This window comes from Rattus norvegicus, chromosome 3, assembly GCF_036323735.1.
Source record: "Rattus norvegicus strain BN/NHsdMcwi chromosome 3, GRCr8, whole genome shotgun sequence".
NCBI lineage: Eukaryota > Metazoa > Chordata > Mammalia > Rodentia > Muridae > Rattus > Rattus norvegicus.
Genome location: NC_086021.1, coordinates 177,459,148 through 177,531,236, shown reverse-complemented (window position 1 = coordinate 177,531,236; position 72,089 = coordinate 177,459,148). Strand labels below are relative to the sequence as shown.

General features: G+C 49.5%; 1 protein-coding gene and 1 long non-coding RNA gene across 3 annotated transcripts; both read right to left on the bottom strand.

Annotated features, from left to right (window-relative positions):
* Nucleotides 1-28,159: 28,159 nt before the first annotated feature.
* LOC120101792 (uncharacterized) lies at nt 28,160-66,153 on the bottom strand. Of its 2 annotated transcripts, XR_005502734.2 has the most exons (4): nt 66,078-66,153; nt 65,670-65,743; nt 43,145-43,380; nt 28,160-41,592 (listed from the first exon to the last, which is right to left on the bottom strand). It is a non-coding gene; the product is annotated as an uncharacterized LOC120101792 (long non-coding RNA). The 2 variants fall into 2 exon arrangements; XR_010065469.1 differs by lacking the exon at nt 65,670-65,743 and having other exon boundaries at nt 66,078-66,128.
* On the bottom strand, nt 52,978-59,535 carry LOC134486481 (keratin-associated protein 4-3-like). Its single transcript, XM_063285322.1, has 2 exons — nt 56,815-59,535; nt 52,978-54,829 (listed from the first exon to the last, which is right to left on the bottom strand). Exons 1-2 carry the CDS (start codon nt 57,114-57,116, stop codon nt 54,172-54,174), a joined length of 960 nt encoding a protein of 319 aa, XP_063141392.1. The 5' UTR covers nt 57,117-59,535; the 3' UTR covers nt 52,978-54,171.
* Nucleotides 66,154-72,089: the final 5,936 nt, after the last annotated feature.

The window sequence follows — 72,089 nt, the reverse complement described above, 5'->3', positions numbered from 1 at the left end:
GAGCGTGTCTGAATGCTTCCAACACAAAGAAGTGACATCTCCGGTGACAGTCACTGCAATCACAATGACCCCAGTATGGCACCCTGTATGCCTGTATTGAGGGTCTCACTAGACCTCACAAGTATGTGTTATTGTTGCTTGAGTTAGGGTGGAAGTCTGTCTAAGTTACAGTTACTATTGTGGTGAGGAAACATAGTAACACATGGACAAAAAATACCCTGGGGAGGAAAGGGTTATTTCATTCATGGTCCGCAGAACAGTTCATCATCAAAAGCGGTGGGGGCAGGAACTTGTAACAGTAAATATTAAGAAAAGAATCTACCAACCCATACTAGTGCCCGCACCATAGGGCCACATGGCATCGCAGTCTATGTTCATTTCAAGGGGCAACGTGTCTCAACCACTAAGCTCCCAATTTCCATCTCATGCTGCTGACTGCTACGCTCTGAGCCCCGCAGCAATCTCGCCATCCATCTAGTTCCCAAGGCAGGTCACTGCCATGCCAGTTCCACACAGAGACCGCCTAACTCAAGGCTCTCTTGCTGCGGACTCCGCCCACATTCCCAGCGTCTGCCCATTATGGTTACAGTCACAACTACTGATCACCCATTAAAGTCAGAAGTCAATAAGCTTGTAATTTAGCAATCAGATTTATGTCTTAAATTCTCACTCCACAGAACGTCCGCACGATAAACTCACAACGAATTGATAATGATATAAACTGCCCACCTAGATAAGATAAATTGTCCTATAAAAAAATCTGTCTCTTATGAAATATTCATAACTACTTGTGGCCCTTTAAGGCCACACAGATCTGGGTCGTCCTTGTCCTCCTCCATTTTGGTTCTTTTTCCCCTTTCTCCTCTCTCTTCTCTCTCCAAAACTCCGTGCCTGCCTTACTTTTTCACTGCCCAATCACAGGCCTTGCCTTGTTTTGTGCCTGCCCTCACCTGCGTATAGACAACAGCTACAGGGACTCAAGCAAGGCAGGAACCTGGAGGCAGGAGCTGATGCAGAGGCCGTAAGTGGTGTGGTTCTTGGCTTGTTCCCCATGGGTCACGCAGCCTGCTTTCTCACAGAACTCAGGACCACCAGCCCAGAGATGGCACCATTTCCAGTGGATTCCCACATCAATTGCCTACAGCCAGGTCTTATGGAGACGTGACCTCAGTAGAGGCTCCCTCTTCTCTGATGACTCTAGCTTGTGTCAAGTTGACCTAAAACTGGCCAGCACAGGGTCCCAGCCACCTGGGGCCAAGCAGCCATCTCCAGCACACTGATTAAAGAGACAGTTATGGTGACCGGCAGAAAAAGCAGGTGTCGTCAGCGTGGCTGCCGTGGGAAGAGGAGCAAATAAAGAGGGTCAGGTCCACCACCTCCTCCACCCCCAGTCTTAGGAGTTCTGGGAGAAGGTTTAGGCTTAAATAGAAGGAATGAAATCTGCATTACTCAGACGTTCTAGCCAGGGTGTGGTCCTGACCACAGCAACCCACGTCTCAGTTCTAAGCTCTCCTGGAAAGCGGTCCCACATGCCACAGCTCTTGAAACGTCTTCCTGGGAGGCCAGTTCCTGCTCAGGACAGTGCAAGGGCTTTGGCCTTTCCTATGCCCTAGAATGGGGAAATTTTAGTCCCCTGAGGTTCACTGTTTCAATAGTGACAGTGAAAGGACGAATACACACGCCTCTCTTTAGAATACTTTCTCTGCAGCGAGACAGTTACACCATTTCCATTCATCAAATAAAAATGAAAAATCCATTAAAATATATTAATAATATTCTCTAAAATAAAATAAAAGGTGCTGTGAGAGGCCCAGGGCAGACAGAGTCAGTCTGAAGAGAAAAGTTGCAGGAATCACATGGCTTGGCTTCAAGACTCACTGTGAACGGACACTGACAGACAAACGAACCTGGTGAGGGGACAGCCAGCTTCAGAGACCAGTGGAAAGGTCAGCGGTAGACACACATGGTACTGTCAGCTGAGCTGGGACAAACATGGTTCAGTGGGAAATAGGTGTCTGCCCCAAACTGCTGATATATGTGGGCATTCGCAGAAGGCATTCACTGTCCAAGTATCAACAGATTTAACCCCTACGATCTACATGAAGTCAGGACTTCACTGATCCCAAACTCAGACGTGCCTGGCAACACTGAGTAACTCACCTCAAGTCACACAGCACATGGTAGAGTGCCAAAGTCTAGCAGCTCCTCAGAAATCTTCCTCACCTTCACTCATAGCACACATGTTGGTCCCAATTTCTAAGGGTCAGTTAAGGTGTAAGTCAGAGGGTTGTCGAGTTGGCTCAGTGGGTAAGGGTACTTGCCACCAAGCCTGGGGACCTGAGTTCGAAACCCAGAACAGATGTAGTCTCACAACTTGTCCTTTACTTCCACACTTATGCTATAACATATGCATACATACAGGACGGACAGACACACACACACACACACACACACACACACACACACACACACACATACATTATGGTTTTACTGCTGTGAACAGACACCATGACCAAGGCAACTCTTATAAGGACAACATTTAATTGGGGCTGGCTTACAGGTTCAGAGGGTCAGTCCATTATCATCAAGGCAGGATCATGGCAGCATCCAGGCAGGCATGGTGCAGGAGGAGCTGAGAGTTCTACATCTTCATCTGAAGGCTGCTAGCAGAAGACTGACTTCCAGACAGCTAGGATGAGGGTCTTAAAGCCCACGCCCACAGTGATATACCTACTCTAACAAGGCCACACCCACTCCAACAAGGCCACACCCACATCTACAAGGCCACACCTTCTAATAATGACATTCCCTGGGCCAAGCATATTCAAACCATATATATGCACACAGAATAACTAACCAAATAGACGTAATAAAAATTAAGACGTAAGTCAGAAAGCAAAAGCACCTAGCATAGCAGGTATTCAATAAGTATCAGTTTTCTATTTTTTTTCACTTCTCTCTTACATGTGTGTGTTCACATGTGTGGGCACATGCATGCATGCCTGCTATTGCTGCTCACAGGTCACCCACCTTGCCTTTTTGAGACAGGCCTCTCCCTGGTCTGGAACTTGCCGAGTAGGCTAGGCTGGCTGGCTGCAGTGCACACAGAATGGTCAGAACGACTTACCAGTAGGTGTTCTCCTTCTGCTAGGTGGGTTTCAAGGATCAAACTCGGGTTGTTGGGCTTGGCCGCAAGCCCCCTTACCCACTAAGCCATCTTGTCTGCTCTTGCATTGTCCTTTGTATACAGTCCAGGACCCCAGCCCAGGAGTGGTGCCACCCACAGTGAGTGGACCCTGCCACCTCAATGATCCTAATCTAGATAATCCCTCAGTTGTGTCCAGCACTTGTCCAGGGCTGATTTTTAGATCCTATCAAGTTGATACTGGTGACGAACCACCACAAACACCTCTGAGGTAGTTTTATTAGTCTTTATCTATCTAGAGTCTTGGCTGTATGTCACGGAGGCTCAGAGAGGGGAAGTGACTTACTCGAGATTTCACAGCTTCTGGGCTACAGAGTCCATACTCCCAAGCGTCACACCCCACTCACAGCCTCACTCCAGGGTCTGTGTGCTCAGGTCCCGAAAGAATGGTGTCTTCTGAACATGGTACTGGCTGTATAAGGCAGACGCTGGAAAGTTCTTACCCAACACCCAGTGCCCAGAGGACACAATAAAGCAGGAATTCCCAGGGGTATTGGAGAAGTGCACACACTCAAGTTTTTAAAATGCCTGTGTCTTGAGCATGGCGCAGCTCTCTGCGGGAGACACAGCAGTGTCTACACTATAGGCTTAAGTTATGTTTTCTTTTTTTTTTAAAGCATGAAAAAATAGGCTGGGAGAGAAAAAATGCTAATAACGGCTGTCTTTGCCTGACAGGACAATGGGTGGGTTATTTTCCCTCTCCTTAGTGATTTTCCGTATTGTACCTTTTTTTTTCCTCTGAGAGATAAATGTCACAAAGATGGGTACCAGGTGCTGCATGGGCAGATCCCTAACACTGCCTTCATGGCCCACGTTTTCCCCATGACTCCACTCCCTGCTTGGTCTTTAAGGGGTATCGGGAGCCCAAGGCTCAGAGCTCCTGCTTGAGAACCCAGCCCTGAGGCCATCCGGTCCCTCCTTCCTGACCCAATGATTCCCCGTCACTCTCGACATTCAATTTCATCCAGAAAAAGAATGAGCTGGGGATTCTAAATTGGAACACACAAATGACATTCCTATTCATTATTTAATCTGCTCTCAGATTGAGCGAACATCTCCAGGGGTAATTACTGCCCGACTCCAAATTCATTTCTAGGAAGCAGTTGCCAGAGGCCGGCACAGAAGGTAAGGACGTGATTCAGTATTTATGAGGCAGTGTTTCTGGAGAATCTCGGCCCTAGGGGGAATCTGGGGGAAATGCACCCAGTGTACAAGGAAAATATTGGCTTAGCTTTGTTTTTTAGTGTTTCAGTATAGAAATGAACCTGCCCTTTCCTCAGTGCATGCACACTGATGGAGTCCTATCATTAGCCCACCCTGAGAAGGGACCAGGGCTAGGAGATGCACCTGACCAGGCCTCTGAGTTGTGGGAGTGTGGGGAGGTGGCCTGTTCAAGGTCAGGCGAGTCACTACTGCACCCAGAATGAATTCAATGAGCAGGCATCCTTCCTTTCCCTCCACAGAGCTTTCATAACATGACGCTCGCTCGGTGCCAACCATCGATGCAGACACGAATAGGCCCATCTCTATCAAAAGCTGGACCTTCAGCCGAGATGGCTCAGTGCCTAATGATGCTCACTGCCACACCTGAGGTTGAGCTCCAGGATCTACATGGTGGAAGGAGAGAGCTAACCCCCTCTGGTTGTTCTCTGCCCTCCACAGATACACTGCAGCATGTCGGAACCCACAACACACACACACACACACACACACACACAAACACACACCCATACACACACACCCATACATAAACATACACCCACACACAAACACACACACACATGCCCATACACACACACCCGTACACAAACATACACCCATACACACACACATGCCCATACACACACATCCATACACAAACATACACCCATACACACACACACACCCATACACAAACATACACCCATACACACACACACACATGCCCATACATACACACACACACAAACACCCATACACACACACACACACACACACACACACACACACAGTATAAATGAGTTTAAATGTAATGATAGTTTTAAAAATCATAACTTCTGCTTTGGCAAAGGCCTATTTAAGAACAAGCAAACAGAAATAGAAGAAAAGGAGAAGAGAATAGGCGAGCCGCCATCCGGGACGGGCCGGTCTTCACAATATATGTCTGCCAGAGGATAAGTGTGACACTAATCTTGTCAACTTGACTATATCTAGAATCAGCTAAAACACGAGCATCTGGGCACAACCGTGAGGATTTTCCTGTTTGGATCATCTGAGGTGGGAAGACCCACTCTAAATCTGGTCCACACCTTCTGGTGGCAGCCCCATATAAAAGGAAATGGAAGGGCTGGAGAGATGGCTCAGTGGTTAAGAGCACTGACTGCACTTCCAGAGGACCTGAGTTCAAATCCCAGCCACCACTTGGCAGATCACAACCATCTGTAATGGGATCCAATGCCCTCTTCTGATGTGTCTGAAGACAGCAGCAGTGCACTCATATACATAAAACAAAGAAATCTTTAAAAAGTAAAAATAAAAGGATATGGAAGAAGGAAGCGTCTGCATTTTGCCTGCTCGCCCTCGCTCTTGCTGGTGAGTTCATCTACCCTGCTGCTGAGGCAGGCATTTCTTCCCTGTTATTAGAACCCGCTTCCTTGTGATTCCCACATAAGACTGAGGAACTCCAGGAAACCAGCTCCAGACTGGGACAGCTGACACATCCAGGCTCACAAACCGAACAATGGGATTTTTGGCTATTCTGACAGCAGGTAGCCATTGTTGGACCAGCTGCAAACCGTTCCAATAGATATAAAATCAGTTCTGCTCCTCTAGATCAGTGCTTCTCATCCTTCCTGAGGCTTTGATCCTTTAATACAGTTTCTCATGTTGTGGTGACCTCCAATCATAAAATCATTTCATTTTACCTCCCAATTGTGGTTTTGCTACTGTTAGGAATCATACTGTAGACATCTGACAAGCAGGGCATCTGATATGTGACCCCGGTGGAAGGATCATTTAACCCCAATAGGGATTGTGACCCACAAGTTGAAAACCACTGCTTTAGAGAATGCTGACAAATACAATGGACATCATGAAACATAATGAATCCTCCCAGGCCCGTAATAGGACAAAATCCTGATCCCAGAAGGAATAAAGACCTGAGCAGACACGACAGGAAAAGATCTCTACCTACAGCGAGCAAACATGCAAAGATGTGAACTAAAACCATGATGTAAGCTACCCAGCCACAGTGAGAGGCTACAAAAGAAACCAACACGAAGTGTTTGCAAAGACAAGCAACCAAACCTCATGTGTCACTGAGCTAAAGTGGGAGAGAGAGAGAGAGAGAGAGAGAGAGAGAGAGAGAGAGAGAGAGAGAATGATTCTAGCTATATGAATCTTCAGAACAAATACAACTAATATTTAGTAATAGAAGCAGATCAATGATTATGTCAGTGGCCTATCCGCAATAGAACACAAGGAACTTTCCAGACTGCAGGAATTGTTCTATATCTTGATTTCAAGTGACAGTCATGAGTGTGTTAACATTTGTTACAACTCACAGAACTGAAAATGTGAACATTTCAACAGTGTGGACCTCACTGGCAATAGAGAGAAGAAGAAGAAGAAGAGGAGGAGGAGGAGGGGGGAGGGGGAGGAGGAGGAACAAGAAGAAGAAGAGGAAGAGGAAGAGGAAGAGGAAGAGGAAGAGGAAGAGGAAGAAGAAGAAGAAGAAGAAGAAGAAGAAGAAGAAGAAGAAGAAGAAGAAGAAGAAGAAGAAGAAGAAGAAGAAGAAGAAGAAAGGGAGGAGGGGGAGACCCCAAGAGTTCCTAAATGCTAAGCTTTACCTAATCCTCTCTCTCCCTAGAGAGGAAATGAAGAATGTGGGCACACGGGCCAGCAGGTCTCAGGAGTGGCCATGCCCAATATATCCCACGACTTTGTAGTTACAGAGTCCTTCCTGTGTGGGGGCACATTTGTGCGTTGTAGGAAAACAGATAATTAAGGCGTAAGTCTATCATTGACCAGATAGGCTTCTGGGCCCATTGCAATACGGAGGACTTCCTTCATTGACCAGGCTTCTCCTTCTGACCTTGGCTGGGAGTTCAATCCCCACCCACCACACCTCTACTTCCACATAGCCTTAGCTAAGATTGCAGGTTCAACTTCCTTCCTCCCAATAAGAACCCACTCAGCTAGCACCTGAGTTCCTGAAATGCTTCCCCATGCTAATGACGTGTTTCCGCCCTAAGCCTTCAGCCAATGACCTTCCTTCCAAGGTCATTGGAAGTCCTTCTCCCAAGAGGTATATAATCCCTGCTTGACCCCAAATAAAGTGTGTTTACATCCACCACCCAATAAAGCAGTGTGAACCAGCAAGGGTCGTTTCAGAGAGCTGCTTCCTTAAAGGTAGCCACAGTAAAAGAAGGTGTCCTCCGGCACTCACTCCCAATCAGATCAGATCTAATTAGTCCTGGGTTCTGCCTCCCTCTTTCTGCCTGGCAAGCAGACACCTCAAGGGGAGAAGTGGACACCAGACCGCCATTCTGACTTCCTCTTTTGGCCAGTCTATACCAGTGGTGGAAGGAGGAGGAGGGAAGGGGAAGGGAAGGAGGGGAAAAGGAGGGAGAGGAGGAGAGCGGGAGGAGAGGAGGAGGAGGAGGAAAGGAGGTGGGCAGAAATGAGGTAGCTAGCATGAGGTCTGGCCCTCTGAGCCATGCTCAGGGCTTGGGTCTCCACCCATAAAACGTTCAGAAGCCAGTGAGTGAAACCAAGTGATTAGGTGAACATTTAGCCAAGCATAGCCCATGTAGGGATCCCCACCACACACCAGCCACTCTCCCCTCTGCTCCCCCGCAGCATGCCGCTGGTGGGTGCTATCTAAGCTGAGAATTAACTAGGCTGAGGGCACCATGGGAAGGAGACACAGCCAGTGCTAAGGTCCTGGGGAAGGAAAGGGCTGTACCTGGGAAAATGAGCTGAGTAAAGAAGGCAGCCTCTCTGGGGTGTCTTGGGATAAAGAACTTGAATTTGGGCTGGAGAGATGGCTCACTGGGTAAGAGCACTGGCTGCTCCTCCAGAGACCCAACCTCAATACCCAGCATCCACATGGCGCTCACAACTGTCTGGAACTCCAGTTCCAGGGGATCTGATGCTGTCTTCCGACCTACCCAGGCACCACATGTATGCAGCACACAGATTCGGATCCAAGCAAAGCTTCCGAATGCAACAAATGAAAAACTAAACAAAACTGGGATTTTGTGTGGGAATATACCACCAAAGATCCTGAAGTGCGTAGGGAGAAAATGCACCTTCTTACAGAAGGTAGGAAAAGAGGTCATCTTGGGCCAGGTAATTTCTGCCTGCAAAGCCCAGGGCACGGCTTTGTGTTTTCACTGCAGGAAGAACACAGTGCTTTGCATTCCCGAGGCAGGATGGATGGAGCAGGGAGAGGTTGGAGCCAGCAAGGCTGGGCTGAGTTTCTATTAGATCAGCTCTGAACTGATAGAGACCTGGAGGGAAGGTGTCAGGCGCAAGGGAGAGAAGGGAGGATGGGTGCCTGTTGGAGGTGCACTGCAGAAGGGGACTGGGAGCTGGACAGGGTTGGTCACCTGCAGAGCGGACGATCCCAGGTGCCATGGCGTCCCAGTGGACGGACAGGCTGGTGTGAACTGGGAGGAGGGAGTGTCACATGTGTGACATTCTTGGCTAACAAGCCCTGAGTAACCCACTCGGAAAACATGGGCACGGCGATATGAAATAAAGACCTTTACGTCTCTCAATTATTCAAAAATCATCTAAATTATTTATCCCGGACTGTCTGGGAGGCCAAGGATAGAAATGTCTCCTCACATATTGTGAAGTGCTGTGGAAAAGCCCAGCAACCCTTCCTTCCTCTCCATGTCTCCTGTGGTGATGCTTTTCATCTTGGACAGCTCCTGAGGACTAGTTGTCTGACCCTCCTCATCTCATCCCGACACTCAAAAAAGTTGAGGCAGGAGGATTGTGAAGTCAAGGTCAGTCTGGACTACACGGTGAGACCTTGAGTCTGGGCCCTCAGCTCAGTGGTAGATGGCTTCCCCAGTTATGTGCAAGACCCCTCAAGAATAAACAGACTCCTCAATGCTGCCACCCCACCTCCCTGTCCTCTGCAGACACCTCAAAGTCGTCCACATTTGCAATTCTCTTCCCTCACCTCTTCAGACTGACTCCACTTACCACTGCCTCCCTCCGATCATCCCTGGAGACAGTCTTTGTCCACGTCCCATGACCTCTATGTCAGGAGCTTGTGACTAATGTCTACAGGCAGTGATTCCACACACAGAGCTCAGGGGAGAGCAATTCTTCCCTTGGCCAGGTAGGGAACAGGGTGGCACACAATGTCCAGAAGCCAGCGGCTGGGATAAACACCTGTGAGATGTCAGCCGAGAGAGGCAGGCAGGCCAGGGGCACCACCCTAGAAGGCTTCCATTTGGATTCTGCATGGTGGCTAAAATCACTTGTGTGCCAGAAGCCACCTGATTTCCTCCCTCACAAAGCTGGTTGTAATGATCCAAGGATGTGACCTTCCTGTACACACCCTTGGCGTGCTGGAGAGTGGTAGAAATGACCACCACAGTGACAGTCCAGCTCCCAGCCCTTGGTGGCATGTGTGACATCCTCATGAAAGAGTCCCCCTAGGAATCCCCTACACCCAAGCTGTTTCCCTTTGGAAAGTTTTACTATACAGATGTAGAGAGAGCAAGCAATCCCACCTCTGCCTCCCTTCTGGAGGATTCTCTGGGAGCGGCTCCCGAAGCTCGTGCTAAACCTCCACGGAATTCCATCTGCTGCAAAGCACAGTGATCAGAGCTGAGACGCACGGTGGTTTGGAAAAGGCAGACCAGACCGCAGCCATCTCTCTTTTTTAAAAGGTCTCCGGGGAGATGATTAGCAAAGGCTAGGCTGCTAGGGGGTGACAGGAGTGACAGTTCTATGGTTTTCCAGATGTCCTCAGCAAGCTGACCGTGACTTGGAACCAACATCCGGGCGGGCAGGGGAATGGATGTGAGGGATAACACCCTGATAACCTCTGCAGCCACCAAATGACCTGCCAGCCAGTGTCTGACAGGGAAATCATGGTAACGTTGCCACAGGGCTGAGGTCTGCTTGATGTAGGAGTTTCCACAGCCAACCTAGCCAGGACAGTCACACATGGTAGGACACTCCATGGGTACAGCTCGATGGAGCTTGACTGTGAGTGTGGTGAGATCGGACATTGAGGAGAAAATACCTTACAAGTGCCAGGAGCACTTGATGGCAGACAACACCCCTCTCCCCACCCCCACCCGGGACCAGAGGTCAACCTCAGCTGCCCTTCCTCCTTAGGACCGCCCACTTACATCTCTGAGTAAGCTAGGCTGAGCTGGATAGCCAGTGGACCCACAAATCCATCCAGCTGCCTCCCCAGCACTGGGGTTCCAACCATGGGACTCCACACCCGGTTCTTTTCCACAGAGTCTGGGGATCCGAATGCTTGCCTCACACTTGCGTAGTGAGCACTCTACCCACTGGGCTGTCTCCTCACCCCTCTCCCTCCCATTTCTTGACTCCTTACTAATTGCTTTTCCAGATCAGGATGCCGTCCCCTTGTTCTGTCCTGAGGACACCAAAACCTGGGGAGGGTCCTGGAGCTGAGCAGTCTTCATCAGATAGGGCCAGAACAGAAACAAGATCATTTTTCTCCAAAGTCACTTGGTCCCACGGGCACCACCTCAAGTGTCCTCTAGGGCAGGTGGGGAGGGTGGAGACGGCAGGCTGCTGCTCTGGGTGAGTCACCATTACACAAAAAATGAGCTTCAGGCTGAATCTGGCCTCGAATGACTCCGGTTTATAAGGAAACAGCTTTGACCTGGGTGACTGAACGGTGGCATCTTCAGGACACAAACAAACGGAGCCACTGGCCAGAACACCTAACTCATCTGTACTAATAAATTGTAAGGGTTCGTGATTTACCGCATGATGACAGCCCAGACTCAAACAGTGTGTAATCGCAAAGAATGTTTTATTCCGTAGAAGTCCAGCGTGCTGGGGTCTCCCATCGCCAAGATGGAGAGGCCCCGAAGTGAGCTCATACGCCTGACTTAAAGCACATTAGGGGATGATGAGAAAAGAGCAGAGAATAAATCTTCAGGGAAAGACCCCATCACCAGCCATGCTAACTGCAGACCAGGAAATCCTGTCTCCTCAGCCATCAGGATCACAGAGTGGATTTCAATCCCTGCTCAATCTCCTTGGCAGGTTCCTTCTGCCTGGAGCAGAAAACCCATCTAACACCTTCCCTCCTTCATTTCTGGAGCCATCTCCACTTCTGCAAGCACCGAGTGCTGGAGCACTTACCTGGTATCCATATATGCACACACACACACACACACACACACACACACACACACACTGCATGTACATACACACACACATGCACGCTTGTAAGCATGCACGCATACATATGCACACACTCATACATATACATGCACATGCACGAGGGAACACTCCCACCCATTCTTGCCCACTCCCATTGGAAGAGAGAAGCAAAAAAAAAAAATCACAGGGATGGGGGCTGGAGAGATGGCTCAGTGGTTAAGAGCATGGACTGCTCTTACAGAGGTTCTGAGTTCAATTCCCAGCAACCACATGGTGGCTCACAACCATCTGTAATGGAACCCAGTGCCTGTTCTGATGTGTCTGAAGACAGCTAGTGTACTCATATACATAAAGTAAATATCTTTAAAAAAAAATCACAGGGGAAGGCTGCTCAGCTGTGGGGCTTTGCCCAAGACACCCCTCAAATGGCCCAGGGAAGAAGACAAAACACATTTTATGTTTGAGCCACACTCTTCCCTGATCTTCTAAACATGAATCCATTACCCTCTGCCCAGCCTCCTGCATCCTCTCAGGGTGAGCCACACAGACTTGGGGCCTCTTGGTCCGTCCAGCAAAGTCCATTGCTCATCATCTGAGAGCCACCGCCCCTCCTCCGACAAGAACCGGGTCTTCAGACTTCCACCATGGGTCTTTCCTCCAAAAGGCCAGTTTCCTTACTGCTCTTCTGTAGGTTTCTTGTTGTTTCAGTTTTGTTTCCTGACAGGGTCTCATGTAGCCCAAGCTAGCCCCTTAAACCCCCTACTACACAAGGATGACTTTGAACTTCTGATCCTTCGGTTTCCACCTCCCAAGAACTGGGATTACAGGTGTGTACCACCACACCTGGCTTCTGGGCAAGCGGCCCCCCCAAAACATTTTTTTCGTTTTTCTTATTTTCGGAGCTGGGGACCGAACCCAGGGCCTTGTGCTTGCTAGGCAAGCACTCTACCACTGAGCTAAATCCCCAACCCCCAAAAAATATTTTTAAAATAATGTAAACCATTTAGAAAATCATTTCCCAGTGCCAAGAACCTTGGGGAGAAATATGCAAAGCACATCCCTGAGCAGAAGGGCATTCTGGGAAAATGGACATCATGTGATCCACCCCTATCCCAACTGTCTTGGGGCATCCATGTGGCAAAGCTGAGAGTGAGCGGCAGAGCCACCAGGTACCTATATCTGTGTGACCTTGAGCAGCCCGTGGCCTGCTCTGACCCTGTCTTCCTCTTGGGATAAATAGAAACAACAGAACATGCTGTGAGGGGAGATGAGCCAGTCAGACAGCGCATGTCACAGGCCTAAACCAGCCTGGTACAAGATGAACGCTCAGTGTTTTCCTGTGGTTGCCATGACAAGTGCTTGGTAACGTATTAATATTTTATTTTGAAGTTGCAATGTAATATTGAACCACATTCAATGGTCTTGTCTGCTTGCCATAACCTGATTGTTTTTTCGTCCCCACAAGGTCTATTGGTGGGAGACAACCACCAGTCGCTCAACAGGTGTCGATGAAGAATTCTCTTACTCCAATTCCAGGATTAACAACTGCGGTGAACACTGTCCTCTGGACAGGACATGTCCGTCACCATCTTGACCTCAGAGCAGTTGCAATGACCCTCAAAAGCTCCTCATGAGATCAGGCCTGTTACCTCTGCCTTGTAGAAGGAGTTGGGGAAACATCAGATCCTCATCTGAGGTTCCAGCCACGTCTTCCTGAGCCCCGCACCAGCTTCATGTCATCCTGCCTATACAGGGTTTCTGGGGGGGGAGGGTGGGGACGGGGTCCTAGAAGTAGAGCATTGGCTGGGTCGGGGCAGGGAACCACCCCAGCTCTGGGGAGGGCATCACCCATGCAGGTATAAGATTTTCTAGTGATACGGCTGGCGTGGAATTCTGTAAGCCCCTCCCCCCACAGAAGCACACTGGACCTGAGTGGAATCTGTAGATGCTGACATAGCTGGGAGTGCTTAGGGTCTGTGGCACCGTATGATGGACTCCTCCCTCCATGTGGTCCTAGAACCTTGTTCCGAGCTCAGAGGACTCTTTCTCCCTCTCACTTCAAGGCTGATGACTGCTCACCCCTCGCTCCTCGACCCTCGACCCTTGACCCTCGACCCTTACTTCTTCTAGCTCCACTCCTGCCCTCTTAAAACTGTGAGGCAGTAACTTTACACTAATTGAAGTCATTGGGAGCATCACAATCTGTTACACTACACTACATAGCCAGTACAGTGGGTGGTGGTCAAATGTCTGACCCTTGGGTAGAAGAGACAAGAGGATGAAAAAAGAAATACACATGACAGCAGGTGCACAGTCCGCCTTCTCCTATCATCCCGGACACACCTTTGCACACATTTACACACCGGACACACATTCGCAGGGTTATTTTTTGTTATTGTTTTGTGTTTTAGTACGATGGCTGGGTCCATCCAGAATGAACTAACTGTCACATGGGGACCCGGAAGACCATCTCAGTCAAATTCATAACAATCTGGCAACATACTCTCAGGACACACCAGCTGCTTTAGAGATAACAGAACGCCTTCTATGCCTCAGTTTAGAAGACGCTGTGAGTCCTGTACTTCCGTACATTCTGTGGTGGTTTGAATGAGATGTCCCCCATAGGTTCAGGTGTTTGAACGCTCAGTCCCCAGTTGGTGGCGCTGTTTGGGTAAATTTAGGAGGCGTGGCCTTGCTGGAGGAAGTATATCACTGAGAGTTGGTGTCTTAGTTATGGCTCCATTGCTCTGAAGAGACACCATGACCACAGCACCTCTTATACTGGCAAACATTTAGTTGGGGCTGGCTTACAGGTTCAGAGGTTCAGTCCAGCATCATTATGGGGGGAGGCACATCAGCACGCAGGCAGACATGGTGCTGGAGGAGCTGAGAGGTCTCCATCTTGAACCGAAAGGCTGCCAGAAAGAGACTCTCGTGCACCCCGGGGCAGAACTTGAGCACCAGGGGCCCTCCAAGCCTGCCTACATGGTGGCACACTTGCCCTGTTAACAAGGCCACACCTCCTAATAGTGTCACTTCCTATGAGCCAAGCATATTCAAACCACCACAGTGGGCCTTAGGGAATTTCAAAGCCACAGCCTTCCTGGTTTGCCCTCTCCCTGCTTCCTGCTTGCAGTTTTAGATGTGAGTCCTCAGCTCTTTCTGCTGCCAGAGAAACCTTTCCTTCTACAAGCTGCCTCGGTTATGACATTCCAAGCAGCAGAAGAGTAACTAATCCACTCTCCCTCTAGTCACTGTGCCTGAGACCTCCTGTGGCTCTTCCTCAACTTTTAGGTGGATATTTCATAAACCAAGTGACATTTTTTTTGAGTACCTACTATGTGTTCAGATCCATGCCAGTTGCTTCATCTCTGTTCCCTCCTTGGCCCTTACATAGCAGGCAGATGGGAAGTGGTGATTCGGTTTGGTTTTTGAGACTGGATTTCAAGTAGCCCAGGCTGACCCTTGAATGGACTGCATGACAGGGACCTCGATTTCTGCATCTCCCGCCTCCATTTTCCAAGTGCTGCATTTAAAGATTAAAGTCACGTCCCTAACCCCAGTTTTATGTGGCACCAGGAATTGATCCCAAGACTTTCTGCATACTAGATGATGCTGTACCAACCACACTACTCCCTGGTCTGGTGCTACTATCTTTGTTTAAAGGCGAGAAGCTCACACAGCCTGGGAGTGACAGAGTGAGTGGAGCCGTGCCCTTTCTACCCCAAGTGGAAGTGCTTGCTTGTGGGACAGTATACATTCCTCTTGCTTGTTGGAAGCGTCTCGAGTTCCCTTCCTGACTTCCAGAGCACTGACACAGTCTCTCATTTGCTCCACACAACAAGCATGCCGTCAGGTCCTCTGAGCTGTCAGTAAGGACATTAAACAGGAGTATTCACAGCAGCCTCTGGAGAACCCGTTGCTGTTCGGTTGAGATTCTAAATGGCCTGACTGTCACTGTGTAATCATTATTGACTACTTGCTATGCCCATGCCAGGAGGTGCCAGGAGGTGCCAGGAGGTGCCTCTGGCTCTGAGAACCTCACAGTCAGATTGAGCAGTGCATGCCTTTTAGGCCCACCCTTGCCCACGGGGTCAGTAAGAAATGACAAGGAAGATCTATTCTTGGAAATGAGATCCACCCAGCAAAACTCGAACTATCTCGTCAGTAAACAGCGCTGCACCCAATTGTTGGAAGACAAGACAAGCTGTGAGGGCGTATCTCATGGGCACCGGAAAAGTTGGAAAAAGTGGGAAAAAGTTACCAAACCATTCGCCGTATCATCTGCATGGCTTGTCTTCCTGTATCGCCTGCAAGATCATGCGGTGGTCAAACAGTTAAACCCCTAAGGCAAAAATATAAGAGCAGATGGAGATCATAAAATATGGTAAGCAAGAAAAGTACCTTCTCAAACGTGAATCACACAACAACCGTGTGGGGGGTGGGCTTGGTAAAGTGCTCGGTGACCCACTCAGGGATATAGCAGTTCAGAGAGACGGGCACCAACACACCATTTTCTGGCCAGTTTTCCAGAAGGAAGTGAAGCGTGGCATACACTCCATCCACAGTTAACGCTTGGATGAGACACAAAAGCCTCAAACACTCGAGGAGCTCTCCTTCCTTTCTGACCCCTGTCCCTTCCTACTTCCTCCCCTCCTTCTTCCTGTCCCTCCCTCCATTCCCTCCTGAAGTCTGAGTTAAAATGAACATGTCATTTAAGCGAAGCATCTCTTTCCCTCTGTGTAATAACATTTATAATCCTTCTGTGAGTTCCTGTTTTAAAACCGTGACATTTTTCTCCAGCAGTGTTTGGTTCTTCCTTACGGATCCGGGAGAAGGGTTTACATTTAATATTAAAGGTAATAAAAGTTTTGTCAATTAGGGAGAGAGGGTTTCTTACATTTGTGATTTCTCTTCCAGCTTGTTTCTGTTCGGTCTCACGGGCAGTTCAAATATCCAGAAATGAGATCAACCTGGAGTATATATTAGGATTTCTGGCAGTGAGATAAAGGCCAGCATCCCTCAGGATCTTGTGTAGTTCCTGTCTGCCAAAATGAAGCCTTTCCCTTACCTCTGATAGAACACACACTTGCTGACATATATCTGTGGTGCCTATTAGCGTGTCAAAGCCATGCTGGGCTCCAGGCTCTCCCAGTACAGGAGAGTCCTTGCCAGCGACCTTCTCGGTTCCTCCCCTGCCCTATCCCTCCAGCTCATGGGCTTCCAACCCCCGCAGCTAGGCATCCTTCTCCTAATCTGAATATTCTCACTATTCTCCATCTTATTATTCTCTTATTATACTGTCTGTCTGTCTGTCTGTCTCTCACTCTGACTTACTCTAATTCTCTCTCACACTCTGACTTACTCTCTCTAATTCTCTTGCTCTCTCTCTCTCCACTATTATTCTCACTATCTCTGACTTTCTTTCTCTCTTGCTCTCTCTCTCTCTCTCTCTCTCTCTCTCTCTCTCTCTCTCTCTCTCTCTCTCTCCACTATTCTCTCCCACTCTCCCACCTTCTCCCACCTCCTTAGCCCTGGCTGTTCCCAGGTTTTACGTCAGACTCAGTTCTCTCTCTCTCTCTCTCTCTCTCTCTCTCTCTCTCTCTCTCTCTCTCTCTTCCTCCTGTAGACACCCCTGGCTGTTCTCTCACATACCTATAGGAAAAACCTTGACCACATCCCAAAGGGAGCAGTCACACCAGCAGTTTCTTTACTGTGCCCCCCACATACAGTTTCTCTTGGCTTTCTCCACAAACAGCAGCGATCCTTCCAAACCTGTGGTCACCCTGAATTCCAGGAAGAGCAAGACAGATGTCCTTGAGATGGAGCGGTTACTTCCTGGGGACCTGCTTGCCACCTTCTGGGGACTGGCTAGGGACCTCCTGGGGACCAGCTTGTCCCTTTAAACAATAAGGAATTCTTCTCACTACTCACAGAACCAATCCAGAGATAATGGTCAACCTACACTTCACTGACCTAGCCCCACCACATAGTTTCTCTTGGCTTTTGCATCTCTCAGAGGGCAGCTAACCACTGGCCAGCTTGGCTGCCATGTTTCACCCAAGTCCAGTAGGCAAACCCTTTCACCAAGTGCCTCCCCAACCCTGGGCCCAGCTGTCTGCCCATCCCCAGAGCTTCTGGCCTCAGCAAGGACTCCCCCCTGTGTGAGGCTCCCTGGACTGACCCCCTTTCGAAGCTCTTTGATGGGCCTCCTGTTCCCACACGAGCTGCTGCATAGGCTGCTGTGTGTGTGCCCTGAGGGTACAGCGACTTTCCTGCACATCCGCCTGAGGTCCTAGGGGCTGCCTGATGGCCTGGGCTAGATTCCTTGAGGAGCCCAGAGGACCCCGTGAACCTCGTGTTCTCAGAGCCCTTCTGCAACTTTAATGCCTTTGCCTCTAGCTGGAGAGCAAAGAAGCAGCGCTGGAGACTTAGCTGAAAAGCAACCCCACCCCCAGCCAGAATCTTCACCCACAGACTCCCTCCCTTCCAGATGTGTAGTGATTGTAAAATGCATTTTAATGGACGAATGCTGAAATCTGCTTCTAAAATCAGTTCCATAACCAATTAGTATAAGAGCAGATGTTATAAAGGACTTTTAAAACTCTAAAGCAGTTTCCTCACAGTTTCCTCAAAGAATAAAGAAAACCAGATGACCTCATCATCTAAGAGAGATGACATCACATCAAAGACTCCAGCTGGACAGTGCCTGACTGGGAATGACCCTCATTCAACAGCAACAACTCTGGTTTTTCCTTGAAAAAGATGGGGCTGTAGCTGCTGCAAACTCCCAGCAGGAGCCAGAGGCAGGTGGATTTCTGTGAGTTCAAGGCCAGTCTGGTGTACAGAACAGTTCCAGGGCTAGCTCCACACAGAGAAACCCTGTCTTGAAAAACAAAAACAGAACAAGAAAGATGGTGTCGTAGAAGCAAAGGGGCTCTAAAGAGAGACTCCTGTCAGTCATCAGAGGCTCAAACAATGGGCTCCCATGTACTGGAATCTCCCCGGAGATTCATGGGATTGAGGCACCTCCACAGTGGGCACTTGTCTCTGGGAAGGGATTCTACACTGTGATAGTCTGTATATGCTTGGCCCAGGGAGTGGCACTATTTGGAGGTGTGGCCTTATTGGAGTGGGTGTGTCACTGTGTGCATAGGCTTAAGACCCTCAAACTAGCTGCCTAGAAGACAAGATTCTCCTAGCAGCCTTCAGATGAAGATGTAGAACTCTCAGCTCCCATGTTCCCACCTTGATGATAATGGACTGAACCTCTGAACTGGTAAGCCAGCCCCAATTAAATGTTGTCCTTATAAGAGTTGCCTTGGTCACAGTGTCTGTTCACAGCAGTAAAACCCTGACTAAGACAGTGGCTTTCTTCAAGCTTCTCTAATTCTGCAGGAACCAACGTCACCACAGACCTGGGGGCTCCATGTGTCATGAGTTCACTGAAAGCTTGACCTAGAATTGTTAGTGCGGTCTGACCTGGGTGTCATCAGACCCAAGTCCTGCTCTTAACCAGGTCTGTAACCTACACTTCTGCCCAACTCAAAGAACACTTCACTAATTACTGACATTAAACCCAGTCTTAGCCTAAATAATCATGTGCACAAAACCCTCACGTTATTTGTTTGGGATGTGTCAGGGCAGGGCCTCACATGAAGCATGTGTGTGGAAGTCAGAGGACAACTTCCCGGTGCCTCTTCCCTCCTGTGACTCTGTGAGTTTTAGAGGCTGAACTCGGGTCATCGGGTTTGGTGGCAAGCACCAATCCAAGCCTGATTTTATTTTTCTTAGTGATATGTTAAAACACACAAACCAATATTTTAAAAGTTGTAAGGTGTTGGGGAGATGGCTTGGCAAGTACAAATACTTGCTGTGCAAGTCTGAGAACAGGAACTGGCATTCCCAGCAGTTTCTGGTGAACATGGCAACCCTGTCCCCGACCCAGTAACCCAGCCTTCGGGAGGAAGACACTCAACACCAGCCTTTGGCCTATATTCACAGGCATATGCACACACATACACACACAGACACACACACACACACACACACATTCACACATGAATACACACACAAACTCACAAATGCACCTGCATGCATACACACATACATACATGGACACACACACACACAGACACACACACACACTCACACAGACACACACACATTCACACATGCATACACATACACTCACAAATGCACCTGCATGCATACACACATACATACATGCACACACACACACTCACACAGACACACACACACATTCACACATGAATACACACACAAACTCACAAATGCACCCGCATGCATATACACATACATACATGCACACACACACAGACACAGACACACACACACACGCACACACACACACACACAGACACAGACACACACACACGCACACACACACACTCACACATGCATACACACACTCATGGGCACAAATGCACCCACATGCATACACACATACATACATGTGCGTGCACACAAACACACACACACACATGCACACACACATCTCTTCCACACATACAAATACAAAAATAAATAATATTTTAAGTTTGCCATTTAAAATCACCTTGTGCAATGGTCATACCCACATTATACCCTAGAATTCCTGTGTCCCTGCCAGTCTTCACAACACCACAGTCTACCACAAAGAGCCCTAGAGCCCTCACACAAGATTCTACCATCCAGCAGCTCAGAGAAGCTGTGAAGCCCAAGGTACCAATCCCTGGTGAGTGGGGCGTGGGGCTAGCCCTTCAGTTTTCATACACACTCGACACATATGTTGTCAGGGCCTAAGGTGACTTTCTGCAGGACATTGGGTGTGCACACATTCTGAGATGCTTAGGTGTCTACCAATACAACAAAGGAGAGGATCTCTACACACTGTGAGTACCTGCCCCAGACCTCACTTCTGAGGGTGAAGGACCCTAGTTCTTACTGAAGTGTAAGAGCTATTAAGAAGCTTGCCCTGGTAGAAAGTAGGTAGGTTATAGGGTTCCTGTGAAGGACCCTAGGGGCTTTCACCAGCCTTATACCCACCACTTCGGGTCAAGACTAGGCCAAGTACCAGCTTCCTGCCTTGAGTCAAGGCTAGGCCAAGTTCCATTCTCCACCCACAGTTCTTGGGAGGAGCAGAGACATTCTTGAAAAATCTCAGGATGTACTGACTGACAGTCACCTGACCCTCTGGGCCCAGATAGAGTTTGAACGCATGTCATATGCTTGCTAGCCAATAGATTCAAAGGTCAATATGCTTAGCCAATAAGTTTAAACTGTAACCTTACTGATGTAACCTGTACCCCTAAAAAGTATAGAAACTGTTTATAATAGCCAATCAGGATCACCCTTTAGTCACTCGCCACAAAGGGCTGATTGAGAATCGACTCCAACGTGCCAGAAAAAATAAACCTCTTGTGTTTGTATCAAACTCCGTTCTCGTGTCTCACTTCGGGGGGTCTTCTGGTAGTTAAACTCACTTCAAGTCTTACAAGGGGAGAGGTGAAGACCAGAGGAAGGCTGGAATGTGAGCATAGCTGATTTTGTTCTGCCGTGCTTTCCCAACCAGCCTTCTAGCTCTCCACCACTTGCACAGATTCTACACCTGAAAGTCTGACAGCTGGAAATAAAAGCCATGTGTATCAGCTTCCCTTGCAGCTAGCAGTGGTCACATGACTAAGTGCCAATGAGGATGTCAGTAAAAGTGTGACCAACTTATGGGAAGAGTTCTTCAAGACAGTGCGTGTATCCCACTTTGCCCTTTTGCCTCCCCATGGCCTGAAGTCCAGCTATGATGGCAGGAGCTGCAACAGTCCTTTTGGGTCATGAGGTGACTGTCCTGGTTCCTTGTCAACTTGACACAAGCTAGAGTCACCAGGAAAGAAAAAAAAACCTCAATTGAGGAACTGCCGCATCACATTGGGCTGTAGGAAGTCTGTGGAGGCATTTTTTTTTCTTTATGATTAGTGACGGACATGGGAGGGCCCAGCTCTCTGTGGGTGGGGCCTGGGCAGGTGGTCCTGGGGTCTATAAGAAAGCAGACTGAGCAAGCCAGGAGGAACAAGCCAGTAAGCAGCATCTGACCAAGCCAGCGCAGTCAGTCAACAGGTTCTCCAGCGCAGGAGTGAGGATTAAAAAGAAAAAAGGCAATTAGACAACATTGCAGCATGGCCCCAGCTAGTTCTGAGGCTGAGGCCGCTTTATTTTTTCCCAATCTGCTTTTATATCATTTTAATTACATGCAAGTACTAAGGTCAGTTCTAGGTTAAGGGAACAGGAAGGACGATAAACACAAATGGTTCAGGAACAAGCAAGACAATAAACAAAGTCCCCCATGATTACTGCTTCTAGGGGCATATCAGGATGACCAAGATACCTGCACATACCTCCCTGTCCTAAGCCCAAAGCCATATTCTTGCCTGAAGCCTATTTCTTTGTTCTAGTCTAAAATCGGATTCCTCTGTGAGCTTACTTCCCTATCCTGGCCCAATGTCAATTCCGGCCAAGCGGCCCCCAAAGCTCTCCACAAGGATCCCTCCACAGCCTCTGCATCAGCTCCTGTCTCCAGGTTTCCACCTTGAGCTCCTGCCCTGACTTTTCTCAGTGATGGATGTATAAGCTGAAATGAGCCCTTTCTTCTCCATGTTACTTTTGGTCATGGTCTTCATCACAGCAAAAGAAACCTAAGAAAATGGAAGCCATGTAGAATACAATGATAGGTTGGGAAGGTCCCAGATCCCTAGATTGTCAGGGTCCCAGATCCCCAGGGGATATCACAAAGCAACATTACACACCCAGCCCTGCACTGCTGGACTATTTATTACAGAATAAACGACCTCTGCCTGCCTGAAGCTGCTTTCCTTGGGTCTGTTTGTCTCAGCTCGGAGGTTTTATGCTTAATAAATGTCACAACAAGGAAGGGGTTTCAACAACCTAGTCTCATAGAGCAAGTCCCCTGTTTTCTTGGAAACAGAACACCTGGCTCACGGTGGTGCTCTGGGAGTCAAGAGGCAGCTGAGTTGGGGTTCACAGGTGGTACTTTGTAAACACCCGACTCTCTTAGGTGGGCCCGTCCCCGCATCTGCAATACCAGCCACCCACGAACCATCTGGCTCCTCTGACAGCATCAATTAACAGTTCGCTTCCTGCAAGCCAGATCCTCCCCAAGAATTACAAAACAAAATAGAAACAACCCTCTCAAGTGTGGGGCACGGTGGATGCTAGATCCAAGGCAGCCAGACTGGCAGATCGTGGGCTCCTTCCTCCCTGAGGGCGCCTGACAATTTGGGACTCATCAATGGTACAGCAGGGAGTTGAAGACAACAAGCCCAAGCTAGGCAAAGCTCTCCCTGGGAGGGGCGGGAGAGAAGGGACAGTCTCTGGCAGGGACACAAGGGACAAGCAGGGAAGGTGGCACCGGACAGTAGTGAGAACTGGCATTTCTGGAACTGTCTCCAACACGGATGCAACATCAGAGTCACAGTGTCGGCTCAGTGACAGGATTTCCTTGTCATACACATGTGCTGAAGCCCTTCTGGGAGCACCATTCCCAACTCTGATCCCACCTGACCTCTTCTCTGGTGGCTCTTTAAAATTTATTTATGTGGATGGATGTTACACCTGTCTGTGCACTGTGTGTGCCTTGTACCCTTGGAGGCCCGAAGAGCTGGAGTTACAGGTGGTGGTGAGTCATGTGGGTGCTGGGACTAGAACCTGGATCCTCTGCAAGAGCAGCAAGTGCTGGGCGAGCCATCTCTCCAGCTGTATTCCCAGGTGGTTTTTGAGGGCTGTGTCAATGGGCAACGCTGACCACTGATCCTAACTGCCCTCTCCATTAACACCAATAGGAAGGGAAGACTTCCTTCTGGTTGGCCCAGCCGAAGGAAGAGCAATGGATCACATGTCAGTATCCAGACCTTCACTCATTGTTTCTGACTCAAGAATCGTGCCTGCTGGGGCTGGGGATTTAGCTCAGTGGTAGAGCGCTTACCTAGGAAGCGCAAGGCCCTGGGTTCGGTCCCCAGCTCCAAAAAAAAGAACCAAAAAAAAAAAAATCATGCCTGCTTGCGACTGGGTGGCTGGTATTTATGGAGACTTACCTGTGTGTGCCTGGTACTCACTCAAGTCTTTCCGAAACCTCTTACCTCTACGTCACCAAGAAGGAAATAGATGTGTCCCTGTGGGGACTTTACAGATTTCTATACTTCGGTTCTTTGATGTACAGTCCCATGTGACTGGCTGGCCTCAAATCTCTCATGAGCTGGAATGACAAGTGTGTATTACCACACTAGACATTGGGGATTTTTCCAAAGCCACGGAGCTGAGAAGTAGCCAAAGCCAGAGCTGACCCTAAGGGATGAACTACACAAATCTCAGAATAGCCAGGGCAGTGGGGAACGGAAGCTCAGGAGAATTTGCAATGCCCTTCGGGTCCTCTCACGCAGCTTTGCCTTTCCCCATTGAGTTCAGCACTATGACCTGATCACTGTCATGACCCTGCCTACAGAGGTCAACGCCATGAAGGTCAACTGTGCGGTGTCTACGTTACTGCAGCATCGCCAGCTTCCGAAGCAACCTGTGCACATGGCAGGTGTTCAGCTACTGTTGGACGGAGGGGAGAGGTGATCAGGAATATTGGAAAGAAGCCCCAGGGAGAGGCCCATAGCAGCCACCCTGGCGGAGGAGAGGCCCGGAGTATCTGTCCTGGGAGGAGGTGGGGCTAGTGTAAAGTAAAACGTGTATGCCCCTCCCTTGACCATCAGACTATGCCACTGTTGCCCCTCCCTTGACCATCAGACTATGCCACTGTTGCCCCTCCCTTGACCATCAGACTATGCCACTGTTGCCCCTCCCTTGACCATCAGACTATGCCACCATGGTTTCCAAAAACCCAGGAATCCCAGGCTGGGGAGAGAGAAAGGCTGGAGCCTAGAGCCAGCCAGAGGTGACCCTGCCTCTGGTGCGCCCTCTGACATCACGAGTGAGTGCAGGCTCCACTCCTGGTTATTGCCTCTTCTACAAAACTGTAGAGACCTGGGAGTCTTTCTGAGCAGGTCCACTGTGATGGTTTAAATATGCTTGGACCAGGGGTGGCACTATTAGTGGCCTTATTGTAGGAAGTGTGTCACCATGAGGATGGGCTTTCAGAGACCTTCCTCCTAGCAGCCTGGAAGCCAGGACTGTTTGCCTTCAGATGAAGATGTAGAACTCTCAGTTCCTCCTGCACCATGCCTGCCTGGATCCTGCCATGCTCCCACTTTGATGATAATAGACTGAACCTCTGAACCTGTAAGCCAGCCCTAATTAAATGTTGTCCTTATTTGAATTGTCTTGGTCATGGTGTCTGTTCACAAGAATGAAAACTCTAACCAAGACAGAAGTTGGTACCAGGAGTAGGGTGTTGCTATGATTGGCCTGACCATGCTTTTGTTCAGAAGAATACGGATTTGGGGACTTTGGACTTGGAAAGTAGTGGAATGTTTTAAGTGGGGCTTAATGGACCATCCTAGTAGGAATACAGAAGATGGTCATGCTGAGTGTGACTTGAACTGTGGAGATCTACTGGTTCAAGAATTTTAGTATGTGACCTAAAGACTGTTCTTGTGATGTTTTGGTGAAGAATGTGGCTGCTTTTCACCCTTGTCTGAAAAGTCTGCATGAGGCTAAGGTGAAGATAATCAGGTTAATTGTGTCAAAAAAAAAAAAAAAAAAAAAACCCTACCATCGGCTCTGTCCTATCATGAAGAGTATTTTGATGAAGTATAGCAAGTTTCAAAAGGAAAAATATAAAATGTTTGCTTCAAAGAACAAAGGGGCACCAAGAAGTCGAATGGAGCTGAATCCTATGCTCAAGGAGATAAACACATTAAGAGAATGGTGAGCTCAGGGCAAGATCCCACCCAGCTAAGCTTATTGTTTGTGTGTTTGCCAAATAGTTGTGTCATGTTAGGTATTATTACTTGTTATTGTTTTCATTTGGACTTTTAATCTGGAATGAACTACTGTCCAGAAATGGAGGGCACACTCGTGATCCAGATCTTGCAGCCAGAAGACACGGGCTTTTGAACCAGATCTTGAGGAAAAGTGGCCATGAAAAGCTTTGGCCTAGGCATAGTGGTACACACCTTTAATCCCAGGAGACAAAGGCAAGCAGATCTTGAGTTCAAGGCCAGCCTGGGACAGAGCAAGTTCTAGGTGAAGAAATTCAGGCACGGTGGTACACGTCTTTAATCCCAGCATTCAGGAGAGGCGTGTCCACACTCAGGTGCAACAGAAGACAAGCCTACAAGCGTCATGGCACTGGGGTCCCAACACTTGGCTGTAAGTCTTCATCTCCCACCTTAAGATGGGGGTCTCTTGGGCTGGGGATTTAGCTCAGTGGTAGAGCGCTTACCTAGGAAGCGCAAGGCCCTGGGTTCGGTCCCCAGCTCCGGAAAAAAAAAAAAGAACCAAAAAAAAAAAAAAAGATAGCAGCACCTTCTTGAGGGTTCTGGAAGCAAGTAGAGATGGGTACACACAGAGTGAGACCCTGTCCTTGGAAGTCCTGGAATCCAACGTGTTGAGTTTACGTGGTGGGAACTTTTGGCTAGAAGCTGCACACCAATCCGGAAGCAGTTTGGGGCTGACAGAAGGAGAAGGTTGCCATCTGGGAAAGCAGTCAGAAATTAAGGATTGAGTTCTTGCAGACAGAGAGAAAGAGAGAAACAGACAGACAGACAGACAGATAGGGAGGCAGAGACAGAGAGACAGAGAGACAGAGAGACAGAGAGACAGAGAGACAGAGAGGCACCCATACATACATGCACACAAACACACACACAGATATATTATATATTATACATCATATGTTATATGTTATACATCATGTCATATATATGTTATATATTATATATTATACATTATATATCATATCATATTTCATATATTATACCATATATCACATATTATATTATACATTACACTATATAATACAGTATTATATATACACATATATGTATGCATATATATGTATATATATATATAGAGAGAGAGAGAGTGAAAGAGAGAGAGAAAGAGAGGACAAAACAGAGAGAAAGAGAGACAGAGACATCGAGACCCAGGGAGAAGCTGAAGAGACTGCTTACATCCTCCAAAGCCTTGGCCAACCACAGAGCCTGTGCCGGGAGCCCAGGGATTGGTGTGAAAGCTACAGTTGGGATCTGATCTTAAGCATACGCTTCGATCCTGCACAGATGGTTTGGAGTCTCGGTCTATCCACACATGCTCCTGTAATGAGCGTCACTCACTCCTCAGGGAAATAGCATGACCCTGGGCTGTGCACAGCGCTTCACTGGTGCCATCTGGTCATGAATCAGCAGGCTCCACGCATACCGAAGTGTGAACGCCCAATCCATACCCACGGCAGCCAGGCAGGAGTGTTTACAGGCCTGCCATCCTAGCACTCGGAACCTGAGGCAGGAAGGTGCAGGGTTCAAAGCCGGCCTGGGTTAGGGGGAAGATCCCCTTCTAAAAAATCAAAACCAGCCAGGCAGTGGCGGCACACAACTTAATAAATCCCAGCACCTGGGAGGCAGAGGCAGGTGGATCTCTGTGAGTTTGAGGCCAGCCTGGTCTACAGAGTGAGTTCCAGGACAGCCAGTGCTGCACAGAGAAACCCTGTCTGAAAAAAGAAAAAATAAGACAAAACCAACCAAACAAAAAGAAGAAAAAAAGAAAACAAATGATCACAGGCATCACAGGGTATCAGGCAAGAATACAATTACTCTCATATTTCAGTCTTAAAATATCCATAGTGAGCAAACCTAGGGAGTATCGGTAAAAATGAAAAAAAAGAAGAAGTTTTAAAAAATGAACTATAGCCTCCAGGGTCCAAAAACACAACAGCCAAAGTGAACGGCGGCAGAAGGCAGACGCTTTAACCCCAACTGAAGCTGAAGGTGTCTGAGCTTGAGGGAGAAGCAACAGAAGAGGTAGACAGACTGGAGAAATGGGGGCTTTGACTTCCTCCACTGTCTCTGCAGGTTGAGATTGGATCCCACACCGTAGCCCAGGTTGGTCTTGAACTTGCGGCAGTCTTCCTGCCTTGGCCTCCCAAGCGCTGGATCAGCAGGCATAGGCCACCACAGCCTACTTTTAGGGTTTGTAAAAGACACATGGCTTTAGGCTTGGATAAAAAAAACCAGCTCCTCAGGGCTCTACAGGAAAACCATCAGAAGCCAGAGGATGGCCCCAGATCCCCTGATCCTGGAGTTGGACAGTCGTGAGCTGCCATGTGTTTGCTGGGAATGAAACTGAGTCCTCAGCGAGAGCAGCCAGTACTCTTACTCAATAAGTCATTTTCCAGCCCCGGAAAGTGACTTTCTTAAAGAAAGGGTGCCAAGCTCACCAGAAATGATGCCACACTGTCACAATGCCAACATCAGCGTGCAGTTCACCCAAAATGGCATTGACCTTCCCAAATTGCCCTCCAGGCATTGGCATGGCAACACAGAGAGCCGGTGAGAAGCTGGAGAGCTTTGGCCTCCTCTCCCTGTCCATGGTGTGGACAAGGAGCTCCTGCAGGGTTAGGGGGGCCGGTGGGGGTACCATTGGGAGATGTCTCACACCCTTCACTCTGTGACCCACAGTTATACAGTCCAGCAATTCTGACTCTAGGTCTGGCCTCAAAGGGCTGAAAGTGGGCTCAGCCCCACCCTTATCCATGGCTCACAGTATATGTCATCCAAAGGCAGAAGCTACCTGTCTTAGTCAGGGTTTCTAGTGCTGCACAAACATCAGGACCAAGAAGCAAGTTGGGGAGGAAAGGGTTTATTCAGCTTACACTTCCACATTGCTGTTCATCACCAAAGGAAGTCAGGACTGGAACTCAAGCAGGTCAGGAAGCAGGAGCTGATGCAGAGGCCATGGAGGGATGTTACTTACTGGCTTGCTTCCCCTGGCTTGCTCAGTTTGCTCTCTTATAGAACCCAGGACCACCAGCCCAGGGACAGCACGACCCACAATGGGCCAGGTCCTCCCCCCTTGATCACTAGTGTAGAAAGTTCCTTACAGCTGGGTCTCATGGAGGCATTTCTTCAAGGGAGGCTCCTTTCTCTGGGGTAACTCCAGCTTATGTCAAGTTGACACACAAAACCAGCCAGTACACTACCCAAATATCAGTCAGATCAATAAAATGCAGTTTTAGGGCAAGAGGGAGCATCATTAGATCTCAGAAACTCGGGAAATGCTCCTGTGTGCTGGACCACGGATGAGCTTCAAGAACATGACACCAAGAATAATTCAGAGGCAAAAGGAAGAACATGTCATGGTTCTGTTCATTAGGTTGGGGTTCTGTTTGTTGTTCGTTTGTTTGCTTGGTTTGGTATTTTGAGGCAGGGTCTCTATCCATAGTCCTTGCTGTCCTAGAACTCACTACGTAGACCAGGCTGGCCCGGAACTCTGCCTCTGCCTTCCAAGTCCTGGGATTAAAGGCATGCACTGCGACACGCCCAGTTTAAGATCCTACTTGTCTGAGGTCACGTTCATAGAAGCAGAAAACAAACCAGCAGCAGGGAAGGGGAGTTGCAGGAGGTAGGAATATTATCACATATATTAATATTGTTTCCATATTAATAAGTTACGAATATTGCAACAGTTACGAACAGCAAGAACTTGAAGTGAACTCTCCGGAGCCCTCAGGACACAATGGGTATTTTTAGACTGAAATGTCTCAGGGAGTGGACACCATCATCCCAGATCTCCGAAGTCAGGTGTCATTCACAAGCTCGATGCCGCAGGGGACAGCAGCTGTGTCCAGGAACTGTGGGAGGCAGGCATGAAGCTAACCACATTCTCTTGGTCTGCAGGCTGCTGGAGTTTCAGCAGCCTCAGAGGCTGCTCTCGCTGTGTCCATCATGCCCCTGCAAGCCCGCACTGGCCTCACATCATATTCATATAGCCATTGGTAGGTAAAATCACCTCCTTTCTGGAGGCCTCGACAAGAAGATACCGCCATTGCTTCTGTTTATAGACAAAGAAATGGAGGCCTAGAAAGGCCATTTACTGAAGCTGGCTACCCCCAAAGCTGCCCTTTGTCCCAGCTCCTGTTACCTCCCTGAGACAAGCAGCACAGAGCATTCTGTCAGAGGTCTTCCCAAAGACACAGGAGGGCTCACTGTACTTCTTAATGTCTGGGGGAAGTTGGGCCTCACCAAGGCTGCTGTGGCTCCCTACAGCAAACACAGTCCCCCGGGGTGCTCTAGGTTTCCTCCTCTCCAGTGCTGCCTTTTCCAGAGTAGGGTCAGAGGTCACTGGCACGGCTCCTTATCTAAGCAGAGATGGAAAGTCAAGTCTGGCTGATCCCAGCACCTTCACCCCCAAACTCACAGATGCTCATCCAGGGCCAGCTGGTACCCGGAAATATCTAGAGATGGTTTCCATGGTCCTGGCTTCAAGGGTACTACAGGGATCAAGCGGGGACCATGAGAGGACCAGGAAAGCTTCAAGCATCTTTCGGTGTGCAGGGCAGCCCCGTGACAGAGAACCGTAGGCTCAGAAGCCCACTTCTGTGCAGTAGGAAACCCGGCAGAAGCCCCAGATTGTGGCTGGGAGCCAGCAGGGCACCTCCAATGTTAGCTTCTAAAGTTTCCCCCGAAGGCTGAAAATACACGCGGCAGCCTTGGCGGTCCCCAGGCGGTGAGAACGCTTGCGGGTTTTATTTTCTTCTCCTTGGCAAGATTGCATGTTCTGAATTATCATGGATGCATCTGCCTCACAGCCTAATGAGCTTCTGTTTCTTAGATGAGTCCCTGGACCCCCAGGGCCATCAGTTCATGCGCTGATGCAAAGGTCTAAGACTTGAGACCAAGGGTCAAGGTCTGGCCCTGAGGTCAGACTCATCTCTGTAAATCTGGCTCCTTGTCGGGGGAGATGGCGGGCCTCACACCTGGGCAGATGCTCGGCACCATGGAGCAGAGTGTGTTACACACCTTAGCTCATCTTAGCTCCCGGGCCCAGGAGATTGGCCTCTGACCTGCTGGAGGGAGATCAGGTGCTGGCCAGCCCCTGTTTCCTCAGAGGAACAGAGACTGTGGAAGGATTGATTTCACACTGGCGGGAGGTCTGGAGGTCAAACCGTGGACTGTTTGAACTGACCTGGGTAAACAAGGGGCCAGCACCACCCGCCTTCTCCACGTCTCAGCTAGGAGCTGGTGAATTAACTCACCCATCAGAACTCAGAACAGACTGGGTTGCAAATTAGCCTCTCTGACTTGTCCCCAAACCAGGTCCTTGGAGGAGTTCCCTGTACACCCTAACTGGCACTTGTTCCATGGACACCGCTCCGGGTGTTCCAGTCTGGGGTACCTGGGCTGAAATTGGTGTTGCCCGAGTGGAAGCTGCTTCTGTGGGTGTCAGCTGTTCTTGCCCAAGCCTGCCTGCCTCCTGTCACTTGTCACCAGGGTACAGTCACTGTCAAAAGCGTCTGTCCTCACCTTGCTTCTCCTTCTACTGTTGGGGGCGCCAGGGGTCAGGTGTGGAAATCCAGCTCCCATCCTCCCAGAGAGTCTCCCATCCCGGTGGCAGAAGAAGAATGGATACAGGTTGTGAGGACCATGTCTGGAGAGGCAACCCACCCCCAGATCACCCTCACCAAATCCAGCTTCACAGAGAGCCTGGGCAGTGGCATCAGCTGTGGCTTCAATAGCTGTCCACAAGGTCCTCCTGCAGAGTGGGCCTGAAGCCCCAGAAAATACCCTGCCTACGTCATCAGAGCTGTGTTCTGGAGCTTTCCAGATCCATCAGCAGAGGCCAGCTGGCAAATAAGAATGTAAAACAACCTCGTGGAAAGCATGTGGTCGGGGGAATGTGGAGAGACAGGGACTGCGAGGCAGGTGGAGGCACTTGTCACCAAGCCTGACGACCTGGGCTCCGTCCCCAGGACCCACATGGCAGTAGGAGGGAACTGACTGCTACAAGCTGTTCTCAGACCTCCATGCATGAGCTGTGGCACATATGCCCCATACTCATACACCCACAAATCAACAAATGTTCCAGAGAAAGAATGTGGGTGCAGAGGCTTTACCCGGGTACCTAAGAGGCTCGGATGCCCTCAGTTTCTACCCACCGGTGAAACAAAATGTTCTATAGCCGCACGATGGAACATTATTCAGCCTTAAAAAGGAATAAAATATTGGTACACGCGACAGCCCCATACGAATCACCGATGAAAGCAGTGTCACACGCAAGCATCTGGACCCAGGCCACACACTGTACGATTCTGTTTTTATGACATGTCCAGAATATGTAAGAAGAGACGGAGGCCTGGGTGGGCAGGGGTGTTCTGTGCCTGCCAGCAGCCAAGAAGAGGCAGGAACTAGGAGGGACTGTATGGTGGGCAGAGGCTCCATTTAGGAAATAATGATGGCTTAGAAATAGATAAAAGCACAATGAGGCGAATTGAATCCAGCCAATGACATTTAACTAAGACCGAGTTAGTGGCCAAATACCACAGAAGGTCCTGGGGGGAAAGAGGCTTAGTTAGGCCCATGGTTCAGGAGATACTGTCCATCACGGTAGAGACATGGCGGAATCAGAAGGAATCCCATTGAGCACTGAAAGAAAAGAGCCCTAGAACCCGCAAGTCCCGCCTCCCCTCGTCCCCTAACCTAAGGCAAGCAGCTGTAGCCCACGTTCAGAAGACGGCACAACTTCCCGCAACGGCACCACCAGCTGCAGACAGGTCCTCACACACAAGGGCTTGTGGTGACACTCGACTTTCAAGCCATGACAGTTAGCATTGCACTCTGTAAATTTTACCTCAGTCTTCCAGAAAAAAAGAGAGTAAACTGTAAGGATCTAAACTTTTCTCTTATTACACATTTATTTATTTAGCGCTCGTGTGTGTGTGTGTGTGTGAGTGTGCACATGTGCATGTATGTGCATATATATGAGTGTGCACATTCACTTGCATGTGAGTGCATGTATATGCATGTGTATATGTGTGTGTGCATGCTTGCATGTGACTGCATGTATGCATGTGTGTACGTCTGTATGAGTGTGAGCCACATTACACATATGGAGGTAAGAGGTTGGTTCTGTCCTACCATGTGGGTCCTGGGGATTGAACTTGGGTCTTGAAGACAATCATCTCCTTGGCCCTTGTTGAGGATATGGATATATAATTTACATAATTAATAAAATAATTAATGTTATATGTAATCATAATTTATTATATTTAATATTATTCAATAATTCATTATTTTATTATAATAATTTTTTTCTTTTTTCTTTTTTTCGGAGCTGGGGACCGAACCCAGGGCCTTGCGCTTGCTAGGCAAGCGCTCTACCACTGAGCTAAATCCCCAACCCCTATTATAATATATTTTATACATTAAATATATATTAAATAAGGTCTCTCTATGTAGTCTTGGCTGTCCTGACACTTGCTATGTAAATGGGGCTAGCCTCAAACTCACAGAGATCCACCTGCCTCTGCCTCCCAAGTGCTGGGATTAAAGGTGTGCACCACCGCACCCAACTTTGTTAAGATATTTTAAGCCCAGTGGGTCAGCTCTAAAGACGAATGAATGGCCATTGAAGAGTCTGGAGAGAGAAAGTCGGGGAACAACCAGACTGCATAGCAAATTCAGTGGGCCAGCTCCAGCCGTGTTCAGTCTGCGGCAGCTTTGAGTGACCAGGGAGCCTTGTGCAGCACAATGCAGAGAGAGACGCGAATGCCTATACTTTGTTGCTAAGGGGAGGGAGGTGGCAACTAGGAGGATAAAACCATGTAGGTGTGGGAAGTGAGGTTGGATCATAAGCCAGCAGGCACCGAGGTCACCCTCCATCCCCACCCTGACCTTTCTGTCACATGACATGCTCAGCCCGTCCTGTGTAACAGGCAGGCGCTGGGTAGCACATGTAGGTCCAACTCAAGTGCCCTGCTTGCCCAGCTGCAGCTTGGCCTCGATGGGTGTGCGACCCTAAGGAGGTCAACTGACCCAGGGGCTTTGTGAGATCTTTTCACAGGAGCCACTCAGCTGGGTCTGGAGAGGGCACCACACACAACCTGAGGAGTGAGGAGGGTGGTCAGGGATCTGGGGAGCCAGCTGACTGAGAAGGGAGGAAGAACACTTCCACAGAAGGATCCCTGAGAGTACCCTGCAGTGGCACACGATAATTTAACATATGGAGGTTAAGCCAGAAACTGTCTCCAGAACATGCAATGTGACCAGAAAGGAAAAGCTTCCCGGAGGCCATCTTACACACACAAGCACATGCATATACCACATACACATATACACACATATCACATACACATACATGCTCACACACATATACACACATGCACACACACACCATACATATACACACACCATGCACACATATGTACACACATACACACACATCACACAGATACATACTACACACACCACACATATATACATACTCACACACATATATACACACATACATGCACACACATACCACACATACCATACACACATATATATACACATACACACACATACACACACCATACATACATACTCACACACACATATACACAATACACACAAACATACACCCACTGATGTACACACATAAACACATATCCATAAACACAAACACATACCTATGCTCTTGAGCATAAACACACACACACACACACACACACACACACACACATATGTGCAGTCTATGTCAGGGCTCCTCATCAACTCACTCAGTTTCCCGGCACAATCCTTGGTCCAGGAGAACCGGCTCGAGCAAGCTTATTTTTCCAACATTTATCCTTTCCAGGCGACGTATTTCACTGAAGCATCACACACACGGGCAAGTGGGAAAGTCACAGACCCCACACAGGTCATCACAGGGTGAGTTCACCTGAACAGCCAAACCCGGATCACAAGCAACAATCCCAGCCCTTGGGAGGCTGAGGCAAGACCAGGAGCTCAAGGCTGTTTTCAACCACCTCCATGTCCAAGGGCAGTCTGCATCATAAGTTAAAAAAATCAATAAATAAAATGCAGAAAGGAAAGAAAGGGTCCAAAAGCACTGCTACACCGGGCCTTCCTCCCTCCGCCATCCTTCCCAAGGACAGCCTGTTATTGATATCTGTGACTACATGACCTTGCCAATTTTAACCTTCATAGTAATGGCTTTATGTTTATATTCGTATTAGCTGGTTTTGCGTTGACTTGCAAGGCTCCTCTACGCCTCCCTCTGCTCACCAGGTATTTGTGGTCTGTCTCATTGTGGGGGTTGGAACTGACTTCATCCTCCTTAGACATAAACTCCTAGGGACTCTTTGAGCTCTCGGAAACTTCTCTGGAAGGGGGGCTGATTTCAGACCCCAGTGTGTTGTCTCACAGTGTCCTTCCTGCAGCAGAGGCCTTTGTCTGGGGATGGGCTGCCCCCAACTCCATAACAGCAGGCAACGAGAACAATAAAACAGCCCAAGAGACCCCGGTGCCCTTGAGAGAAGCTGGCAGGTCTCCAGCCCTGGCAGCAGTCACCAGTGTCTATTCTATGACCCGCAGTGGGAAGGAGAAGCTGCCGGCTCTGTCGTGGAGAGAAGGCTCAGTCAGGGACTCCAGCTGGTGCCTCAATCGCCCCAGTTGGTTTCTGGCAGATGTCTTGGAGTTCTCTCTCTCTCTCTCTCTCTCTCTCTCTCTCTCTCTCTCTCTCTCTCTCTCTCTCTCTCCCTCTCTCTCTCTCTCTCTTGCTGTTTGTTCTTTTACTTTGATGCCTCACCTGTGGAGACTCTCTGGGCTTCTGCTTCTCCCAGCTGCTGCCTTAAAGGGGCTTATTTCCTGATGAATGATTTGGGCATGTGATTTGGCGATGCCCCCTCCCTGGTCTCTGTCTCTCCCTCTCCCTCTCCCTCTCTTTCTTGCTCCCTCTCAATAAACTCATTCAAAATGGAAACTGTTGCTGATCATGGATAAAGTGTACTTTGAGCTTGTTGAGTTAGTTTGTGTCTTTGGTGCACAGACATGTGTAATTTTGTTGAAGATGCCTAAGGAAAGAAAACACTGGACCAGGAGATATATAGAGATAGAGGGGGCGGGGATCTTGAAGAGAGGACTGTTTCTTAAAGTGTTTGAATTTATGACCCTCAAAGCAGCACGTGAGAGTCCGCAATATTTCACATCCTAACTAATACTGAGAATTGTCAGTCTGTTTAGTCAATCATTTTAGTGGACCTGAAGTGTGTACATGTGTGTATGTGTGTATACATGTGTATATGTAAACCAGTGTGTCTGCATGTGTGTACACCTGTGTGCATGCGTATGTATGTACCTGTGTCCATGCATGTATACATGTCTGGGTACATCTCTCTGTGTACACGTGTGTATGTGTGTACATGTATCTGTAAATGTGTATATGTGTATACTGTGTGTGCATGTGTGTACGCCTGTGTGCATGCGTATGTATGTACCTGTGTCCATGCATGTGTACATGTCTGGGTACATCTTTGTGTGTGTGCATGTGTGTAGTCCCGTTCACAGGTATTTTATTCATGGCTAACACTTTCTATGTCTCCCTAAAAGGTCCCTCACTGCAAAGCCCTGAGATGTTCTCTCTCTAAACCTGTGGTTTTCAACCTTCCTAGTGCTTCCTTATGCTATAACCCTTTAATACAGTTCCTCGTGTGCTTCCCGTGCCCTGGACTACTCACTGTGTGATACTATCTGTCCTTGAGGGTTAGAGGTGAGGTACCACAGACTCAGAGCAGGTGAGAAACAGCAGGTGAGCAGCGGCAAGCTCACCCAAGCACTGCTGCAATCTCCTTTAATACCATCGCCCGGGCCCCTTTGGTCCCTAGAGAGCATCTCTTCGAAACAGCAGTTCTCGATTGGCTGACACTGTCTGCATCAGTAACCCTTGGTCTCTCAGGCAGTCCTCAATTAGGTCCTCCAGCAGGAGATGCCTTTGCAGTGTAGAGGTGGCCGTTGCTGTTTCTCCTACACTTGTGTTGTGGGGACTCCCAACCATAAAATTATTTTCATTGCTACTTCATAACTGTTATAAACTGTACTACAAATATCTGTGTTTTCGGATGGTCTCAGGGGACCCTGTGAAAGGGTTTTTTGACCTCTGAGGTGGTCCCGACCCACAGGTTAAGAACCGCTGCTCTAGGGCTGGAGAGATGGCTTAGCGGTTAAGAGCTCTGATTGCTCTTCCAGAGGTCCTGAGTTCAATTCCCAGTAACCACATGGTGGCTCACAACCATCTGTGATGAGATCTGGTGCCCTCTTCTGAATAAGTGTGTCTGAAGAGAGTGACAGTGTACTCATACATAAAATAAAAAAAAAAAGAACCGCTGCTCTAAGCATGACCTTTGCCCTGTTCGTACAGCCTATGAGAAGAGCCGAATGCGGAGGTGAGGTGGCCAGTGTGGGTCCTCTCACTCTCCTCATTCCCATGAAGCAGTTCTCCAGGAGTCCAGCTGCAGTCCAGATGCATTCACTAGACCCAGGCCAGCTCTGAGGGAGTTACCCTTAAAGATGAGGGGAAGGCTGTGGGGGAGCTCACCTCTGCTCCTGTACACCCCCATTTAGAAAGGGGTGGGTCCTGGGCTACCACCATCTAATAATGCCTCCAGTGCTTTCCTAGTTAAGCTTACTTATAGAACAAGATGTCAGCTCTCGGTTTACCATAGTGACATATAACTAAAGGTATACAGCTTTATGTTAACAAAATATTAAGTTAACCATAGTCTGGTTTGTATACAAGTACGGTGAAACTATGGATGATATGTTAATAAGGCAAATCTGAGATGCACACCAAAGCAGATTCCTTCACACTGAGCCAATCAGAATAACAATGTGACCTGGGAACTCAGGAAGCCAAACGCCAGCACTGGGGACCTGGCCATGGGGTCCCTACCACCTCACCAGGAGGATACAAGGGTGGGAGAAGAGCCTGAAGATGTTGGCACCTAAGTGCCACCGGAGATGTGGGGTGGTCAAAGAAGACACAGGACATCAGGCTCTGGTCTCCATGCGCACGCACGCACACTGCACACACAAGCCGGAGAGAAGAGTCCATCCTCACAGGGCCACTGTGGTGTATGAAGCAATGCTTGCATGTTCTCCTAGGTGCCCAGCATGGAGGGCCACACGGATGCCTATGTCGCCTTCGTTAAGGAGGATTGGGGCTCCACCACCCCCCTTTGTAAGTAAGGAACCCCAAATTCTGAAATCTTAAATGAGTTTGCCCCCAAATCACCCACTTGACAAGGAAACAAGTAAGTGACTAAATTTGAATCTCCATCTCCGTCCTTCTGGTTCCAAACACCGTTCTAGAAAACACAATATTACTTTGAAGCAAAGACATGATTGGGATGGGAGATGTTCACCCATTGAAGCTTTGTTCGCCAACTGGTGGCACGACCATGGCCAGAGGGCGCTTCAGGAGGTGGGGCGTAGCTGGAAGAAGTAGGTCCTGAGGAGTATCCTTGAAGGAGCTACTGGGGGGCCTGCCCCAGCTTCCTCTTTGCTTCCTCTCTATGAGGAAAGCAGCTTTGTCCAACTACGTGTTTCCTACCTTCTCTCTGGCCCCAAAGCAATGAAGTAAAGTAACCCCCGGCTGAACCTTCTTCCTTTATAACCTTCTAATCTCAGGTATTTTATCACAGCAACGGAAATCTACCACAAGCAGATGCAAAAGCCACTTTATACTTAGGCTTCGTTTTAATTTTTTATTTATGTAATATGTGTGTGCTGTGTGTACGGTGTTGGCGGGGCACCTGTGTACCACAGTGCATGTGTGTGTGGAGTCAGTTACCGCCTTCCACCATGTCAGTCTGGGGTATCGAACCCAGGTCTCCAAAGCAGATCCCTTTACTCAGCAAACCAACTGGCTGGCCCCGAGAGTCTAATGACAAAAGCAAAGGACTATGCAGGGGTAGTGGTGCACACCTTTAATCCCAGCCCTGAGGAAACAGAGGCAGGCAGGTCTCTGTGAGTTCGAGGCCAACCTGGTCTACACAGCTAGTTCTAGTATAGCCAGAGCTACAACAGAGAAACATTGTCTTGGGGGGAAAAAAACAATAAAACCAACAAACAAACAAAAGCAAAGAGCCAGGGATGGTAGTCTATATAAAAACCTGGGAGGTAAAGGCAGGACGATCAGGAGTTCAAAACCAGCCTCGGCTACATGGGTAAGTTCTGGGCCAGGAGAACAAAACAAAAAGGTGATCAGGGGTGAAGAGCCCTTGTGTTGCTGAGACCATGGATTAAAGATATCACCATGGTTACCTGGTGATAGACCAAGCACAGCAAGTCACCTGCAAAGGCTCATGGGATCAATGTGCATACAGATGCTGACAGATGGTCTCTGAAACCACAGAACCGCATACTTGAGTATAATGGTCATAGCAGGCCCCAGGCCCCAGGCTACAGGACAACATAATACACTTTTCAACGATTCTCCTCCGACTTCAATTACCTGTGGCCAAGCAGGGCAGGTAGTTGAATAAGCATGGATCTTCTGCCCCTAATGATATTTTCTCTGCTCCGGCTGCCTTGGGTCTGTGTGCTAAGGAAGCAGATGTGCCTCTCTCCTCTATGTTGTTTAAAGGGATCAGGTAGGGGCTTGCCACTCCCTGGGAGCATGGAGCTCTGTGTGTGTGTGTGTGTGTGTGTGTGTGTGTGTGTGTGTTCGTCTGTGTGTGTGTTTGTGTCTGTCTTTCTGTGTGTATGTCTGCAGTTGTGTTTGTCTATGTATGTGTCTGTGTGTCTATCTGTGTGTCTGTGTGTTTGTGTCTGTCTTTCTGTGTGTGCATGTGTGTCTCTGTCTCTGTCTCTCTGTCTCCCTTTCTCTCTGTCTGTATGTGTGTGTGTGTGCATCTGTCTGTGCGTGTGTCTGTGTGTCTATCTGTATGTGTGTTTATGTGTTTGTGTCTGTCTTTCTGTGTGTGCATGTGTGTCTCTCTGTCTCTCTGTCTCCCTTTCTCTCTGTCTGTGTGTGTGTGTGTGTGCATCTGTCTGTGCGTGTGTCTGTGTGTCTATCTGTATGTGTGTCTGTGTGTTTGTGTCTGTCTTTCTGTGTGTGCATGTGTGTCTCTGTCTTGTCCATAGGAGATGCTTTTGACTTTGGATTCTGGGGATCAAACCCAGATCAGGCACTTTACCTGCAGAGCCATCTCCCCAGCCCGGTCCTTTCTTTTACTTGGTTATAATTATTAGCGAACATCTCATGACATCCTGCTAATGTGTCCCGCTAACCTGGCTGCTTCCTAATCAGCCTAGGCTGGCAGTGACCTCTGACCTCTGAGACAAGCTCGTGGGCCCCAGTGCATTTTTAGCGCTAAACCACGCCTCTTTGTATCCTGTGGTACAAAGGAAGGTGGAGGAGCTGAGGTATTGCCGATGCTGTGCCCAGCAAAGCCCTTTAACAAATCCCTTGTGGACCCCGCAGAGATGTAAGAGGAAACATTTCTACAAGGAATAGTTCAGGGGGAGAGACCTTGCCCAGAAGGCAATAGGGAGCCGCTGCAGCTTGGAGGGAGAGAGTGGTCTCAGCAGTGTGGATGCAGCAGAGAACAGCCCCATCCCTTGTCACCTACTTTGCGTGGACGCATCGACTTCCCGCACACACCTGTCAGCAAGCCTGGTACTCGGCCTCACTGTGGGCTCTCAGCAAGGTGCCCAAGTGCCCAGAAGTCTGGAAGGCTCACCTGGTCCTGGGTTCAAGTTCCACTTTCCAAGATAGCCTGCTGGGTGACCTTAAGCATGTGGCTAAACTTCTGGGCTTGGTGGATAGGCCGACGCTCCAGAGAGCCATGTGAGGAGAACCAGGTGGCACAGTTGCCAAGGACAGTCTGTTCCTGCTTGAACGTGAGGAGAAGCAGAAGAATGGAAGTCTGCTCTCATGGCAGGTCTGGGATTTGAGCAAGTTTCCACCCCACCTGCTTAGGGTCTGCAAACAGAGGTCATTTTTTTTTTATTTTTTTCGGAGTTGGGGACTGAACCCAGGGTCTTGCGCTTGCTAGGCAAGCGCTCTACCACTGAGCTAAATCCCCAACCCCCAGAGGTCATTTTTATCACAGTTTCATTTGAGCAAATGTTCGCTGTCTTCAGGAAAACCTACAACCTAAGTAGCCTGTGAGGAAACATCACGGAGATTCTAGGGACAAACCCATTCTCCTCAAGTGACAGCAAAGTACATTTGAACTTGAGAGAATTTAATTCCCTCTTCCGGTTCAATATTTGGAGTAGAGATTTGGAGCAGCAAAATTAGATTTGCAGGGATAGGAACGGGACTTAGCATGTGTCACAGCTGGGCAGATCCAACCGCTCCATCAAAGGCTCGCTGCCCCATCACGGTTGAAACGGCTCCCAAAGGACACCGAGAGCGGAGAGAGCTTCGCGCAGAACCAGAAGCACTTTATTCCCAGGGCCTCTGTCCTTGGGAACAGACTTCCAAGCTAATACAGCCTTTAGACACTGCCAAGGGGACTACGTTTCTTGAAAAACACAAGCCAAGAGGTATTTGTAAGAGTATAGGAGCCCAGCAAAAAATAACACAAAATTGCAGGCAAGGCAGCACACGACGATAGCATCAGTCACTTGCTCCTTGCCATGACAAAACGCCCGAGAAAAAGCAGCTTATCAGGAGGAAGGGTCCATTTTGGCTCACAGGCTGAGAGTGCCGTTCCATCACAGCAGGGAAAGCCTAGAGGCAGGAGCTTGGGCAGCCGGTCACACTGTACCAGGGTTCATTACTGACGATTCATATAACATTTCCACAGAGGTGAGAGAGATGATGCCACCCAGTGTCACCTGCAGTTCATGAAGGGCAGGACCGAGAAGGAGCCCCAGATGTCCTGACTGCACCATCTTCTCATTCCCACACTGGAGACTTCAGGGTGAGGACCAGAGAAGCCCCGATGGCTGGACCTGCCCACCTATAACTCTCGTGCATCATCGTCGGCACTGGGGCTTCTGTTCCTCCAGAGCTTTCTGGTCACAGCTCGTTCATGTACAGTTGAGTGTGTTCTCTGGGCCATGAACCTGACAGACATTGTCCTCTTAGCAATATCACTGACACCAACACATGGCAAGAACTAACCGAAAGAGGAAGGATTCAAATAGGCTCACGGCTTAAAGGTTTGTCAGGGCAGGGAAGGCATGGTGCTGGGAGCAGCTCAGAGCTGTGGCAATGGAGGGTAAGGGAGCTTTCAAATATCTGGACAGATTGGATACAAAGAGAAACCAGAAGTGGGGTGGGGATATAAACCCACAAGCTTGTCCCCAGTAACCCACTTCCTCCAGGAAAGACCCATTTCCTAAAGGTTCCACAACCTCCAAGAACAGAGTCACCCGCTGGGGACCATACGTTCATACATATGAACCTGTGGGGACAGTCCACATCTGCACAGTGATCAGAGAAGCTGCAAACCCAGGACCGTCATGCCACCCTCCCTTGAAGAACCCACTCATTGGCTCCCGTTGGCTCTAATTGGTTCACTCTGGTCCTTGCTTTATTTTTACACACACAAGGAACTTAAAAAGCGCAGAACTCAGCCATAACTCCAACTCCCAGGGGCGAGTGCTTTCCTACTTCCCCCTCATTTACACATGCAGAGACAGACACAGGTAGAGATGGTCCTGTTTGCTTCTTTGCAAATCGAGCTGAGACCATGTGCACTATTGTCTAACATATGTTCTACCCGGCGATATGTCTGGACCATTGTGCCATAGCAACGTAAAAAGCAGTGCTTTACCATGGCACGCCTGCCTAGAGCTAGGGACTCACCCCCTTATCCCGGACGCTGTGCGTGATCCAAATGCAGACCCTGTCCTTGAGCACATATCTTGGTTCTCACATCTTCACTTTTAAAAATGTGTGTGTGCGTGCATGTGCATGTGTGTGCGTGTGCAAGCATTTAAGTGTGCGTGTATGTGTGTAAGTACATTGTACAAGTGTGTGTGAGTGTGCGTGAGTGTAAGTGTGTGCATGTGTGTGGGGTGTTGTGCAAGTATGTATAAGTGTGTGTGCAAGTGTGTATGTGTGTGTGCATGTTTGTGTGTTGTGCAAGTGTGTGCAAGTGCATTGTGCTAGTGCGTGTATGTAAGCACATGCATGTATAAGTGTATATGGGTGTGTATAAGTATATGTGTGTGCATGTACATGCGTGTATGTAAGCATATGTATGTAAGCACATTGTGCAAGTACATGTATGTCTAAGTGTGTGTGTGCCGGGGGGTGTGCGCATGTGCATGCCACACTGTGCATGTGACGATCAGAAGACCAGCAGACTTTAGTCTTTGTTTTCTGCCTTCCTTGAGACAGGATTTCTTTTTTTTTTTTTTTTTTTTGGTTCTTTTTTTCGGAGCTGGGGACCGAACCCAGGGCCTTGCGCTTCCTAGGCAAGTGCTCTACCACTGAGCTAAATCCCCAACCCGAGACAGGATTTCTTGTTTGCCACTGTACGCTCCTACGCTCCAGGCTTCCTGCCTGTAAGTTTCCAGGAAGTCTCCCATCTCCCGTCTCTAGGGTCGCAGACAAGCACTGCCAAGTCTGGCCTTTACATAGACTCCAAACTGAGATCCCTACACTTACCTGGAAGGAAGGCATTTTACCCACTGAGCCTTCTCCACAGCCGTCTCCCTATTTCTCGGGATGTTGGGTTCTAAGATCACATCCTCCGGGGCTGGGTGGTGGCTCGTTGTTGAAGAGCATTGCTGCTCTTGCAGAGGTCCGATTTCCAGCACCCATATGGCCGCGCAGCATCGTTTACAGTGGCAGTTCCAGGGGATCTGGTGCTCTCTTCTGGCCTCCTTGGACACCTTGAGTACCTGTGGTGCACAGGCATACATGGAGACAAAACACCCATACATGTAAAATAAATAGTAAATAAGTAAATCTTTTTATTTTCTTTTTTCTTTTTTTCGGAGCTGGGGACTGAACCCAGGGCCTTGCGCTTGCTAGGCAAGCGTTCTACCACTAAGCTAAATCCCCAACCCCATAAGTAAATCTTAAAAAAAAAAAAAAAAGCATTATGTCCGCCTCCTGAGAAGTGCTGTGTGCTTAGGCCCCTAGGCTCGTCTCTCTACATCAACCAACACAGAGTGCTGTCTTTCCTAATCATGGCCAACCTCACAGGCCACAGAAAAGTAGTAAAAAGCATCTTCTTTTGCTTCGAGATTTAGTTGTATGCACACATGCATCTGTGAGTGTGTGTGTGTGTGAGTGTGTGTGTGTGTGTATGTGCGTGAGTGCCAGTGTGTGTGTACTTGTGTGTATCCATTGAGACCAGAAGAGGCCATCGAACTCCCTGGAACTGGAGAGAGAGAGAGAGAGAGAGAGAGAGAGAGAGAGAGAGAGAGAGAGAAGACACAGACACAGACACACAGAGAGAGACAGAGACACAGAGACAGAGACACACAGAGAGACAGAGACACACAGAGAGACACAGAGACAGAGAGAGAAAAAGAGAGAGAGAGAAGACACAGACACAGACACACAGAGAGAGACAGAGACACAGAGACAGAGACACACAGAGAGACAGAGACAGAGACACACAGAGAGACACAGAGACAGAGAGAGAAAAAGAGAGAGAGAGAGAGAGAAAGAGAGAGAGAGAGAGGGAGGGAGGGAGGGAGGGAGGGAGAAAGGGAGAGTGCATGCACATGTATACCATAGAGGTCAGAAGAGGCCATCAAACTCCCTGGAACTGGAGATACAAGCCATGGGGGTCTCCCCTCACCCAACACACTGGGTTGAAGACCAACCTCAGGTCCCCTGTGTGGGACAGCAACCAGTGCTTTTAACCCCCAACCCACCTCCATTCTCAAGCACCTTGCTTTAATGTGCTTAACTTTTATTACCCAGGAATTTGAACATCTTCCAAGCTCAGACAACTAGAATCTATCCCCAGCCTCCCTGTGTTACTGCTATGGTAGCCCAAAGGGCACAAAATTCTCCAGGCAGGGTTCCCACCAGCACTGATTTCAGAGGTGTCTACCAGGTGAATCTCGACCAAATGGTTATCACTATTCCCCGGGGAGTGGGATCCGGTCAGGTAGAGTTAGACCATCTGGTTAACAGTGTGTGTGGCCCCGTCGCTCTGGGGTGGCCTTTTATGGCTCTCTGGGTTCTGTCAACCCTACCTTGCCAACCGACCGGGCTGTAAGCTCAGCTGCAAACACAAAACTGCCTGTGTGCCTGGTGCTTAGCCTGGGAAGTGACACAGTGTGGCTCTTCCTTCTCTGTACCAGCAGCCGGGTAAGTTCAGCTCAGCTGCGGACTCACCACAAGCTGCTCGTGCTACTGCCCTTTGAACACCTGAGAAACTTGCTCAGCTCTAGGTCTGTGTGGAAGGTGTGACACACTTGATGATGCTATGGCACCTGGAGGGACAAGGCATACATCCCTGCCCGGCACCCTGTCCTCTACTCACAGAGACCCCACCTGTTTTTCTTGCCCAAATCTCCCCGGTCTCTACTTCCTACAGTCTACTTCCCCTTAGAGAATAGACAGAGTTCTGCCGAGTGCTGGCTTAGTTCCGCATCTTCTGGGAGCCTCAGTTTACTCAGCAGCAAAATGGGTACAGCAGCAACACTGACATCACAATGCCACAGAGAAACTGAGAGCACGTTGCACAGCACACTCTCAGAAACCCACGGGTTTTACTTTCTAGGTACTGACAATTGCTTTCATTTCTCTAGAATCGCCCCCAAACAGAAACCAGGGCACCTATGTTCACTGCTTTTGTGACCAAATACCCATGGAAACAACTTAGGAAGAATTATCTATTTTGCCTCATGGTTTCAGAGATATTTTATGGGTCAATCATGGTAGAGAAGACAGGACAGAACTGAGCAATTCACCTCAGGGTGGCCCAAAAACACAGAGAGAATCAGGAAGGCTCTGAGAGGAAGCACACCCCAGGACCCGCCCCCTGTGACTACTTCCTCTAGTTAGGCCTCAACCTCCCAGAACAGAGCCATCAACTGGGATCAAGCACCCAATGCACAAGCCTTTGTCAGGGATGGGTTCGTACCTAAGCCATAAGAGTGGGACCAAACACCAAGAGAGCTGGGTGGATTTGCATATAATTATTTTTAATTTAAAACTCTGCCCAGGCTGGGTTTAGATGGCTCAGTTGATAAAGGGACTGCCACACAAGCTGGATGGTCTGAGTTCAAATCTACTGAGCCCTCTTTTAAAAAGCCAGGCACAGTGGAGCAGAGTTCGATTCCAGTCCTACGTGGCGAGCTCCAGGCCAGTGAGGGACCCTGTCTCAAAACAAGAAAGCAGATTGTGCCTGAGGAAAATACGTAAGGTTAACCTCTGACCCCCCCACGAGCACATATGTGTGCCCCAAATGTTTGTATGATGTTTGTGGCTTTACTTGAGTCTCACGACTGAATCAATTGGCTGGCTCAAATCCGCTCTGAGCCTCGTATTCCAGAAGGTTCTGGGGCAGGAGTGCGGTGAGATGGAGTCCTGTGTGCCAGCCTCCACCCGTGGAAACTCATTAGGATGTTTTTATACGGTCTGCCTTGGAACGGAGTTCTTCTATAAACCTGAACAATGTTCCCCAACTTAAAATGTCAAACATTAAAACACCCATAAAGCAGAGCCTGAGCACCCAGCGGGCCTCATTCTGCCTGTGCCTGCCTCTCTTTGTGACTTAGCTTGCAGCGGCAGGGGTGGCAGAGGAAGGGGTGGGGAGGCAGGGAGGGGAGGCTTTCTCACACAGCGGCTTTCCTGGGAAGTCATGCTCCCAGGTGAGGCCAGCCTTGGGCTGTATACTCTCTTCACAAATGACAGATACCTGTGGGGTTCCCAAACGCTGCACGACCACCCAAGTTCCTGAGGTAGCTAACAGGAGCATGGTGCTGTGAGGCTCTTTCCAGGCCTTGGAACACTGTCTGAAGGCCCAGTGGACCGTGGGGGTCTCGGCCGCACAAGCCGAGCCCACCCCCACCCCAATTCCATAAAATGGGAATGGCAAAGGAAGTAAGTGCACATGGAAATGTCATCCAGGCAGCTGGGAACAGAAAAGGCCATCCAAACGGGGTCCTCTTCCATCCAACGGATCAAAGGGTAATGGGTTTCACATTGGGACAGTGAGGTAAGTTCGCATCACTGGGCAGCTCTGGTCCCTGCCCCCAGCTGAAGCCCATTCATTCCGCCCTCCCGAAGCTGTCCTGGTGACAGCAGCAGCCATCGAACCACAGACACCACCAGGAGGAGTCCTTCGGGACCAACGCGGCCGGGCTACGCAGTCCTTAATAAAAGTCAAAGACTCCACGAATGTGCTACTTAGCAGCGCTGAACCCTGGGTGAGCCAGGGAGGCCGGGGATGAGGGCGGGCACCCACAGGGAGAAGAGGGATTTTCAAAGATCAAACAAATTAGAGAAGTACTTAAGACCCGGCGCTGCGGGGAGGGGAAACAGCAGCTACAGCCCATGTTGGACTTTTCTGTGCATTTTTAAAAAGCAGAATAATCATAAATCATCAAAGAACTCATCGCTTCCTCCCCTCCTTCTCTCGTCTTGTCTCATCTTCTCTTCTCTTCTTGCAGTACCAGGGATGGTCCCCCTGAGCCTCTTGGTCCTAGGGACCTGACTGGGCTGGTGAGGGGGAGTGCAGAAAGAACAGACACACGGACACACATACTGAAAACAGACCCAGTGGACCACCCACGCTCTGCTGACGCAGCACTCACTATTGGCCACCCAGGCCCTCGGAGTGTTTATGTACAGTAAGGGGTGGGGCTGGTGTTGGTAGGCCATGTCTGTGGGTGAGCACACTCGGGCTATAAATTACCAGAGGAGGGGGCTACGGCAGCTTGTCTTTGCGCACAACGGCAGATCCATGGTTCAGAAGCACTCATTCCTATCATTCACGTGTGGACCCAAGAAGACATTATCAGCTGGAGCCTCAGGTGGGGCAGTGCGGGGAGGCATGGCCGCCCTCACGGGCCTGGGGCATTTGGGTCCTTGACACGGCTGGGCCCAGGCCAACAACACTGGACTCCATCTGCTCTTCATGCTTCAATCGAGGCCCCCAACTCGTTCCCCCTCCTCCTCTTGTGCTCTGCATCGATGGAGATGGAAACCAAGGCCTCAGACAGTCTTGGCAAGCACTCTGGCACTGGACTGCATTGCTGGCCCTCTTTTTATGTAGAGACGGGGTCTTACTAAGTTACCCAGGCTGGGCTTGAACTCATTCTGAAGCCTAGACAGGCTCTAAACTTGCAATCCTCCTGCCTCAGTCTCCTGAGCAGACAGGGTGACAGGCTTGCACCACCAGGCCATTCTTCTGTCAGGAATATCTCATTTTTCTTTCTTTTTTCGTTTAAAATGATTTATTTATTTATTTATAAAAGTACACTGTAGCTGTCTTCAGACACACCAGAAGAGGGCATCGGATCTCTTTACAGATGGTTGTGAGCCGCCATGTGGTTGCTGGGATTGGAACTCAGGACCTCTGGAAGAGCAGCCAGTGCTCCTAACCGCTGAGCCATCGCTCCAGCCCGTCACTTTTCATAATGTGCATGCAATCTTATAATTAGGAGTAGAGAATTTATAACATTGATAGTTGAAAACAAGAAGATGCTTCTGGTAGTTCCCCCAATTGTACAGGTATAATGTAATGCGTTACCGCTTCCTGAGAGCATAGCATCTCAAGATGGTTATATCTTCTAGTGATGGCAGCCAGAGACACGTGCGTTCTTATTATCTATGTTCACTGAGGGGGGGGAACTGAAGCTTCTGGCAGTTAGAGTGCCCTGCCTACAGCTCACTTCACGGTGAGGTATGGGGCTGGTGAGCGTCTACGGCACTGACACAGAAGCTTCCCCCAGAAAGCGGTTTCTCAGAGAAGCTGCAGGGAGCCCAGGTGGCCTTGTAGACCTGGAGAGACAACAAACAAGAGTGTATGTCTCCTGCCATAGAATTCACTAAGTCTGAGATTCTGACTTAACCAACATTATCTGTCCTACAGAAATGGGTTCTGTTTGTGAGCGGCAGTGGGAAAGAATCGGACGTAGCATGCGCCCCAGGGGCTCCAGGGACAGTCCCCAGATTTGGACCCCAAAGCTTTCCAAACAGATCCATAGCATCTGGCCCCTGCCCAGGCCTGGGCGTCGAACACCGCGTCTTCAGCTCTCTTCGGTGGCTCCCATTTATGAAGGAGAGAGACGCTTGCTCACACAGGCTGCCTGCTGGAGCAGATGGCCGCCTCAAATGAAAGACGTCTGTGATTCACAGTTGGCAGCAGAAAGCCACACGTGGGGCCTGCCCACACTGGGCCCAACAGGTTTCTGAGTTCCCTACAGGAACGGAGTTACAGGTCTGACTTTGCTGTCAGGGTGAGAAGAAACTCACAGCTACCTGGTTCCCATACAGCCCAGGGTTTGCTGCCACACCCTTAGACTGCAGACCCCCTCGAGAGTTCAGAGTACGCAGCGAGCTGGCCCCCGGATCTGGATCATTCCCTTTCTGGTGGGAGCAATCAGGGAAAGATGTAATCACTACAATGGCGGGGCCACTCTGGGATACTTGTGACAGAGGACATCAATGCATTTGTCCGGCGAAGCCCTGTGGGGAGGAAGGTCGTGCACAAGCAGCTCAGACAGGGTGCTGTTGCTCAGGAAGGACGCTGTCAGGGTTCCTCTCAGCCTATAGCAGCAGCTCTCAAGCTTGCTAGAGCTGAGGCTCTTTAGCACAGTTCCCCATGTTGTGGTGACCCCCAACCATAACATTACTTTTCTTCCTACTTCATAACTCTGCTACTGTTATGAGTTGTAATGTAAACATTGGTGCTTTCTGGTGGTTTTAGGGGAGCCCTGTGAAAGGGTCATTTGACACTCACAAAGGGATTCTGACCCATTGGTCGTGTGTGTGTGTGTGTGTGTGTGTGTGTGTGTGTGTGTGTGTACAAGCATGTGCCCCCTCCCACCTCTCTCCCATTTCTTCCTCCTTCCACTTTCCTCTTCCCTCTCCTCTCTTCCTCTCTCCCCTCTTCCTCCTCTCCTCTCTCTTCCTCCTCTTCCTTTTCTTCCTCCTCTCCCTTCTCTCCCCTCTCTTCCTCCTCTCCCCTCCTACCCCCCTCCCCTCCAGGATAGTCAGTCCCACACTTCATCAGGCTGGAGTTTTGACTTTCGTATAGGGAAAGGAAGCATCTATAAGAATTTACTATAGTTACCCAGGCATTTCTTCACCATGTTCTGCAGCCTAGGCTGGAGGCCCAGAGAGGAGATTGACCTGATGTGGTCAGGGACAGATGAGGCCACTCCAGACCTGGATCCCAACCCTGCCTCTTGGTTTCTTGGTTGGACTATAGGCCATCATCCCCAGCTACCCAATGGAAAAGACCTCATCGAAGAGAAAGATGCCTCGTCCATTATTTTAAGTCACGATGATCTGAGCTGCTCAGACAAGTGACACAGAAGGGAAAAATGACTGACAGACCTTAGGCCCCTCCCACTTTGAATCCTGCCCTGGACCCAGTTCTCTCCCTCTCTGGGTCTCAGTACACCAAAGGAATAAAGATATCCTGACTTAGAAGGCAAAAGAAATAAAAACCCACAGCCTGGGGGCTTCAGAGAAACAGATGAGCCCAGTGGCTGACACTTAGGGGATGACACTTAGTCAGGGTCACTATTGCTGAGATAAAACACAATGACCCAAAAGAGCTTGGAGAGCAAAGGGTATGTCCAGCTTATGCTTCCACATCACTGTTCATCACTGAAGGAAGTCAGGGCAGGAACTCAAACAGGGCAGGAACCTGGAGGCAGGAGCTGATGCAGAGGCCATGGAGGGTGCTGCTTACTTGCTTGGTCCCATGGTTTGCTCAGCCTGCTTTCTTATAGAACCCAGGATCACCAGCTCAGGGTGGCAGCCCCCCCAATACCCCACCCACCCACCATCAATCAATCACCACTTAACAATATGTCCTTCATCGGGCTTGTCTACAACCTGATTTTGTGGAAGCATTTCTTAGTTGAGGCTCCCTCTTCCCTGATGGCTGTAGCTTGTGTCAAGTTGAGATAAAACTAGCCAGTGCAGGACTGAAGAAATGGCTCAGTGGTTAAGAGGAGAACTGGCTGCTCTTCCAAAGGTCCTGAGTTCAATACCCGGAAACCAGCTTCTGGTGTGCAAGTGTACAGGCAGATAGGAACTCATATACATAAAATAAATAAATCTTTAATACAAACAAACAATACAAACCCTAGCCAGTATAAGGAAACACAAGGGCTTTAGACAAAGGTTTTCTTTTTCTTTTTCTTTCTCCTTTTCTTTTTAAATGCTGGATTTTTATTCTTTTCCTTGTCTTTTAAAAAAATGATTTATTTATTTGTTTATTGCTCATTTTGTGGATTGGTGTTTTCCCTGCATGTATGCCTGTGCGAGGGTATCGGCTCCCCTGGAGCTAGAGTTACAGACACTTGTGAGCTGCCAGGTGGGTGATAGTAATCGAACCTTGATCCCCTGGAAGGGCAGTCAGTGTTTTAACCACTGACTCTGCCGTCTCTCAGCCCCAGGACAAAGGCTTTCCAGTCCAGCTTGGTTTGATGGCCTGGCAGCTGCAGGGCCCTGGACACAGTACATTGTCACTGTGCCTTGGTTTCCTCATCTGTGAGATAGGACAGTCACAGGGCTCACTGTGAAGGGTCAGGCAGGATAAAGCACTCATTCTCCTCCCACCCTGCCAGGGAGCCGGACTCAGCTGACCCTTAGCCTCAGGGGCAGAGTCGAGGGTCAAGCATCTTCAAAGGCCTTTACAGTGTGGCCGGCAGACCAGGTTCACGTTGCTGTGGCCATAAGATAGCTGGACAGAGGAACTCCAGGTTGTGAGGAACTAGACCCTTGCTCTGCCATAGCATCTCAAGAGGCTAGAAAATAATTGTTTGGTTTTCACGGAAGTGGACTCCAGTCTGCAGAGAAGGCACATGACTGGAGCGCAGATTTGGTTTGGGGCAGTGGTTTTTAAAGTCCTTGATTTGAGAAATCCCTGCCCTCTCCCCCACAGGCTGGTGCTTTTGAGAGCTGCGATTGTCTGGACCATGTGGTACAGTCTTCTTAGCAAACCCCCCATCCTATTGGTTCAAAGCACAAGGCCTTCACGGATGACTCTCTTAGAACGCCCGGTGGCCTCCTTTTCTGATTGTGGGCTCAGTTGTGTAGCTGACTGCGGGAAAATTCTTCTAGTTAAGGTGGAAGTCTACCACTGACCAGATAGCCTTCTGGGGCTATATGGAAGATTCCATTCACAGGGCTTCACCTTCTCTGACCTTATCTGGGGAGTTTAAAACCCCCTGCACCTCTACCTGCAAACTGTCATCTAGCCTTAGTTAGATTACGAATTCAAGTTCCTTTCTTCTGATAAGAACCCATTCAACCAGCACCCGAGAGTCCTGAAATGCTTCCCCATGCTAATGAGGCATTTCAGTACCCTAAACCTTCAGCCAATGACTTTTGCCCATCTTGGATGTTCCTATCCCCAGTCCCCAAAATTATATGAGCCTTGAATCACCCCAAGTAAAGCTGACCTTCCTCCCTGCAGCTGGCCCCAGTGTGTCTTGTGTCTTCTCGGCTCCCTTTGCCCTCATGGACCGTATTGGCCAACGATCACTGAGGGCAGGGAGCATCACAGCACTCTGCCTTCGACTCTTCATCCTGAGAGCTCTGGGACACGCAAGTACCAGCCGGGAATGAGGAGATAGGCTCCTGCTTACCTGCCCCTCCGATGAGCTCCAAGCACATTTCATACTGGACCTCATATTGAGAACAGACTAGAATGATTTCTTTCTTATACCCTGACTTTGTTTAGTTAAGACTCAGCATAGATATACCCCAGGCTCACTCAAAGCCTGGGTCTGCCACCTCTGACATAGAACTTGGGTAACCTCTCCGTGCTTCGGTTTCTCTGACTCCACAACAAAGACATTATGTCCTACCCAGCTGATGGACTGTGAGATTGGAACAAGCCATTGTAAGTGGCCTGTGTCGTGGTCTGAATATGCTTAGCCTAGGAAGTGGCACCATTAGAAGAAGGTGTGGCCCTGTTGGAGTAGGGTCACTATGGGTGTGGGCTTTAAGACCCTCATCCTAGCTGCCTGGAAGCCAGTCTTCCACTAGCAGTCTTCAGATGAAGATGTAGAACTCTCAGCTCCTCCTGCACCATGCCTGCCTGGATGCTGCCATGCTCCTGCCTTGATGATACTGGACTGAACCTCTGAACCTGTAAGCCATCCCCAATTAAAAGCTGTCCTTATGAGAGTTGCCTTGGTCATGGTGTCTGTTCACAGCAGTAGAATCCTGGAAAAGCTTTCTACCTGCTGGCTGTTTTCTTACTCCCCGGATGGTATGCCACTCTCCAGTCTGCCCACCCCAGGACCCCCTACCCCCATACACCGACTGTTCATCTCCTGCCGTGGTGCCACCCAGAGCTTGGAGGTCCTGACTCCATCTCTAGGAGGCTGTCTAAAGGCTGAAGTTGTTCTTCCTTCCCTCTGTTGGCAGGCAGGTCCCTGCAGCGTATAAACACACTTAACTTTTATGGCTATGCAGGGTTCTCAGCATAAACCATCATCTTAGTCCCACAAGATGAGCAGGCTGGGACACAGACCTACCATGGCAAAGCCAAGGCAGACGGAAGCTGGCAGAGTGTATTACAGCATGGCAGGTGGCTCCTTAGCGAGGTCACAGGTCACCAAAGGCTTCCCGCTGTCCCCCATAGCATACAGTATGTGAGGCAGGCTCTTCAGTCACCTCCTTGTGACTCTGAGTTCCTATAACATTATGGAGGTTCCTCATGGGGGGTCCCCTTCTCCATTCCACCTGGCTTCACACTATGCCCAGCATAGGCCTCCTGGGAGGTATTTACAGCCCAGCCTCAGTTGGTCCACAGAGCAGCCCCCATGTCTCTCAGAACTACTCTAAGGATAAGCCCTAATGGCCAGACCTCCAGAGTCCTCCTCTGACCTTGGCTTCTAGTCTCAGAGATCCTGGCTCTGAAACCCTTGGTGAACTTTTCTTTCTGTTTACAAATGAAGCCATGGTTCTTGTGGTGGTTAGAATAGCTATGACCCCCCCCCCATAGACTCATGTGTTTGAGTGGCATTTTTTGAGTAGGTGTGGCCTTGTTAGAGGAAGTGCATCCCTGTGGAGGAGGGCTTAGAGGTTATATATGCTCAAGCTATTCCCAGTTTGAGACACAGTCTCGCTCTGCTGCAAGATGTAGGACTCTCAGCTCCTTTCCAGCACCATGTCTGCCTACATACTGCCGTGCTTCCTGTCATGATGATAATGGACTGAACCTCTGGAACTGTAAGCCAGCCCCAGTTAGATCTTTTCCTCTCTAAGAGTTGCCGTGGTCATGGTATCTCTTTACAGCAATGAAATCCTAACTAAGACAGCTCTGAAGTCTCCCAGCTTGGCCACCCCCAGAGTCGCTCAACAACAAATACATGCAGAGGGTCTCCTGTGCACCAACCTTTGTTTCCAGCCCTTGGGGCTCTGAGCACAGTGGCAGAAAAGTCCCAAGTCCATATCCGGGTCCATAGCAAGTATGTATAGCAGGGTAGGGTTGAGACAAGGTACAGCAGGGCACAGCAGGGCACAACAGGTCACAGCAGGACATAGCAGGGCACAGCAGGACACAGAAGGGCACAGCAGAGCACAGCAGGGCATAGCAGGGCACAGCAGGACACAGAAGGGCACAGCAGGACACAGCAGGACAGAGGAGGACAGAGTAGGACACAGCAGGACACAGCAGGACACAGCAGGACACAGCAGGACACAGAAGAGCACACCAGGACACAGCAGGACATAGCAGGGCACAGCAAGGCACAGCAGGACACAGCAGGACACAGGAGGACACAGGAGGACACAGCAGGACACAGGAGGACACAGCAGGATACAGAAGAGCACAGCAGGACACAGGAGGACACAGAAGGGCACAGCAGGGCACAGCAGGACACAACAGGACACAGTAGGACACAGCAGGACACAGGAGGACACAGCAGGGCACAGCAGGGCACAGGAGGACATAGTAGGACACAGCAGGACACAGGAGGACACAGCAGGGCACAGCCGGACACAACAGGACACAGCAGGACACAACAGGACACAGCAGGGCACAGCAGGGCACAGCAGGACACAGGAGGACACAGCAGGGCACAGCAGGACACAGCAGGGCACAGCAGGGTGGGTATTACAAAGTTGGCTTTAAAGCTCTGTCCTGACTCATGACAGAGCCCCGGGCTGATAGCAGGCATCACAGGTCTCCCTAAGGAGGTGACAAGAAGGACCCAGGTGAGTCAGTGAGATACTTCATCCGTAAAAGCACATGCCACCAAACCTGATGACCTGAGTCCATCCCCAGGAACCCATGTTGGAAGGAGAGAACCAACTCCTGCAAGCTGCCCTTTTGAGCTGTACATTCGAGTTAATTTAAGCTTTTTTAAGTGAGGCTTATAGAAGGAAGTTAGCTCGTTGTGTCATTGGGTTATGCCCATGGAGGGGGTATTGGGAGCTTGGTCCCTTTCTGGTTTTGCTCCCTGGCCACAGTGGGGTGAACAGTGTTCCTCCACCCAGCTCTCCTGCCTTGTTCCGCCACAGACCCAAAAGCAAGGGACCAATTTAACTTAGATTGAACTCTTTGAAAGCATTGAGCCAAAATACCCACCTCTGTGTGAGTGTGTGTGTGTGTGTGCGCGCGCACATGTGCGCGCGCGCATTTGTTTATTTAAGATGGCTCTCTTTCTAGCCCAGACTGTTTTTCAACAAAGGCTAGTCTTGAACTCCTGATCTTTCTGCCTTAGCAAATAAGCACTAAGATCACAGGCACACACCCTCACACCTGGCTCCATCACACCTGGCACCCTCACACCTGGCTCCATCACACCTGGCACCCTCACACCTGGCATCATCACACCTGGCACCCTCACACCTGGCATCATCACACCTGGCACCCTCACACCTGGCTCCATCACACCTGGCACTATCACTCCCGGCTCAGAACTGTTTATGGATGGGCTGTCTCGGGCATTCTGCCATGGTATTGGAAGGACAAGACCTAAGGCAGGACAATTGGGAGACCAAGGCTATCCTGGAATACAAAGTGAGGTTCTATCTTAAAACAAAAGGCAGAGGGACTGGGGTGTGGCTCAGTTGGTAGAGCACTTGCTTACCCATCAAGCCTTGGGTTTGGTTCCCCCAACCACATAAACCAGGCACGGTGGTTCACACCTGGAATTCCAGCACTTGGAATGTGGAGACAGGAAGATCAGAAGTTCAAGGTCATCCTCCACTGGACAATGAGTTGAAGATCAGCCTGGGCTATGGGAGATCTTGCAAACAAACAACAAAACTATTCTTGGGCTTGCTCACTAACCGTCCCCATGGCAGCAGGAGCCTGCTCGGTCTCCATCACTGTGCATTGCTAGGGACCAGGAACTGAGTGGGGGTTGTATAAGCACACACAGAGTAAAAGAGCTTCGAATTATTGTATAGAAGACAGGAAAATAAAACCCCTGTGCGATAAGCGAGCTTTAAAAAGAGTCTCCAGCAACAAAGTGTCTCTTGGCTCTGTCTTCACGTCTACACACACACACACACACACACACACACACACACACACACACACAACACAGGTACACACACACATTCACGGATTCACAGATGAACACACACACATAATACACATATACACACACGCAAAAACACACATGCATGCACACACACCCACACTCACAGACAAAAAATACACACACACAGAGACATATACACACACATGCACACATACATATACACATGCATGAACACATGCACATATACACGCACATGCATGCATACATACATGCACATGCATGTATGCACACAACACATATACAAACACATATATACACGCCTGCACACATACACACATACATGCACACACATACACACACACACAAACACACACACACACTGCTCTTCTCTGCCACTTGGATGAGAAACTGAGCTGGATCTCTGGCCCATCTTTCTGATTATGGCTGTGTGACTTCAGGCATATTACCTCATTAGTAAAGCGATGGGAGTTGATTTACTTACTGATGGATCTCATTTAGATCAGTGAATCCAGACCAGGTGTTTCTCCTTTTCCTGTGGACATCTAGGCCCTGTGATGATGTTGTGAGTCCAGGACACACACACACACACACACACACACACACACACACACGCACCGGTTCATATGGAGAGACTGAAGCACATGAAGATTTCATCACTTGCCTTGGGATTGCAGTTGGTAAAGTGGAGCCCATGACCCTTCAAATTTCCCAGCAGCGGGCTTGCACCCCAGAAGTCGCCTCTGCCCAAGAGCTCTGAGCTGTGGGGAGTCACTGAAGTCTCTCTCTGTTGTCTCATCACCATAAAAAAGAGGACAGTGGTGTCCTGGCCATGCCATAGGACTCAGTGTGGTAATGCACAGAGAATGGGTTTGGAAACTGTAAAGTGCTATAGCCATCCACACAACCATCACATGCTGCACAGAAACATCTTGGCAAACGGATCTCAGGCACGATACCATCTGCCTGCAAGTGATGGGCGGAGGAAGAACTAATCTTTATCCAATTATCTTCCCGGGAAAGACCAATTCCCTCCTCCGGCTTCTACAGTTTTCTCCTAATTAGTGGTAAGAACAGGCCTTGCTTCCGCAGGCCCTAGGCTGTTATCCACCAAGTGTTGCTCCCCATTGTAGTATGCTAATACGCTGGTAATTAAAGGCTTCAGTGCTGTTTAATAACTGTGTTGGGTTCAGAGAGGATAATTGCCTGATGCTCCCCTCCCACAGCTCTGGAGTCTAGGCATGACATAGGAGGTCAGAAACTTCCTTCCTGCGTGCCTGCCTCTCCTGGCCGCCTCCCTCAACGGCTGCCAGCTTTTGCTTCAAGGTCAGCTCAGGTACATCGTGAGTTTGAGATCGGCCTGGGCTACATGAGACCCTGTGTCAAGAAAATAAAAAATAAAAGAACCAGTATAATTTTTCAAATGAGCGTTCAGGCTGGAGAGACGGCTTAGCAAGAGCATTTGCTGAGCTTCCAGAGGACCAGAGTTCAGTTCCCAGCACCAGCTCTGGGCAGCTCACACCACCTGTAATTCCAGTTCCGGGGGATTCAAAGCCAATACTCTCTTCTAGACCCCAAAGGCAGCTCAAACATGTCATAGACACTCACACTGATTTAAAAAAATAAAAGGTAAAAGTTAATTAAACTTAAAAGCAAAAATGAGCATTTATCTTGTGGGCTGGCAGCGATAGTAAAGTCCTCATCTTTCATCCCAAGCCACCCAGGCAAAATGCTAATGCACCCCGCTCGGGTGGGGGCAGATAGGGACATGGGACGGACACTATCAGTGCCTCCCACCTTGAGTACTCTACAGATCCCTGCGGCTCCACATCCCCTGTACAAGGCTCCGCTATCTTGTTACAGACAGAAATTGAGGTCTCTGACTTGAGAACGCCAGACCCCTAGCCGAGAGATGACTCTCAGGGCCTCTTTGACATTTCACAGCTTGGCTAAAGGCAAGAACTGAATTTCTAGCTCCAGGTGATGTGCAGGGGAGATAAGCCTGAGCCGGATTTCACCCTTGGCTTTAAACAGTGAATATAATTGGAATCCCCCAACAGTGAGCCTCCTTCTCAGAGTCTGAACCCAATTCACCTTGGGAGCCTCTCCCTACCATACGCAGTTAAATCCTACCACCCATTCGGGTCAGGTGATGGGTCCCGAAGGAGACTCTAAGAAGAGTCACTCCCTCTTTGTAGTGCCAAACACTCCGTTGCCAATTACTCAATTAACCAGGTGCAATTAGTGCAGAGCTGCAGGCAACCCCCTCCGCTGCCTCCCTGTTGTAGGTAGGGTGCCACCCTCCAAGCGTTTCATCAAGGGAGGTGTGACTTCGTGCTAGAGACCCTTAAGGTCAGATTTGCGGCCTCTTGAGAGGCCCTCCTAGGAGGGTGTGGGGAAGGTCACCGGAGTCTCACCTGAGATGTTGTAGCTCTTCGCACCTTGTGTCTAGTTGTGTACAATTCTATCCTAACTACATGCCCTGTGGCCACAGGAGATGCTAGAGTGTATGTATATACTGTGGAAGGTCAGCTGAGACGGGGACACCCTCTTTGCTGCTATTCTAAGTCATCGTCCATGCTAGAATGATGTCTCCCGTTCTCCTGTGAGTAACCCTTCACCTATCCCTGGAAGTAGGACCAAGGAACTCATCGCTCACCCAGGCAGATGTTGGTGGAATTGGATTTTGGCTTGTCACTGGGGACCTAAAAAGAGGGTGGAAAGAGGGTGGAATGTCTACAACCGTTCTCTTGGGAAGCAGAGAGAGCGAGACATGGGTCCCACTCACCGTGTGGATTTAGACGAGGAGCTCCATGCTTCAAGAGGCGCACAGGAAAGAGCAACAGACAGCCTGACACTGTGAGGACAGAGCTCTGACCCCAAGCCTTGACACCAGGAAGCACCTGCCTCTCTTTGCCCGGCTCCTGTCATGCTGTCCCCGTGAGTGTCCACAAGCATCCCTGTGGTCCCCGGGGTGATGCTAGGCTGCCTTTGGGAGGACACTTGCAAAACACACATGCAGCACTGTGGTTGATCCCCCCCAGTGCCGCAAAATAAACCCAATAAACCCTGGGTTTCCCCTGTCGGTGGCCATGTGAGGAAGCAGAGCTGGTCTCCGGCTTCCTTGGTGTGGATGCCGGTGATGAACATGGATGGCAACGTAATTATTAATCCACGGCTTGCAGCCCTAGCTCTGTCTGCTCTACGCCTGTCCGCTCCGTCTGCAGCAGCTCTGAGGTGTGAATGTCAGCATCAACTCCCTTTTCAGATGAGGAACTCAGGACCAGAAAGCTTCCGTAGCTTGCCCAAGGACACACAGCAGTTGATGAGCAGCAAACCTGAGACTCGGGGTTCTTTCGCCCTCCCGGCCACGCCTGTCATACCTGCAGACTAGAAAGGGGAAGCACTGGGTCACGTGGGATTTGGAGAGATGTAGGGGTCATTATTGCCAGTGCACATGGAAGGTTCTGTGACACCCACGACAGGGCGGGCACCCACCTCAGACGACAAGGCGACACAAGGCGGAGGCTTTGCTGGGAATTCCGCAGAGCCCAAATTCCCACCCACGTCCCTTTGAGGGATCCCTTGTCACAGGGTCTTTCCAACCCACCCCCTGCCAATCACTGTGCAGTCCCGGAAACGCTGACCTTAAATCTAGAGCACAGTGCCTCCTCACCCCCAGGCAAGAATGTAGCCTTAAGCGGTCCCAATTCCCCTTCCCACCGAGCCTCGGGGCTGATACACAGTTTCTTTTCTTTCTCTCTCTCTTTTTTTCTAATACTACATAATTACCTTTCTTCAATCATCCTGGCAGAACACAGTCTTTCCATCTAACGTTGAACCTTTTTTAGAGGAAAAAAAAAAAAAACCCACAGGGCAAGGAATGAAGAAGCTATATTTGCAATGCCCAGAAAAAAACAATAAATCTTGTTTGGCCCCTAGAGGGAAGACGAGCGGGGAAGAACATGTTGGCTGTACCCGTGGTTCCCGGGAAAGGCCATGATGTTTATAAAGTAAAAGGCAAAGAGATGGGATGGAGCAGAGCCCCACCAAAGCCACTGTGCCCCATATCCCCATCAACCCAGTTAGCCCTGGAATATTCCTTCAGGGATCGCACGGTCCCAGCCTCTCTGTGCCCTCATCGTTATGCCGGTCTTCATTGGGAAATGATGAAGACGCCTGGAATCCACAGGAAGAGGTAGAAGGTACAAATGCTTTCCCAGCAGAACCAGCGCAGGGAGCTGAGTCTCAGTGGGGAGAGGTCTGCAAAGCTGGGCGGTGGGAGAGGTGGGGAGAGACGGGGGTCTGAAGGTATCCAGAAGGTGACATATGCCTGTGGGTCCACTCTACAGATGGTGAGCTCAGAGTAAGTAAGAAAGTACCAGGCCATCCCTCCTCACCCCAGGCTGCACTGACATTAGTGTCCCCTGGCCACGAAGCTGGCAGTAAGTAGTAGCTGGCTATTGTCTTACAACCCAGATAACTTCCAAAACCACTCCTGGTGGACAGCCACACTGTCATGGTCACGGCCACACACCCCTGAGTTGGCTTCCTTGCCAATGAGGAAACTGAGGCACAGAGAGACGCCATACTCTCCCAGAATTCTAAGGGAAGGGTTGACCCTGGCTCCAGAAAGACCATTACGGCAGCCTGTGGGCCCCATTCTCCTGGTTCCCTATGGCCACTTTGTGACTTCTCTGCCCCTTTAGGAAATCACAGACTCCATATATATGTATGTATATGTATATGTATGTGTATGTGTATGTGTATGTGTATGTGTATGTGTATGTGTATATGTATATGTATATGTATATGTATATGTATATGTATATGTATATGTATATGTATATGTATATGTATATGTATATGTATATGTAAGGTTAAGCCCTTTGTCCAAGGTCAACAGCTGAGGAGTTGCTGAGGTGGGATTTGAACCCAGGCAGCCTGACTTCAGAGACCAGATGGATAACCACTGTACCACACTGCCCGCCAAATCTGGAGAGAGTCTGCCTCAGAAAAGCGTGGGCAAAGGCATTGGCATTGCCTCCGCAGTGCCTGCCCCGGCCGCCCCACCATGCTTGGTGCCTGCTTCCTATCAGATTTATTTTTAGCTCTTTGTTTTCATTATTTCCCTTCTTTTCTCTTTTCTTCTTTCTTTCTTTTAGGAGAGGAATTAGCCCTGAATGAAACCAAGTTACAGACTTGTCCACGGTTGAAAGCTTCTAATTTTGAGAACGTTCATCTCTGGGTGAGTCTCCCCTCCTCAAACCAAAAATACAGTAACATTTGCAAAAGAGAATTTATCTTTACCTAAAACTATAATTACATGGCTGCTGGCGGTTACCTTGACGACATTTTTTTTAAAGTCCTCCACTACAGCTCCCCACTCTGGATCATACAAACTTGGCAGTCAAATAAGTCAACAGGTTACCCAGGGAACCGTTGCCTTGACAACCGTGAAGATGAAAGGGGAATGGCAGGGTTGAGGAAGTGTCAGAGTTAGGATGGCACACCACAGAAGAAAAGGTCCTTGTCACAGCCACAAGGCTCCCCGGGACTCACAGAGCCACCATAGGGGGAGACAACGGTGACTCCTACCTGCAAAAGGCCATGCTAGGGACGCCCCAAGCTAAGTGTCCTTTAATGTCCACTGAGGGCCACAGCATGAAAGACTAAGTCTCTCCCTAACTCTGAAAACATGTAGAGCCTACCAGACCACTTTTTGACAAAGTCATGGGGTAAGCAAGATGGCTTGTAAGCAAAAGATGCTGGCCACACAAGCCTGCTGGCCACACAAGCCTGGTGGCCTGAGTTCAATTCCCAAACAAAGTCACATAAAGATGGACACAGAGTTGTCCTCTGAGCGCCACGTGCACACCATAAGACCCTTGTTCTCTCGTTCTCTCTCTCTCTCTCTCTCTCTCTCTCTCTCTCTCTCTCTCTCTCTCTCTCTCGCACATATGTACGCACACATTGAACACCTAATAATAATAAAGTCTAGGTGACCCTTGTCCAGTCACCTTCCCATCCCCCATTCTAAAAGGTCAGTTCTACTTTGCCAGGGAGAGGTTGGGTGGAAATGGTAGACGAGAGAAAGATGAAACTTTGAACCAAATCCCAAGAGTTCACAGATGAGAACCAGCCACGTGTCCCGGCTCAGCGTGCAAGGGGACACAGTGTTCCTGGAGTGGAGGTGTCAGTGGTTGTCTAGGGGATTGTCGACTTTATTCCCTGGCACAAAACAGAGAGTTGAAGACAGGGAAAGACAGGAAGCCAAACCACAGAGAAAAACCCAACATCAGACATTCAGGGTGGGAGAGGCCTATGGCTGGGAGTCTGTTAGATAGCTGCTTGCTCGGGAATTCCATGGGGTCCCCTGAGACCTCTGCTTCCCTCTTTGTCCTATCTAGAAGCCGCTGTCTCAGTGAGCCTGACTCTGTGTTCCTTCTCTACCTATTGCCCTCTTAATCTACACCATTCCTTTAGACTCTGAACCTCCCAACAGGTCCTGACTCTGGCCTGTGGCTGGGCTGCAGGTGGAAATTGCCACAGGGTCTTAACCTAACCAAGAGTGGCCAGGGACAAACAGCAGACCTGGGTTGGCTGAGTGACCCCGGGAAGGGGGCCAGGTCTCTGGGGCTACACAAGATGCCAAATGCTTCTCCTCCTGGGCAGGGTCAGTGTAGGGAGGCCCCTGGATGAGTGAAGTCCCTTGATCTAGTCTTAGAGGGTGACCACACAAGCCTCTGTTTCTCCTGCTGGTGTGTGGACAGAATAGCACACAGAACTCCATCTCTAACTCCCAGAAGGGGCTGCGCTGGACTGGGGGGAGGGGTGACAAGAAGGAGGAGACAGGAACGCAGGAATGCAGCAGTGCAGGGGCTCTGTAGTCAGAAGCCTCAGTGTTCTCTTCTACAACACGGTCCCCTGTGCCTGGGCTCCCACCACTCCTGCCTGTCTCAGCTCTACCCAGGTGTGCCCTTCATTGGTTTCCGCTCTGATAGTGACTGAGGCTGCAGCAGTGGCAGAGACCTTGGAACACCTCTGGATGGACTCAGGTAACACTGGCTGAATTACAAAGGGGTCCAATTTACAGCTTAAGTCAGACAAGACAAACCAGTGCACTTCATGCCCCAAAAGACAGCCAAGTCGCTCTTTACGGCACATCCGGAGGGACAGGTGCTCAATTTGCAGATGGAAGAATGGGGGGCAGGGGTGTTCTAGGGTCCCCTCACCATTACAGCACAGATTCTAGAGCCTGAGCCAGGCCATGGGCTAAGCCTAACTTGGGTCCCTCCACTCTGCCCCATCCCTTTTTCTCTGCCCGCTTCTCCCCTGGTTTCCTGTTCCTCCTTTCCCTGCGGTTTCTCTACCTCCTTAAATACTCTAGTTCTAGGTGCAGGCAATGCTCCATCCAGGTTCCAAAATGTCTAAGACACTGGGTCACCCTCTAAGGAGGGTTGTTCATTGTGGAGGAGAGCCCCCAGACGCCACTCAGCAGACTCGGTGTTCAGGACAGCCCTGCAGGCAAAGAGCTATCTGGGGCTGAGGTTAAAGATGCCGTTCAATAGCAGAGTGTTCATCCAGCACACTCAAGGTCCCGGGTTCCATCCCCAATTCCATGAAGGAGAAGAGGAGAAGAGACAAGAGGAAAGGAGAGGAGAGAGGTGAGGAGGGGAGAAAAAAGAAACGGAAGGAAAAACAAAAAAAGGGAGAGATAAAGAGCCTGCTTTGAAGCATGAAAACAGGAGTCCCATCCCCATAACCCCCCACCTAAGAAGCCGGATATGAATTAGGAGTGGTGGCACATGCCTATAATTCCAGCATTTAATTCCAGAAGCCGAATCTCTACGGGTGTGAGACCAGGTTACACAGAGAAGAAGGAGGAGGAGGAAGAAGAGGAGGAGGAAAAGAGGAGGAGGAGGAGGAGGAGGAAGATGAAGAGGAAGAGGAGGAGGAAGAGGAAGAAGAAGAGGAGGAGGAAGAGGAGGAGGAGGAGGAACTGGGCGTGAAGGCTTTGGCTTATAACACCCGCAGTGGGGAGGAAAACACAGGTAGAACTCTCAGGCTCACTGACCAACCAGGCCCCAGCTCCCCGTGAGAGATCCTGTCTCAAAATTCAAGGTAGGTTGCTCCTGAGGAATCACCCCAAAGGTGGTTGGCCCCTGACCTCTACGTGTGTGTGTGTGTGTGTGTGTGTGTGTGTGTGTGTGTGTGTGTTTGCGTGTGCACATGCACACACACACGTGTACACGTGCGCATACACATTATCCTGACCCAGATACTGGGTTTGGGGGCAAATGCCTAAAGTCCATCAGTCCCAATAAGCTAGACCGAGCCACCAGTTGGGCAATGATAAGAAACAGATATGGTAAATCAACCACAGCCTTAGGAAACAGGTCTAGTGATCCCAAGTTTGCCGATACAAACTCTATGTTTAAGCAGAGGAGGAACTGAGTCGGGGCTGGATCTGCCCAACTCTGTAGTCCTGGCGATCTGTGGTCTGTCACGATTGGCTCAAGCCTCCCCCCAGGTGGACCAGTAAGTATTAATCACCTGGGGCCACATCTGGATCCACCAAGATGTCCTGTTTGAAGGTTCAGTCTCTCCAACCGAGATAACTGTTCTGCCTTGGGGTGCTGTTTGCTGGGGTTCTGCTGTTGCTGGAATCCAAGAGGACTACAGGTGTACAGACCTCAACCTGCTTCTCTGCCTTCAACCTCCAGAGGCGGTGATCTGCGTTAGGCAGACTCCCTGGCAGTGAGCTCACCTCTGTATGCCTAGTGTTAGCTCGAGAAAAGTCAAGGAGACAGACCTAAAGTGAGGGCAGAGGTTCCAGGCTCCATCCTGCGGACCCAGGGGGCTCTTCGCCGACTGAGAGAATCCCTTGCAGGGAAGACAGAAAGGATGTCTGACCCCTCTTCTTAAGGTCCCAACAATAAACCAGAGTAGATGCCACCATAGCTCACCCTGGGGTGAGCATGGGTGACCCCAAAGCAACCACATGGAAAGTCTATACCCAGTACACTAGTGGTTTCTCCACAGCTGCATGGATGAAGCCCTTCCATTAACCTTCCCCCCACCCCAATATCCCCCTGCCTGGCCTATGCACCCGGAGGCATAAGCATTTAGGGACAAACTGCATACTGGAACCTCAGGTGAGGGTCCAATGACCCTTCCCACCCATTCCTGTAAAACAATGTCAACAATATAGTAATGGTCTGTTTTTCTTTGTTTCTTTCTTTCTTTCTTTCTTTCTTTCTTTCTTCCTTCCTTCCTTCCTTCCTTCCTTCCTTTCTTTCTTCCTTCCTTTCTTTCTTTCTTTTTTTGAGACAGAGTTTCTCTGTATAGCCCTGGAATTTGCTCTACAAACCAGCCTAATCTTCAGCTCACAGAGATCTGCCTATGTCTGCCTCCCAAGTGCTGGGATTAAAGGTGTGCACGACCACGACCGTGATGAACCATTGTAAACAAGTACTGGCTGACCCGACAAAGATGGCGGCTGTTTGACTCACCAGACCGAGTTCCACAGCAGCAGTCAAGGCAGCATTAAGTCCCTGTTAGCCATGCAGAATCAAAGCGGACATACCTGCCAATCACAGAGATGGCACAGGAGACCTTAGACAACGGCCTGCCCTACAGTGAACGTTTGTCATTATCAACGACACTCCCACACGCTGGCAGTGGGGAAGACTGGGCCATTCACAACCGCACACATCAAACGCTCAAAGACTTCAGATCCGTCCACAAGAAAATACGGCTCTCAGCTCAAAGGGAATAAGGGATAGTTTATTCTGGAGCCGAATATGAGAGGCTTATAGACACAATACAGGTTGCTTCAAATCCCAAGTCCCACTGCACAAGTGGTTGTATGAGATTTTATTAGTTATATAAGAAAGAAAGTCATAAATCAAAGCACTTACCAAAGATATGGCCGGGAGCCTCAGAGGGGATGGCTTACATCTGAAGCCATGTCCTAGGTTTCAGATGCTATCTAACATCCTTGCCTTTTGAATTGGTGGAAGTCAGGAAGTTGCTAAGAATACATTTTGTGTGTGTGTGTGTGTGTGTGTGTGTGTGTGTGTGTGGTGTGTAGGTGAATATGGGGGGCACACTCTCCCTTGTGTATACATGTAGGGGCCAGAGGACGTCAGGTTCCTTCCTGCCTCGAGGCAGGGTCTCAGCTCTGCTGTCTGGCCAGTGAGCTCCCAGGATCTGTCTGTCTTCACTTCCCAATACACACACTTTCACATGCAGCTCTTTTACAAGCTTCTGGGGATTCAAACCCTGCCCTCCATCCTCATTGCTTGCACAGCGAACATTCCTAACCACTGAGCCACCCCTGGCCCCTAATAGTGCACTTTAGAAGTTTTGATAGTCACAAGGATGTTCCTTTCAGAGACACCAGGGAGAGCAATGAATGGCTTTCCAAGGGCCTGAAAATAACCCGAGATAATTTGGGTCTGGCCTGCAGCGTTTTCAACGCTCCGTAATCGCCAAGTTCAGTCATTTGACCTTGTAGACTTTAACGCAGGCGAGGCCCTTTATGCTCTGGGAACTTCCCTTCACAGCTCTAAAGTTCGATAATTTAATAAAACACTATTGGCTTCCTTCTACAGTCAAGTCCCTGGGGTCCACCAAGGAGTGGAATAACTCTTTTGTGGACAGAAACTGCCCTTTAAGCCTCGATGTGTATCTCCAGAGACCAGGGGACGAGGCTCCCAGGAGGCCCATTGCCCTGGCTTGTAGCGTAACCATGGAATTGACGGGAATGATGCTAAATTCTTTCCAAATGCCAACAGGATTGCTGCAGGGAGGCGGGGGAAAGCCATGCCGGAAACTCACGGCCACCCACACCCACCAGGCACCCTTAGGAATAGAAGACCCTGGTTTCGGAAGAGTTGGGATTTTGCCTAACCACCTGCTTTTTGCCCATTCACAGGGAGCCGTGTTGAACAAGTTCTGCAAGGCCCATGGAGTGGCCTGCGGTCTGCATATTTGACCTGCTCTTGGCTCTCCTTCCCTGTGTCTAAACAGAGGCCGGTTTACAGCTTGGCTGCCCTGTCATTCACTAACTGACCCTGGGGAATGAATTGCGACCTGATTTGTGAGTGCCAAACAGCTGCTTCAGGTGGGGGTGGTGGGGAGGAGGTGGTCTTGTTTTGATTGGCAGTGCCAATCACAGCTCCTTCGCCCTAGGCACTCAACTCTGCCCCGCAGCTGCTAGAGGAAAGAGGGGACTGAGGCAGCGGATGAACCCACTGTAGAAGATGCCCCTGGTCAGACAGTAACACCAGGGCTGAGGGCTCACACCTGCTGCCCTAGCAGAGGACCCAAGTTCAGTCTCCAGCTGCCTAGAACTCCAGCTGCAGGGAATCTGGAACCCCATTCTGGGCTCCCAGGGCACCCACACTTACATGAACAAGCATATATCTTTAAAAAAACAAAACAAAACAAAAAACCCTGGATCCCATCCTGTCATGGTCTGTATATGCTTGGCCCAGGGAGTGGTCCTATTAGGAGGTGTGGCCTTGTTGGAGTGGGTGTGGCCTTGTTGGAGTGGGCGTGTCACTGGGCGTGGCTTAAGACCCTCACCCTAGATGCCTAGAAGTCAGTCTTCTAGCAGCCTTCAGATGAAGATGTAGAACTCTCAGCTCCGCCTGCACCATGCCTGCCTGGATGCATCGGTGTTCCTGCCTTGATGATAACTGAACCTCTGAACCTGTAAGCCAGTCCCAATTAAATGTTGTCCTTATAAGAGTTGCATTGGTCATGGTGTCTGTTCACAGCAGTAAAACCCTGAGACACATCCCCAGCACTACAGACCCAGGTATGCTGGTGAAAACCTGTAATCCCAACCTTGTAGAAATGGAGGCTAGAAGGTCACAAGTTCAAAGTCCACCGGGGCTACATGAGATCTTGCCAGATAATAATTAAGTATTCCCTGTCACAAAGTTTGGCGTGTAGGGTGAGTAGTCCCTGGACTGTGACTGAACTTCCTCTGGGCATGGATGAAGTTAATTTGGCACAACAGCTGTGGTCTGTCCATGTCACATGGGGACAGGAGAAAGGGGTGAGTGGAGACTCTCTTTGGGGGGAGGAGAAACAATATCTGAGTTTTCTTGGGGAACTAATGAAAATGTAGTAAACTCAGAATGGGACAACTGTTGAAAACTCAGGAAACCAGAGATCACTGGGTCACACCAGTGTGGGGCCACAACATGGTTCAGTGGGTAAAGATGCTTGCCACCAAGCCTGATGGCCTGAGTTCAAACCCCAGGAGCCACAGCGTGTATACACACACACACACACACACACACACACACACACACACACACACACTTGAGCGTAATAGAAAATTGTTTATATATTATATGTGTGGGGCTGCAGTATAGCCCAGTGATAGAACCCAGGTTCCATTTTTGGCATCATTTCAAACAATTTAAAAGACTACAGGATAGCTGGGCTTGCGAGCACACACCTTTGCTCCAGAGGCAGGTGGATCACTATAAATTCGAGGCCAACCTGTTCTACAGAGAGAGTTCCAGGACACCCAGAACTACACAGTGAACTGTCTCAAAAATTATCAAAATTGCACGTACATAAATTTTATTTGACTACTACCACAAAAAAAGAAAATAGATAAAAATCAAAAACTATTCTCTTTTTAGGAAAGAGAATAGTTTTGCTTGTTTACTTGCTTGTTTGTTTGTTTTCTAAAACACGGCTCCAGATTCAAGTCCTCCCTCTCCTTCCACGTGGCTTCAGGACTCCAAGCACATATTGAGCCTCCCGGGTCTTAACCATCCAATCTGTAAAATGGTTGCATTAAGAGTGTGCTCCCCTGGGGCCTTGCTGAGGGATGTGGTTCTGTTTGGATGGAGGAGGGCACAGGGAGAATGCTGGAATGGCTGAGGTGGGTGAAGGAATGTGCTGGAAGAGCCTGGAAGAGCTCGCTCACGGGGCCTGGTGGCAAGGCTGGGGACCAGCAGTACCATGCGTCATTGTGAGGCTGTCTGTGCACACCTGCTACTGCTAAGGCAGCTGACACACGCTACACACAGAGCAATAGCCATCATTTATTGAGCACTGGCTGTATGCAGATCTTTATTTGGGTCCAGGAGAGTCCTGCTCTGTTACATCACCACTGCCCAGATTTGGAGTAGACATGGTAGGCTAGCTGCTGATGTGGGATCCCAGAGACAGCCAGAAGCTGTCTGTAAACCCAGGAAGCCCAGTGGGTGAGCAGGAGCTGGGTCCAATCGAGAGAGAGGAGCTAATGATGATGAAGAAGCAAGCTTGTTGGGGGAGGGATCCAGACTTATACTTTAGCCCAGGTTAGAGTCGAACTAAAGAGGTAGCCCAGGCTAGCTTCAAACCTTTCTGCCTCTGCTCCAGGAGTACCGACCAAGATCACAGCTGTGAGACACACACACACACACACACACACACACACACACACACACACACACACACACCCCGTTGGCTTTGGCAGGTTATGAAATCACAGAGGTAGCCAGGGTAGATGTTGGCCTTAATGCAAGGATTTGTTCCAGGCGGGTATGTGGTTCTTATTGCTTGGGTTCTCCCCGGTTCCCCGCAGCACCTCTCTCTGCATCCAGGTCTTCTTCTGCACACACTGAGAAGAAACTCTGCCATCTGCTTGGCACTTGGGGGGTTTACAATGAGCTTTTGCATCCATCAAAGTCAAACGAAAACTGAATCTGGGAAGCTGTTTCTTATGTCAGAGACAATCAAAACAGCTTTCAAGGGAAGATGAGCCCAAAGTCCTAGTGGGCCACAGACCTCTGAGGTCTAGCCAGGCCCTTTTAACATGGAAAGAAGTAGCCTCAAGACTGGGTGGCAGGTGGTATGCATTTCCAGACAGCCTGCATCTCCATGGCAATGTCACTGCCCCCATGGACTCTGGGGACAACAGCTTCCCACTCATTTCTCGGAGTGAGACTCCGGGAGCTAAGAGCCCTAGGGTGTAGGCGAAGGCTTTTCTCAGTTTCCACGTGGAGAGGATCCGGAGGTAGAGAGTGAGTGGGCGTGCATCTGCAAGCAAGGAAAACTTCAAAGTCACTTCTGACAGCCCCGGGCTGAGCGCAGAGAAAAGTTAAAAACCGTCTCATGAATGAATCGGGGCGGGCATGAATGGCTGGAGAGTCCTGTCTGTTCTGGGTTGACAAACTCATAACTCGGGCTTGGAATCGGGAGCCAATGACAGGACAGTGTGGCGCTTTCTCTGAAAGGATGCATGACACACCTGCTACCCCAGCACTTGGGAAACTGAGGCAGGAGGATTATGGGTTCAAGCAGAACCTGGGCTAGGCTATGCCTCAGGGGGAAAAAAAATTCCATGCGATACCATTTGTGTTGGTACTTCTACACAGTAGGCGAGAAACAGAAGCAAGCAGGTGTCCATCTGCAGACGATGCATAAAGAATGTGGTATAGATGATGCACAGTGGAATACTACTAAGCCATAAAAAAGAATGGATTCCCATTGCTTGTGATGATGCGGGTGAACCTAGGGAGTATTTTGGGTGTGCATTTTTTTTTCTTTTTTTTTCGGAGCTGGGGACCGAACCCAGGGCCTTGTGCTTCCTAGGCAAGCGCTCTACTACTGAGCTAAATCCCCAACCCAGGGGAGTATTTTGTTTAGTGAAATAAGCTAAGGCCAGAGAGAGGTAAGCTAGCTTAGGAGTAGAAAGAATAGGGGTTACCAGACTCTAGAAACGGAGGCAAGGTGACTGTCAGGAACAAAAGCACTGTTAGGAGCTGGTGACTCAGTCAGGAAGGTAGTTGTCCTGCAAGTACAAGGATCTTAGTTCGAGCCCCGAAACCCACATTAATTTAATGGAGGACAGTGTGAGCACTTGCTGTCCTGGGCTGGGAGACTGAGAGCCAAACACTGGTACAGGCTGGTTGGCCTTGCTGAATTGGCTAGCTCCAGATTCACTGAGACCCTGTCTCAAAAACCAAGACAGAGAACAATCAACAGCTGACATTGCCTTCCGGCGTCCACACGTAAACATGGACACACACACACACACACACACACACACACACACACACACACACACACGTGCGGGCAGGAGAGCTAACTCCCAGCACAGCAGGCCATCCCGTTTAGCAATTCTTTCTGCGTATGCAACTAGGCAGAAAAACAAGACAGGATTTTGAACTCAACAGGAAGTATGATTTATACGACGGTGAGGTTTACTCATCCTGATTTGATCCTAACAAATCCTTTACATTACTGAAATACACTGTACTTTACTCCATAAATAGTTACATTCATTAAGTGCGAATTAAATTGTTTTTCTTATTTTATTATCATATGTTAACCATACATGAGTTTCAATGTGGCATTTATATAACGTATTCATATCTCATTCATACGCTTCGCCCTTCCCTATGTCCGTTTTTCTTTCCACCGGAAAATGTTTTCTGGTCAGGGGTGGTAGCGCACGCCCTTGGTCCCAGCACTCAGGAGGCAGAGGCAGGCGGATCTCTGTGAGTTAAAGGCCATGCTGAGCTACATGGCAAGCCCAGGACAGCCAGGGCTATTACACAGAGAAACTCCATCTTGGAAACACATTTTCTGTGCGGTTGTTTGTTTTCTTTAAATCGTGAGCTATGTGACCAATGACTTTCACCGTGGTCCCAGCCCTGACAGGGAGCCCCGTTGCCACCCCTCACCCCTACGCCCTCGCCCCTATTGTATCAGGCTGCAGCAGTGTGGAGTGGGATATCCCCGGAAAGTTGAAGGCTTGGGTCCCAAAGTGGTACCAGACGCAGCCATCGAGGGGAGAGGCCTCAGACACTGGGGGCATCCTTGGAAGGGACCAGGAAGCCATCTGCCTTCCTCTCTCTTTCTCCCTGCTATGTCAGGATATCTTGCCAACTGACTGGATGGAGAAGCCCCTG

Coding starts and splice junctions, on each gene's coding strand:
- LOC134486481 (XM_063285322.1), bottom strand. CDS start 57,116: ATGGTATCGTGCCTGAGATCCGTTTGCCAAGATGTTTCTGTGCAGCAT. Junction 54,830..56,814: donor CAACTGCAATCCCAAGGCAA/GTGATGAAATCT, acceptor CTCCTTAGGGAG/ACCTGTGATGCCTGCTATCA.